At 36.2% G+C, this 71658-nt stretch overlaps 5 protein-coding genes and 2 long non-coding RNA genes across 8 annotated transcripts in view; 3 read left to right on the plus strand and 4 right to left on the minus strand.

The window, feature by feature from the left end:
* Positions 1 to 6370: 6370 nt before the first annotated feature.
* Positions 6371 to 19169, minus strand: LOC119070150. Its single transcript, XR_005086470.1, has 3 exons — positions 19022 to 19169; positions 14909 to 14915; positions 6371 to 6382 (listed from the first exon to the last, which is right to left on the minus strand). It is a non-coding gene; the product is annotated as an uncharacterized LOC119070150 (long non-coding RNA).
* LOC119070117 (ras-responsive element-binding protein 1) lies at positions 12284 to 41589 on the plus strand. The gene is made up of 6 exons (XM_037174431.1): positions 12284 to 13130; positions 33400 to 33455; positions 33646 to 34148; positions 34272 to 37174; positions 38360 to 39247; positions 39314 to 41589. The coding sequence occupies exons 2-6, from the start codon at positions 33425 to 33427 to the stop codon at positions 39669 to 39671; spliced, it is 4683 nt and encodes a 1560-aa protein (XP_037030326.1). The 5' UTR covers positions 12284 to 13130; positions 33400 to 33424; the 3' UTR covers positions 39672 to 41589.
* LOC119070129 (protein I'm not dead yet-like) lies at positions 23845 to 25819 on the minus strand. The gene is made up of 6 exons (XM_037174452.1): positions 25658 to 25819; positions 25475 to 25591; positions 25266 to 25414; positions 25088 to 25202; positions 24435 to 25020; positions 23845 to 24380 (listed from the first exon to the last, which is right to left on the minus strand). The coding sequence occupies exons 1-6, from the start codon at positions 25748 to 25750 to the stop codon at positions 23845 to 23847; spliced, it is 1596 nt and encodes a 531-aa protein (XP_037030347.1). The 5' UTR covers positions 25751 to 25819.
* A 5421-nt stretch (positions 41590 to 47010) lies between the features above and the next one.
* On the minus strand, positions 47011 to 47811 carry LOC119070141 (dynein light chain 1, axonemal). Of its 2 annotated transcripts, none has more exons than XM_037174467.1 (3): positions 47575 to 47811; positions 47393 to 47504; positions 47011 to 47329 (listed from the first exon to the last, which is right to left on the minus strand). In XM_037174467.1, exons 1-3 carry the CDS (start codon positions 47724 to 47726, stop codon positions 47033 to 47035), a joined length of 561 nt encoding a protein of 186 aa, XP_037030362.1. In that variant the 5' UTR covers positions 47727 to 47811; the 3' UTR covers positions 47011 to 47032. The 2 variants fall into 2 exon arrangements, with proteins under 2 accessions (XP_037030362.1, XP_037030364.1); XM_037174469.1 differs by having other exon boundaries at positions 47579 to 47709.
* Positions 47812 to 53962: 6151 nt separating this feature from the next.
* LOC119070112 (ionotropic receptor 93a) lies at positions 53963 to 59437 on the plus strand. The gene is made up of 19 exons (XM_037174426.1): positions 53963 to 54085; positions 54155 to 54310; positions 54374 to 54510; positions 54569 to 54677; positions 54812 to 54973; positions 55158 to 55369; positions 55422 to 55589; positions 55652 to 55742; positions 55807 to 55940; positions 56010 to 56116; positions 56189 to 56261; positions 56337 to 56402; positions 56489 to 56644; positions 56721 to 56883; positions 57948 to 58037; positions 58094 to 58224; positions 58290 to 58470; positions 58847 to 59086; positions 59153 to 59437. Exons 1-19 carry the CDS (start codon positions 53980 to 53982, stop codon positions 59248 to 59250), a joined length of 2580 nt encoding a protein of 859 aa, XP_037030321.1. The 5' UTR covers positions 53963 to 53979; the 3' UTR covers positions 59251 to 59437.
* Positions 59438 to 65823: 6386 nt separating this feature from the next.
* Positions 65824 to 66354, plus strand: LOC119070151. Its single transcript, XR_005086471.1, has 3 exons — positions 65824 to 65870; positions 65942 to 66166; positions 66225 to 66354. It is a non-coding gene; the product is annotated as an uncharacterized LOC119070151 (long non-coding RNA).
* Positions 66355 to 66692: 338 nt separating this feature from the next.
* LOC119070116 (general transcription factor 3C polypeptide 1) overlaps positions 66693 to 71658 on the minus strand; it is a 7015-nt gene continuing 2049 nt past the window's right edge. Inside the window, exons 7-14 of the mRNA XM_037174429.1 lie at positions 70179 to 71658; positions 69140 to 70116; positions 68088 to 69070; positions 67872 to 68028; positions 67332 to 67627; positions 67081 to 67264; positions 66925 to 67018; positions 66693 to 66858 (exon numbers count right to left, since the gene is read on the minus strand). The exon at positions 70179 to 71658 is cut by the window's right edge and continues 168 nt beyond it. Of these exons, the coding sequence (XP_037030324.1) occupies positions 66743 to 66858; positions 66925 to 67018; positions 67081 to 67264; positions 67332 to 67627; positions 67872 to 68028; positions 68088 to 69070; positions 69140 to 70116; positions 70179 to 71658 (4287 nt within the window). The 3' untranslated portion in view covers positions 66693 to 66742. The remainder of the gene's footprint in view (positions 66859 to 66924; positions 67019 to 67080; positions 67265 to 67331; positions 67628 to 67871; positions 68029 to 68087; positions 69071 to 69139; positions 70117 to 70178) is intronic.

The following is a 71658-nucleotide window of genomic DNA, read 5'->3' on the forward strand; positions in this document are numbered from 1 at the left end:
AAGGGTAAATGTGACGCAAGTCCTTTATCTTACTTACAAAATAACTGATATCGCTGAAGGTGACACATTGTGCGTCGTACGCAAAAGTTTTATCAATAAAAAATGTTACAAAAAGAAATTTGCGTCACAAGTGGCAGATGTTGAGAAACCTATATTGTTAGGAAAATGGCTGAAAGAATTTAAACTGAAGAAAACCGAATCATCTGCCACTTGTGACGCAAATTTCTTTTTGTAACATTTTCTTTCACAAATTTTTTGGGTCAACTTTTTGTTGATAAAACTTTTGCGTACGGCGCACAATGCGTCACCATCAGCGATATCAGTTATTTTGTAAGTAGGATAAAGAACTTGCGTCACATTTACCCTTTAAGGGTTTTTTGACTGATAAAAATTTAATAGAAAATCATCCGATGCGAATATCGCGCGCAATAACATGAAATGGTGCATCCTGTGCATCGTCTGCATATTTATTGTTCTTCAGTAAAATAAATGCAAATTTATTCAAAACCTGAGAACCAGTACCATTAATAAAAAAGTCGGATTTTTGTTTTGTTATAATTTTTGTTTCTGTTTCTCTCTCCTCGGTGTTTCATTTTTTGCAAAAGACGTTTTATTGCAAAAATGTATTAAATTCGAGGAAGCTGTCTCAAATATCATCCGTCTTCAAGTTTTAAAATATTTTTTTTTTGTTTTATCATAATACGTGTGTAATTGTAGGAAGACAAAACTATTCGAGAGAGAGAAAAAAAAAACAAACAACCAACCGACCAACTAAACTAAGAAATCCAAATTAAAACTGGAATTTAATATTTTAAGTATAAATATGAGGTGTATTATAAAAGTCGGTTTTTGGGGTAAAAAAACTTCCATCTAATTATATTCAATGTCGTTCTTCGGTTCTTCGGTCACGCCTGAGATAACATTAACATCATCACCACAGCCGTGCGGCCTGGCATCATGATGAGCATTTTCATATCACAATAAGATATAAAAATTTATAAAAAAAAAATAATAAAAAGATTTTTGAATGAAGAATTAAGAATAAAACTTAAGAATAAAACATCACAAAACCATTCTCTTACCGGATATGATATATTCTCAAATATATTTTATACGTTTAAAATCGTGTTTGGCTTTTAAATGAATATCGAAAGAACGAAACGAAATGAAAAAAGAACAGAACGAACATAATTAAGTGTACCTCCAGAAGAATATGTATGCATGTAATGCGCTGATGATGCGCATGAAGTGAATTAGTGTCGAAAGGCATAATGGTTTTGCTTTGTCGTTTTCCACGTTTGTTCACCATTGTAGATACTTTCACTATGGATAACTATGTTGTCGCGAGCTTTGAACCATTTTGAGATTACAATTTTCTTCAGTTCAAATGTTTTGCAATTTTCAAGTAGATTGGACTCTTATCTTACTGTTGACTGAGAAAAGACAAACAATATACAGAAAGATGAACTATATAACTGTAAAGGGCTGCTTCGTAGGCCACTGTTTTCAGTTAAAATTTTTATAACTCCTTCTCCTACTACCAATAAATATTTGGCGTAACACTTGGCGTAAAGAAAGGAACTTAGTTTCTCTTGTAATACCAACAACTAACAACATTTCCGAGAATAAAACTTGAACTTGAAGAGGAGACAATTAACAAAGCCAAAGGCAACGCACTGCAGGCATGAGTGATCGTAGTGACAGATACCAAATAGACTAATATTTTGTATGAAAATGATTTGAAAATTTGTTTATAGATCCAAAATTTGTAAGATACACTGTCCACTTTCAGTACTCTATTTAGAGTATATCAATACCACTTATGCTTGAAGTGCGTTGCCAAAGAACTTGCAATAAGTTAGCTCTTTTCAATATATACTCTTCTAGAGACTTCATTGTAACACTCGTACACATAAATTGTCGTAACTGTTATTTACGCGTTAGAGATATGTATGTCACGCTGCCCTAAAAAGGACACAAATTTCAATTGGGACGTTTGTAAAATTTGTGTGCGATTTTTAATATTTCTACAACAAAAGCAATGGGCAGATATTTGTAAATTTAGTTGACAAGATTTTCAAAAGGAAAATCGTCTGAGGATTTTTTTGATCAATTTTTAAGGTTTTTTGATTTTTTTCGTTTTTTAGTTTTCACAAATTTTCAAAGCATTTTCTGATTTATCAGCCCTTTTAGCAAACATGCATAAAGCTATTTAAAAGCTACTGAAAAATAATCTCTCAGATTGAGGTGGAATAATTGACCAGAGTGGACGACGGATGTCCATTGCAATACCATTTCAAAATTCATGTTGCGTAAACAATTTCCTGTATCGTTAAGCGCCCTTTACAGGCGAGAGGTGCATTAATATCGTAACTCCAACAATCGATGAAAAAATATATATACGGCGGTACTGCCGTTCTTGGAAGAGGAATGTTGTGTTTACTTTCAACTTGAACCGATACATGAAGCAAGTAGGTGACGTTTCGATATTAATACATTGTTCATGTAAGTACTGCCTCGGGTGAAAATGAATCTCGCAAAGTCCGAAAAACTTAGTTTCAAAACATAATAGTTTTGTAGATTTAAACTGATAGAAAACTGTGTGAGGCAACATTGCCGCAACAAACTATCAAAACCCAAAATTTACTAATCACCCAACTTACGGAAACTTATAGTCTTGTTCAGAGCCTATCATTTGTGAATTAATTACTAAATTTAAAAAAAAAAAAAATCCCAAAAATTCTAAAAAAAGAAATCACAGACAATTCCCAAAATTCCTAAAAAAAAAACAATTACCAAATGTAAGGCCTTGTCAACATAGGATGATACACAATGGAGTTTACCAGATTTCCGGTATTTCTTCTCATTTAGCTTTTTTGCTTCTCAGATGTATATGTTGTCGTTGTGTCGGTATATTAAACATGTGGATGCACACGTGAATAGATAAACTTTCCGTAAAAATTTTGTCTCTGTAAATGTCAAGTCAATGAAGTCATTATTTCCAAACTACAAACAACACCATGCGAAAGACGATTCAACATTGAAACAAAATGCGAGACAAAATGTAAAACTTCGATTTGATATCACCCCAGGCAAATGCTTCAATTTGCGCTCAATTTATCGTAAAAATGTTCTGTATATTGCTGCTATTGCAAATTGAATGGAATTAGTTTACACATTCATCATAATTTGAAATTCGAATTGGAAATAATAATAAAAAAAAGTCAACCGGTGCATATAATCGACGACAAGTTATCTATACATCCATCCATATCATATATACACAAGTACACATCCAGCTCGGTCAGGTAAAAATATAACGTCTACTCAGTGAAATATCTGCAATATCTGCAAAATTACTACAATACAATTGGTCATTTGCTGTTGAGATTAAAGTGGAATATTGGTATGCAAAACTGGCCGATCAATTGTGTGCTTTATTTTGTCATATCGAAACCAAATTTTATTCTGGTGTGGAGGCATTTTTTAGTGTGACGAAACTGCACAATGAATGAATGTTCCGATTAATCTTTCTGAAAATGTAGACGTGTAGCGATATAATCAACAAATCTGCTACTTCTTTTGTTCAGAATATCACCAAATTTTCTATATATGTAAAATCTATTACTTCGATTTTTTAATATTCATTTTGCTATAGAAAACCCCATTACGAGGAGGTAATTGCTCATTTTTGTCGTTGCTCGCGACAACTGATGATAAGGTGTTTCTAAAAGGTTATTTTTCCCTACATGTGCAATGGAGCATACTGGATAGCTAGAAGAAGTAATTGCACCACTAGCAGAAGTGGTTATTCTTACGTAGACGTTTTGTTGTCATCACCGAAAATTAATTCTAATCTTCATTTACTTATTGGGTACTGTTTTCCCATTTGCTCTAACAGTGTCGTTAATATGAATTTTAAAATGCGTAATATCAAGGCAGGTAGATACTGCCGGTAAAATTCGAATTGAAGATATTATCTGGAATACCATCTTAAAATTTCGTGATGTTATGAACCTCAAACATTTGCATTCATTTTAGAATAAAGTAGCTGTATTGGAAATCATTACCATATTGGTAATCAGGGCCGGCTTGGCCAATCGGGCGATCTCTGAACCGACGGCTAAAATATTTCAGTATTTATAAAAAAATAGCAAAAGGCTCACCAAGTTCCCAGCCAGATCGCACACTATGGCCAGTTCAGACCTGATGACTATTTAAATTTTTTTTAAATTTTTTAGAAAACGACAAGTATAATGAATCCGGTGTTCGATTACTCGGTTTTTTTGCTTATCGGGAAAATTTTGATTTCTTCGAAACGAACTTACACAATGTTCCATCAACTATTGATTTCCCGCGATATGCATCTATTTATTTGTATTCGATAAAGTGTTAAGCAATATATTGTAATTTTAATGAAGTCACCGTTTAAAGTTAATTATATTCTCTTCATCTATTTAATTGAGTTCACAGGTCAAATTAAAGCGTTTTCTGTGTGTCATTAAGTGATTTAATTTTCGATATCAACTTCCGAAATTATCAAAATCAAAAAGTTTTCAATTGCCCAGTTTATATTTACTTTTTCCCACTCTTGACTGTGTACTGACTGTTGTTTCAGTTCAATGGCGTCACAATAGGAACACAATTATGCAATAGTCATTTGTTTACCGAGGAAGAAAAATAGGAAATTCCAATGAAAAAGCAGACTTAACGTTTTTTTGTGTGTGCCTGCATGGTGTGTTAAACCTTTTTTCTCCATGGAACGAAAATGTCAAATCCATTTTAAATGCTGCACTTTTCTCACTAGAAATGTCATTCGACCAATCGTCAATAAAACGTAATTCGCTCATGTATAACCTTATTTTCTCCACTGAAAAGACGGTTGTCTAAATGATGTTTTATTGACACATCAGATGATGACAATATGGGGTAGAAAATGTCTATTATCTCACTTTTTATTTTGACAGGGGATAAAATAGAAATTTTCTAACCCGAACCTTTGTTTTTGCTGTGAAAAATTGTGTAACAAATTGATGTATGTTTCGCAAGGCAACTTTCCCATCGATGCCGTAAGCTCTCCGCCACTGTTTTAATTCAATTTTTGAAGAAGACTAGGACTCACAAGTGAAACTTTAAAATGTATTTGATTCAACTGTATACCGTTATGTTTCTTAGACAATAATTTATTAATTTAGGTAACGCTATATCGTCCACCTAACAAATCAAATAAATTGTATTGGCCCACTCATAAATCGTTGAATAATTTATTCGAGAAATTTCTATAAAAGATTTATTGTGTACGGTTCGCACGCTCCGAAGATGAAATGTTTGTATGAATATGAATAAAGGATGTATACGTAAAATAGGAATAAATGTTTCTTGTAAATTGAATAGCATATTGTGCATCGAGTTGCACAAGTCGATTTTTGCAGTACCACTCCTAAGTTAAATGTCGCACACGATGTGTGTACACACTTTACTTTTTGCGATTGACAGTTACAATAGACAAACGTTGTGTGTCACTAACCGACATCGTTACCAACATCACAATCACAATATTATAGTTGTCAATCAAAAAAGGTTAAATTTTCGTTGCCTACTGAAAATATAGTTATCTATGCCACACAGGTCCTGCGCCCATCACTGTCAGTTGCAGACATAGTGCCTAAAAGAGCACTTATCAACGCTTATCAGTCGGTGGTATAAATATAAATAACTCGGCTGATTTAAATGATGACCAGGAAAGGAACAAAGAGTCACTAGATCTGTGTTTCATGATCATTGTTTTGACCGTCCCACCCTCATACATTTCTATTACCAGCCGATAGTTTACCTTATCTCCTATTCTGTGAGAATTCTATGTTTCAGAGAATAAATTAGCTATTTTGGCCCAGGTTACTGGAGCAGAATCACATCGCGAATTCGGAAAGATTGAAGTGAAATGGATTCTCGTTTCTGTTTGAAAAAATTTCTAAGCAAAAATAATTTTTAATATTCAGGTTTTTAATTATCACTGCTCTCTAGTTGTGGCCGATGTAACATTTAAACTTGATTTTAATAAAGTAAATGAATTTATCAAAAGGTAGTACCTATGTGACCAGGTATATTTTACAAACGGAAATCGTAAGAAGAATTTGTTGATATTGATGGAGATAATAGCACGACGAAACGGTATGAATGTTTATATACATGAATACATGATGTATACACATATGCTCATATGTAAGAGGTTTCTCAAAAATTATAACTTCAGAATGCAAAATAATCTGAATGGTGAAACGCATCATAAATCTGTCGTTAACAGCAATGTTTGGACAGTATACCTCTATTATCGTTTAATAAAGATATAATTGCGAATACTTTTAAGATTTAATTTCCAAAACTTGTGTTCATTTGTGTAATTGGAAAATTGTTCTGTTCTTCGGTATATAGTAGCTCTTTTGAATTGTTTAATGCAAACTAGAGTTACGCAGGTCATGTCAAGCAGAACTTTTTTTTAAAGATGAATTAAATGAAATGAAAAGTATATCGTGTCGTACAATAAATGGATAAAGTAAATGGTTTTCAGATGAAAAAGCAAATAGAAAATTTTTCCTTTTTATCCCGTACGAATCACTAGGAACTAATAGGTTTACAGCAAAGGGTATTTGTACGAGTATTTCTTTAACAATTTTATTGAAATGTTTTTTTTTCAAAAGTAATCAAAATTGTGGTCTTTTTCGTCTCTGGTTTGGCATACGTCCCGAACTAACACAGAAACACATTTTTTTCAATAAACTAGGTCCCACCTGTTGGGTGGGTCAGATCCCTTGACTGTTTGTCTGAGCTTCTCAATAGTATTTTTATTGGCAATGATTTATTGATTTATTTCAATGAAATGTAATTTTGTATGTTGATGACCACAAAAACGCATCTAGACGAAGAACTACTAGACAGGTCTAATAAATCTCTCATTGATGATTTAATTCTGTTTAGTTTCACTGAAAATCTTCGAAACTTTGTATATAAAATGCCCCGGTAAAAGTGACATATGTTTTTAATAAAATTTAAACTCGTGTGAATTGCGGCCCTCGCTTCGCTCTGGCAAACTTCACACTCTTTAATTTTGGTTCTGTTTATTCGGTTTTTACAAGGCAAAATCAAATAACAAGATTCCAGATCATTTTAACAAAGAGCAGAAAAGGCTTCTTTCGAGAACTACCACCAGATGGTTGACCCGATACCACCCATTTTCTAGACCTGAGGATTTCAATACTTCGTCAATTAAAAAAAAATGTTTTTGAAAATCGGTTGAGATTTACTCAAGTTATCGTGTTAACAAAGAGCACAAAATTTTAACATTTAACGTTTTTTCATCACATTTCCATATACATTTTTAATCATAGTGAACGTGTTACGTACGGTGTATTTTCTTTTGTAAAACCCATGACTTACAGTCAAGGGAATAATAAATGTCAATACCGCTACCCCTCAGAACGGAGTTGAACTATCTGTTTTAGGTTTTTCGATATTACCACAGTTTTTAACAGTTTTTTTTAGAACAGTTAGTTTGTGTTAAAACAATTAAAGTAAAAGATTTCCCCTTAAGCTGTTGTATGTCATTAGTTGCACGCTAGTCTATATTCAGCTGTGATGACACCATATGAAAAATGAGCACTAGCTACATGTTGACCCGTGTATTTGCTACGAAAAGGAACAGATGCCGCCACTTTATAAATGATGAAAATTATGAGTATTACCTGATGCAAGACTCGTCATATTGCTAATTTTTAATTTTAATCTTTTCGTAATTTTTAATTTGATGGCAGTATTGTATGTATGTATACAGGTTTGTGGGGGGCTAAAGTTGTCGTAGCGTCTGCTTCGTTCTCCACTGTTTGACAATATTCGATATTTTCCATCTAGAAATTATGATCGACTTACCATGTCGAGATGTGTAATGCGAATCAAGTTACTCCGATAATTCTGCGAAAAGATTTTCCAACTGATAAAATGAATTTCTTGGGTATAAACATTTGACGATGACCTCACGCAGATAAGCGAGATATGAAATATATTGTAATAGCATGATACGCATACTCTCAACCACAAAAACGAAACAAAAAAAAAACTCTCTTCGATTCACGATTTTACGTAACCTAAACTTTTCCATCAACCATAAAACTGGGCTAAAATGGTAATCAGAACCATTTCAGTTAAAATGTCACGTTTCATCTCGAAATGAGTAATTTTTTTCTATTAAAATTGCACAAAACATTGATAAGAAATTACAGAGCTTATCACACGAATTTATACAAAAGATAAATTAGAGATTTGGATGGATTTGATCGATATAGAAAATTATTGTACATTAAAATCTACTGATGTCTAGTCACGATGGTTACACTTGTGATTAGACGTGGATCTTAATATAGGAACTTTTAATTTTAAAATAATTTAGCGCCGAATTTTCAACGAAGAAAATGAGTTGTTTCTACCTGTGGGTTTGATGATTAAATTTAAAATAATTATTTTCAAATATAACATCAAAGCCAACAGCAAAAAGTCAAAATCTTCAATAGTTCCAGCATTGTTACCGCAATCCTCATTGCTTGCTCTAGGATTTTTTTTTTGCAGAACATTATCTCTGTGCACTATTATTTACAACATCCCCATAAAATTTTGTTTTTGAGCTATTTTTCCTCCGAATAATAACGGTGAATGAAGGAAGACGATTAGTGAAATAGAATAAAACTTTTCAAGAGACTGGAGAAAATAAAAAGTTTTTTTTTGCCAGATGTTGCTAATGTTTTAATGAGCTAGGTTATTTCATCCAAAAGATCGCTGCATGGATGGACGGACATGTCTCAAAAGGTATTTATTACTGAGTTTACGCACAACGTTTTCGTTAAAAATATCACAGCTATCATGAGTTAAAATCAAACTAAGCATAAGGCAGTCCGACGTCGAAATCGTCAGAAAGGACCAACTGAGTGTTTGGAAAGATCACTTCGTAAATGGTTGTTTTCCTGACGCATGCTAAAATGCTTTTTAATGAGAGGTTTTTCGAATTCGCTAAAAACGCCTTTTAAGTTAGGAACAACGTATTTCCTAAACGACGTGGGAAAGAAGCCACAATGTCGCGATATTTCAACACGAGTTAGGGAAAATTCGTTTATTTCGATCTCAAAGTGATCCATAGACATTTCGCTTTACTAAACGCTTTGCTTTGCTTTATAACCGAACTAGCAAGAGATCATCATTCACTGTTTAACTATTGTATTGAATATCGAACACAGAAACTGCATGGTGTTGTACTACGTGCATGTGGTATTAATCTTTAAACCAACTTAGTATAAACGTAGTAATAGATATAAGAGCCTAACACCCTAAAAAATATGTGCAGACGATAGGTTCGCATACACGTCATTAACATTAACATGCAAGAACTGTGGAAGGATTTGAGGGGACTTCGTTTAAAGTCGGAAATACTCAAATTTTTCGGAGGATTAGAATGAGGAAATTCGATTCATTTCTCGTTCAACGAGGTGTTGCCAAAGCTATTTTTGCAATAGAAAAAATCTCCATTTCGTTTCGTATAAACACTCCCTTGCACATTCTTCAATCCCACGCATTCGGCTGTAGTCCTTACAAACTACAACTACAACTCTCTTCTGCGGCGAATGATATGTGCATGCACAGTACCGTTAAAGCATAAAGCATAAGTCGGAATTAATGTAACAAAATTAACAAAAAGAGCCTAGGCTCAAGTAGTAGCTATGGCTAGGCTTAAGTAGTAGTATTAGTGCCTAAGCTCAAGTGAATAGCGACCGGTTACACGTAGTAGAGGCTCTGAAAGATTCATTGATCTAAAAGAGAAATTCGGGTTCGTTTGTAGCTTCAACTGTAAAAGCATCGAATTGTGTTTAGTCATTATTTCAAGCTTATGAAAGCAGACTAATACAAAACAAACAATTCAGCTGGCGCTGATGGGTTTTTACACGGCACTCATGTCTGATTCCAGATAATTAATATTTTTGCTGATATTACACAGCCGCACGAACATATTATTTTGTGTCCAAATAATTTTTTTTTTATGTCGTCAAGGTATTTTTCAATGTTCCCCGCTTTCGATTCCTTTCGCAGCATTGAATTTAAACATTATGCAGATTGTCATTTCTTTCCATTTTCACTACAACCTACGTACATTGTAAAACTAGTACTCATAACAATCCATATAAACGCAAGTATAAACCATTAGAATTATTACTTTTGCTCACATCTTCTATCCTTGTTTATCAATTGCGCATGCAGAATAAATCCATTTTTACCTTGAATTATTATATCTGTAGCCGTATGCAACAACAGTGGCGTCCATAGGACAGGCTGATAACACCCCCTACAATATCCCAACTTGTTTTCTTTGGTTTAAAACCTTTTAACACGTTTTCAGATATCTGCTCATTTTCAGGCTGTTCAGAAATGGCTAATTATCTGCCAGAATCGCTATGAATAAGCTATGAATAGTGTGCTCCTGCATTCAAGGACATAGCTTAAACATGGTTAAACAAATGAAGTAAAAGACTCGGAAATCATAAGGTAGAAGTTGTTGCAGCGTATGAATGAATAGCTAAAATCAATGCTGAGGACATACGATACAAAATCTAGAACTATTAAAAGAGATCGTCAATTTTCTAATGCCATAAACGACGAGACCTCGGATCATGCTACGTTTGAATTGAAAGTGAATGCCAAAGATTTTTGTCCAAATTCTCAAGGAGTGCTAGGTGTTCCGTCCTTTTTTACAAATCTAATTTATTTCACATTCGTATCTGATCTCAGAGTCAACAATTGTTATCACACTTTCTTCCACAGACGTGCAGCCACTCGATTCAGTGAAGCATTTTATCATTCAGGCGACACTAAGAAAAATAAATAAATTTTTGCTGTTCCCATTCGGGGCGCCATTCTTCAGTCCTGTACATGGTAAAGACGGCAGTGACTCGAGCTGCTCAACAAAATGTAAAAAGCGCAACAGTCACAGTTTGTAGAGTGTCGATTAAAAATCCCTTTATTTTTCAATCCAAATTAGTTTAGCGTTCAGTGTCCCTAGCATCCATAGTAAAAACAGCAGAACTACATTGCCCCTGGGTAATATGATGTAAATATTGTCTTACTGCTCTGTCTCATGTCCTTATCGTATACGATGTTGTCCATTCTTACAAACCACGTTTCTCAACTCAGTGCCTAAATGGGAAACGTTCGTTGTTTGTTTTTTTGAGAAAAGGGTTATATGCTCATCGGTGATAAGTGATTTTTTGGCACACGATGTGTATTTTCTCACTGCGGTCCTGCGGCCTCGATTATACACATCTTGGCATAAACTAAGGTAATGCTAATCCGCAAGCGGAACCCAACCCAACCCATCAATTCTACAGAAGTCTTTACGGTGCTACATCAAACAAAATTTAACGCTGCCCGTAAATTCACCCGATCCGTATTTTTTGTGATCCTCTGAAGATTTGTATCACCTTGAGTGTGCATATATACTTCGGCATACTTCGGAGACAACTACTACTTTTTTTTGCATGCCATCTTTCTGCTCCAACAACCGATTCAATAATGAATAAATTATTCATTTATATATTGTGATAGTAGTGTTAGTATTAGTACGTCTAATCTTTTCTCCGCATACACATCTCCTCAATGTCTTTCACCTAAGCTGAATTAGGAATTACATTTTCTTGATTTAAAGGAAGTCTCTGACTGGTACCAATTACAATCTGGTTTTAATTTCGTTAGTTGTTAAAATCATACCAAAACCACTTCTAGCAAGAGAAAAGTCAAAACTATCTGTACAAATAGCGACCTGTCTTTCACCTGTGCGCGCCGATCATAATTTATCAATGTAGCAGATAAAAAAAGCGGATAATCAGTTCAATGTATTTAAACACAAATACGACCCCACCCCTTACTCAAAAACCTATTCAAATAATTCGGTTCGTCACTGTAACAATTCTGTACCTATATTTAAGAAAATCATACTATATAGCCGTTCATATACACATTTTCTATATTATATGTAAGCAATATACAGCACAATACAGCACATACACACAATAATATGCATTGAGAGAAAGAGAATATCTTCTCTATACCGAAAACTTCTTTTTTTCTTTTTTTTATTTTTCGTATAGTTACAAACGATCGCATTGATTGTATACTGCTTTGCAATTGCCTTCTCTTCGACTATATCACACAAACACACGGCAGCAGTGTAGCAAACGGTTCAATAATTCTCTTATGGGCAAAACACACACCTCACATCTCCGAAGACCTTTGTCGAAGAAACACATCTCTCGTTTGTCATTGGTTGTGTGTCTCTTATGGAATAAATTGTTTAGTTTTTATTTTGTACAAAAAAAAAAGTTTAATCTTCTTCATCAGTTACAATTTCGTATTTAGTGAAACAAAAAGTGTGCGTTGTTTTCGGTATTTTTTTTAATTATTTATTTATTTTCTTTGATTTGCTCGTGCAATATGAGAAAATTGATTTTCGAATGGCTAATTGAATTAAAGGAATTTATTGTGCCTTTTATTGTGAAACTGAGATAAAAGATTGTTTTTCTTTCGTCAGTTTTGAAGATGTAGACAATAAACAGACGATGATGATGATGATGATGATAATGTTTTGTGTGTTAAATTGATTGGAAAAGACATTCAATATTTAAACCAAAAATCAATTTATCAAATTGAGAACAGTGATGCTTAGTTAGAGAATTGAGCAGTGAACAATTTTAATTCTAAGAATTATTAAATGATCGAATGACTCTCAATGGCTAATGGTTAAAAATCAATAAAAAAAAATCAAATTTACTTAGACGAGCAAAAAGGATCGACTCTTGATCGATTTAAACCGCGAACGGATCATCAAAGAATTTCAAAATCCAGAATTTAACCATAAACAAAGTGATTACACACAAACACGGGGGACTTTAAACAATTGATTGTTATTGATTTACGAGAAATATATTTACGCAAAAAACAGTGTCCACAACTACCCAGCCCCGAGGTCTAGCCGTACGATTCCGCAAAAGGATTGCTCGCACGTTTTTTTTTTATTTCCATCCGGATCATCATTCGTACTATTGGTAAGTCATATTTTGCGAAATTTGATCGAATATTGATTTTATAAATTCGAATATTATTTGAGTAAACCGTTTGTGCTTCCCTTTTTGTTCTTTTAGCTTGAAAAGTTCGTTTCTATTGAATTTTGAAATGTACAAAGACGTTTCGATGAAATCGGCCAATGATTTCAATTTTTTTTTTATTAAAGTGATTGTAATACACTTTTTCTGTTGTTCGTAATCTTAACGTAATTAACAGAAAAAATTGATTAGATAAGGCAAACACACTCATCGACATCCATCCGCGTCTAAGCTAGTGATTTTTCTTATTTATCATGAAAATAATGCATGACTCATGACCGTATAGCATTCTGTTTCTTTTTTCGATTTCGTTTCAAAACTGATGAAAAGTGAAATGTTCAAATACAAAAAAAAATGTAATCAAACGACCAGAGGTGTGTGACAGCGCAATGATAAGGATTACCGAAAAAATCAATCAATTTTCATTCACTAATTCGTTTTGTTGTTTGCTGTTCGCGGCTGTTATAGCGTTTTATCTCCGAAAGACAAACATTCTAATGAGCCATACATTAGCGCAACAAAGTCACAAAATGAAACATTCTTATGACTCCGACGACACTAAAAATGTAAAATTATGACACGATAATGGTTCTACCAATTACCGTACAGATTCTACGAATTCGACAGATGAAAGTTGAGAGCAAAAAATATTTTCATCCCTCTAAACGCATCCACAGAGGACGTTGTGCAATGGGCCGTAAAAAGTTTAACCTTGAGATGAAATTGTACAAAAACGAGACAGAATTACACAAAAAAATGAATTCGATAAACGTTACGAGATGACCTGTTCTGCACGTCTTATGAATTTTTCTTCTTTTTCTTTCTTCTTACAAATTTTATTGCTACCCTATACATCATTTATTGCTACCTACCATAAATGAATGACAACAACAGCAACAACAAAATATAACTTTTTCGCAATGGGAAAGGTATAAACTCTCCGCTACAGGCTACAGTAAGATTATTATTGAGAAATCATCATCTACGTCTCAGCTTAAGTTAGTCAAATACGAAAATAAACAAACACCATAATCGCCAAACACTTTAGATACTTGAACTTACCTGACATCGTAAAATCATTTTTTGCAATATCGTTTCTCTATATAACGGCAGGTCCGTATCGGAAACGAAACTCTCTAGGGGTATTTACTATACTACTACTACCACTACCACTACGACTACGATATACGGTAATATCTCAAAGTGGTTGTAAGCTCTCGTTTTAAAATACTTTTGAACGAATTCTTGACATATCGCAGACTCATTCGAGCGGATTTGTACTTTGATTTCGATGATTTTTTTTTTCGTGTGTTAATTGATGAAGATTGATTTGTTAACGCACATAGCTGAGTGTTATGGTGGTACAACATACATTTTGATGAGTCAGTTTATGGGATCATCTCAGGGTTTTTATTTTATTTTAAAAGATGTGGTCAGGGCTGTCACTCCTTTAAGTACTTCGAGTACTTCGAATACAAAATCATAAACTGCACAACATCACATGACGTTCATCGATCAATAATCGTAAAGCAAGATAAAATGTATTCGTTGTTGGATCATAAGCCGACTATTAGCATCATCTAATCTGATGCAATTTACCGGTTTTATCTTCGTGAATGTTCCATCTCAATTTCCTGCTATAAATTTTTCCATCATTCTACTCCAACTGTCGTCGAAAACGACACTTTTATGATGCGCCTAAAAATATTCGAGCTGATGACAATTTTTCTACGAGTTAAACAAATATTGAACGGACGTTATCTTTCCGAATATCCAGATGTGAAATAAAATGTATTGATTCGTTATCTCTCTGTTACCTTTGATTCTTGTTTTTTTTTTTTTCAACGTTAAAACGATATCACCACGTTTTCATCCTCTGTTTCATCTAATTCTTGAAATAACAATGTTTGTTACGCATACGTACTGATGCGGCATTTTGTCGATTGGGGTTTGTATTTATGCAAAATCAAACCGAATCACTCATTTTTCTTTCCCGTTGCATGACAGTAATCACATTATAGGTTTTTTTTTTAAACATATGTACACTCAACACCAATACATTCACCTGTCATTCCTCATCAATTAACTTCCCCAAAAGTAAAACATTTTGCCTCATACACGAGGAGAGAAGCCATTGAATACAATGTCCTTAAACATTTTTTTTTATTATTTTATTTTATACAGAGGAAAAAATGTTATATGAACCGACTGTATAGACGTATAGGAGACCTATAGGTGAACTTAAAAAAATATATATTCTGACCATCTGCCGGTTTCTGGTTGCACTCGGAAGGAAGATTAATTAAATGAGTGAATAAATTTGTTCTGAGATCAATTTCACGGGGCACACAGTGATTGTATACCTACCTTTGAAAGGGAACAAGGTCAGAGTACGAAGGGAAGTACTTTTTTTTCTCGTTTCGGAACAGGGCCTATTTTCTGAAATTTTTTTCTAAATTTCTTTCTTCTTCACAAGTGGATTTTCTTTGAAATTGATGGGATTTTGCGTAATTCTAGTGATGAAGAAGAATTGTTACAAAAAAATATGTCCTGGAAGGCAAGCCTCTTTTGAGAAAATATTTTCTAGATTTTCAGAAATTTTTTGAAAAAATTTTACAAATTTCTGGAAAAGCATTTTCGGAAAAAATCGGAGAATTTTCCAGTCTACTTTTGAGCCTATTTTCTCTAACTTTTCTGAAAAGTATCTCGAATTTCTGGAAAATATTTTTCCGGAAAATTCGAGGTTCAAGATAATATTTTCACAAAAAATATGCCCTGGCAGCAGAGGCTACATTCAATAAAATTATCTCGAGTTTCTCAAAAAAAAACTTTTTACAAAAATCGAAAATTGTCAGGAAAACATTTTTTTTGAAAATAGGCCCTGCCTGTTAGGGAAATGTAACAAAATTATTCTTATTATCGTTGTGTGTTCTCGTTAGATGATTCTATGACCAAGTTCAACACACTTTTATGTTAATGCTTTTAAGAAAAACGAAAGTTATAGTCGCACATTTACATTCCGCATAAAAAAAAACAACAAACTGAACGGATTATTATATATACCGTGCTATGTGTATTGAAGCTTAATTTTGCTTGAGAAAAGAGTTTATGATTTTACTAACTGAAAATGAAAACGCGCTTTTCTTTCCACATTTCATATTATATACGTACAAGTGAACTGTTTTTGTTTTTCTCTATCGCCGTTTCAACTTACTCGCTCGAGACACATATATAAAACAATTAACTAATTAAACTGAAATTAGTCATTAATTCTCTGAGCTGTACCGTGATTTAGCTTCTTAATAATTTTCAAATGTATTTGATTTAGCTTTAACACTTTGTCGGTTAATTTAACAAATATTGAGAGTCATTAAAAAGAAATCTTTTCGGTTACAATATAAGAACGTACAGTACTTGCTTATCATAATACGTGTTTACGATAAAAAAAAACACCCATCCCTGTCCATATCTTGGAAACAGATAAAATTGTGTCTTAATCTCTCTAAAAGACATTATATTCAGAAAAAAAAATAAAAATCTTTTTTCCGTGATAAACAACAAACAAAAACCAAAATCACACCTAAAACTGCAGATGATGATATACCACATGATCTTAAAATAAACAATTCATCGATATATTTTGTGTCATTTGTACCTCAGTCTTTTTTTTTTTTTTTTGAAATATCATAAGGAATTAAATGATAAAAATTTTTTGGAAAAAAAACTTTTTTTTAAATACAAGAATTCGATCTGTAAACGTATTTGTAAAAGTCAAATCAATTTTGAATAGTAAATTATTTCATTTTTTATCTTCACGCATACCACCGAGCAACGGTTTTTTTTTTGTTTTCTTTTCTAAATATCAAACGAAAAAAAAAAATCTTTCTCATCACACAACAATGTGTTCCTTATCTTGGTCAGACGACAAAAAAAATCATAGTTCATTTGCACAATCTTTGATGGCTTTTTATATTTTATTTATTTAAGAGGTTAATATGTGGTGTGTGAGTGATTCTTTCTAGCTTTTCATTTTTTTTTTCATATTTCCAAATTAAATAAACACAAAACAAACCACAATGCAGATTTGAGAAGTTCTGTAGATTTTGTTGTTTTTTAATGTGTGTATATCAATATCTATCTCGTTATACCAACCGATTTCCGTCAAAATATTGGTTTTGATGGTTCCAGACGAGATTGATGCAGTCAATCCAGTCATAATAATAACAGAATATTAATTTCTTTGTTTAGTTTGGAGATAAATGATTTTTAAAATATTTTTTTTCTTTTTCTTTTCGTCACCATTAATACACTCAATATCCCATCATTATTTATATTAACTACAATACCATCCCAATCATCATCGTATGAATATTATATTCACATAAAATTACGAAAAAGTCCTTGAAAAAAATAATTTCAATTCCGAAATCACATTGAACTTCTTCTTAGTTTTGCTTTGCATTTTTTTTCTACTTCTTTTTTCTTTAGTTAATAATGTATGAAGAGCTACACTAAATGTTAATGTGTAGTCAAATAGGCGTAGCAAGAAGCTGTGTGTTTATATTATCATATATATATGTATATTAAATGGATATATGAATACGGAGCGCGTATACATAAACAAAAATCTTTTTCTTTTAATTTTAGAAAATTGAAAACAAAAATCTTCGGGTGTTAGCTATAGTTGTTTGTACATTCCCGAGGTTTAGGTATACACGCACAATCATTTAACGTGCATAACCCAAACACATTACAGCGATTTTGTTTATCGGTTAGAAAGAAGAGAAGACGAAAAATTGAAATAAAAATTAGAAAAAATGTCTCCCAAGTACACCAGGTAGTACAACACACAAAAGGCTATTATGTTCATATACGTTGTAATTTCATTTTAGGTATTTAGGTATGGTAATAATATAATCGAGACGTCTCCGTACATATTTATATATTGTGACTGCATAACACTTTAGATGTATGTATTACGCATAGTTGGTTAGACGATTGGTAGCGCGTCTTTAATGTTATTATGAAGGAAAAAAAAACAACAAAACAAAAAAACACATTTCGTTTACTACAGCAGACAATGTCATCTTCAATTCTTCATCTCTTTGTTTCCAGCTAACTTCCATTTCTATGCTAAAAGGCATTGCTTAGGCATTTTTTTGTTGTTGTTGTTGTTGTTTCTCTCTTGACAATCTTAATGTTTACGCGTCGCGCTTCGATGCCCTTACAAGATGTTACTTTTTTTTATTTTGTTCTTTCAAATTGTATTATTGCATAAATAAAGTGTCTAAATTCAACACACTGAACGTATTTATAATACATCGTCTATAGCACTAGAGAATCTCGATGGTGTGGTAAGTTTGACGCTTTTGATCGAGTTAAACGGTTGATAATAAAGACGAAAGTTTATCGATTTTAGTTTGGGATGGACTCTGTTTATGATTTTATCGGTGTGTTTCCCTTTCTAAACGGAATGCAATTCCTTCGATCAACACGAATGTGATCTGATTTTCCGTAATTTTCTTCGTTGATTTGATTTATTTGATAAAATTATTTGAGAATTTTCTTCCAAAAAACATTTTTACTCAGCACAGTGTTTCCATAGGGACATTACTTCATGCTGTCAAGCAGGGCGTTTCATACATCGGATGCCTAATTTTCCTAAATTTACCGAAGAAGCTTTTCGTTAAGTTTGGTTTTAATTTCGATAAAATTAGGTAAATTTCGGCAATTTTCAGTAATTTTAGTTCGCAATAGTAGACCCTGCTGTCCAACTTTAAAAATAACATAAATATTAGAATGAATCTGTTTAAAAACGAATCCCCCCTTTTTACGGCATCGGGGAATCTGGCACACGCATCATAGTATGCGTCCTTTTACGACATGTAATGAGAAGTCATGATTGTGCCAAATTCGCCGCCTATAGGTGAATCTGGCACACCATCAATTTGTATGGTGTGCCAGATTACCCGTCCCCCTTTTTACCAGGGCCTACTTTTTAGAAACTTTTAGAGAAAATCGAGAAAATCAAGAAACTTCGAGAAATTCAAGAAACTTCGAGAAATATTTCTTGAATTTCTCAAAGTTTCTTGATTTTCTCGAATTCGAGAAATTTCAAGAAATTCCAGAAAATTCAAGAAATTCGAGAAACTTCGAGAAATTCAAGAAATTTCAAGAAACTAATTTCTCGAGTTTCTTGAAGTTCCTCGAATTTCTCGAATTCGAGAAATTTTAAGAAATTCCAGAAAATTCGAGAAATTTCGAGAAATTCAAGAAATTAGTTTCCAAAAAGTAGGCCCTGCTTTTTACTGTGTCCTTCGCCCAAGGTATCACAGTCACCCATTTTCCATCAATTCCTCCATGGATACGTAGTCTATTATTATTTTCAACAATCTCCATATATATATAGCAGTCTAGAGTAGCTGTAGAGAGTTATATTGTGTAACACGTCAATATTTAACAAAACAAAAAAAAACCCGAAAGGAAGATCGTCGTTGTATAATTTAGGTTGCCTTAGGTTCTTCTATACGAGATTATTTATCGAAACTAATAAATTCGAGGAATATATCCACAATTTTGGTGGACTAAAAATAAACATTGATAAATATCTGAGCTACATACACACTACACACAGGCGTTGACTTAATTGTTAATCTACCATATTTTTTGCCCCGTGAATGAAGGATATGTAATTTTCATTCGTAACCAATTTCATTTGATAGTCTTGAATATAGCATAATGACAACGAAAGAATGGAAAAACCAACCAGTCATCTATGCAAACATTTTTGTTTCCATGGTTACAGGTTTTTTTTTTCTTTCCATGTTCAATGTGATAAAAACCTGTCTCATCATGAAATTCTACCCACCAGCAAACCAAAGTTTTTCTATAAAAGAACACAACAACAAAAAATCACCCCCTTATGTTCCGGCAGATTTTTTTTTTTTTTATTTTACATAGAACACCCCTAACACGAAGAGAAAAAAAACCCAACCACCAACGTGTACATAATACTAGAACAGCATTGGTCTTAAAAATATAACCAGTTTCGTCATTTACTAATTTATCTTCATCGTATATGCCAGCAACAACAACAACAAAAAATGCGAGTATATAATAGCAACTCCAGTCTTTGTTCCTCTCAAAAAAGTATAACTTAGCGTATGTTTGTCCCCAATCGGTGTCTATGGCAACAGAAAGCCGTTACAAAAATCAAGAGGAACTATCTTTATTTTCTCTTGTCATACACCCACCCAACTGTACTGTAAATATACATGTTATAGTACACACAACAACGGAGAAAAATAATAATAATAATATAGCAGTGGAAGATGGATGCCTTAGCATTGAATAAGCTCACTTATATATTTATGTGTACACACAGCACAGGGTTTTCTTTTCAATTTATACATAAAAAAAGCCCCGTGTCTTGAGGACAAGCCATAACATGTTTTGTGTATACATCTATGTGTACACAATTCTCTAACATTTCTGTGTAAGAAACTACCAGAAGATAAAATTGATTTTTTTCTTCTTCTTTTTTTTTGTAGGGGTGCCATTTCATCCTTTAAAAAAAATTATGAAAAAAAGAAGAAAAATTCGATCAATATCATATAACCTGCGCGTGTATGGTGCAGAATTTTTCAGTATGAAAAATTCATCTGATTTTCCTAAATATACCTCCAGTTGGAAAAGATTTTCTTCCCTGGCGTGTGCTTTGCGAGGGTTGTATGACTATACAACATTTTTTTTTTATGTGTATATTCACATCGCCCTGGTAGGCTTAACCATATTGTATGCGGGATACTGAAGCGATAGCATGCAAAAGATATATAAAATATTTACGGATCATGTAAAACCCACCTATAATAAAAATGAGGCATATAAAACTCTTACTCTGATCTCAGATGTATATAATGTTGGATGTTACGCCCAATCACCTAACGCTATAATTCTATCTGGTAATCGAAAGCAATTTTTTGCGCCACAATTTTTCTTCATTTTCTTTTTTCTCTCAACTGGAGTTTTTCCATTCTTACAACATTACAGATCGACAATAAGTTCGGCTGCTTCTATTTTGGGGGACGACGGGAAAATGAGAACAACATAATGTATAGATGAAAAAAAAAAAAGATTTCAACGTTCCATATACGTTTTCTCGCTCATTGACTGTTTCCGGTGTTAGAGGTTATCCCATAAATTTTACTATTTCATTTACTATTATATTATATACACAAATGAAAATTCACAAAATGTCTGTCTGTGGTGGAAACCGCAGTGAGGGAAATCTCATTTTCGTTTGAATCTATTGATTGGTCACCATAGCTACCAACAGGGTCACACAATACTAATGTTTTTGTGTGGCTTCTCTCTTATATTCCCTTATTATGTTCATTTGTGCCTGGAAATTTTTTTCATGCAGCGCGAATAGGTATACTTTTGGTGGAGGTGTATAGATAAAACCTATTGTTGAGACTGGGAAAATATTTTTCTTTTGTGTGCTGTGTAGGAAACAGCACCAGAGTAACAAATTGTGTTATTCCTTTTTATAATAAAAAAAATGCGAATATGTAGCACGCCCGTTTGCAATGACCAATAATTCAATGAAAGTATAAACCGGGTATGGTCTGTTCATGCAAACCGGAAGACATAGCGATTTCTTATAAACAAACTCACCTCTCATGAGTGGTGGGTTTGTTTATATGAAATCGCTTTGTCCTCCGCTCCATACGAAGTTTGACGTTCGACCATACCTAAGGTTGACACCTTGTGTTGACGTTCATTGCAATAATTGGCTAGGCTATGGGCAACTTAGGATTCTTTGACCTTCTTTATGCCGATTGCATTTGGTTTATTTAGCTGAAAACTATAAAATGTCGTTTTGTTAATGTTCTAGTTCCAACTGATGACAGTTAGGGGAAGGAAATGTCTATTTTTTCCGTTGTTATTTCAGCAGTAGAGAAAATAGACATTTTATCCCTTGTACTGTCACCTAAGCTTTTGTGTTTTCATTTTTGAACAATGGTTTATCTCACTTCGTTGGCTATAAGCATCGCTTTTGTCGGAATTTCCCATTTCTTCTTTCGGTAAACAAATAATCAATGACACTGTCCACCGTGTGCTTTTCCAATAAGATTTTCATTTCATCAATTCTGTTGGTATAATTTTGCCGTTCGAATCATTGTCCACCAAAGTTTTTTCAGTTCGTGTTTCATTTCAGTACATGGCCATACATAAATGACAGTTTTTGTGAGAATGAATTAACTCTGTTCTGTTCAGAATCCCTGAATATAATCGGCATTTGTCATGATTCGATTTCGATCGCATTTTCAGCCTACAAAATATTATTTATTCCTCTGAAATGATATCAAAACTGATAAATCAAACACGTTTAAAGATATTAACTCAAACAATATTTAATTTAAGTTATATTCTGTTTATTTATATGGATGGATATGGATGATAAAGTTACACAAAAATATGGGGAATTTGTTCGATGATGTACATATGATGTGTTTGTATAATTGTGGTATATCATGAAAAAAAAACGAAAAAAAAAATCACGGAATTTACGTTCGAACAGCGAGGTGTGCTGTGTGAGCTTTTCCATAAAAAAAATCTGAAATATTTATAAAGTTATTACACTTACCACATAGATTTTCCCCATAACCACGCTTATCACTAAAAATATCGATTTTTAGTTTTTTATCTTTATCTCACATATTATGTGATGTGGTGACACTGTTGAAAAGGTGTGTTCATCACGATTAGAAGTACCATACCAGTATACTATAAATGTTCGGTTTAAGCTTGTACAATAAAAAAAAATTACAACAAAGTTTGTTCGCACCTATTTGTACAGTACACGTTATTTATATGATCTAATTTTTGTTGATTCTATAATAATGTCGGTTGTTCGTCACTTACATTTTTCATATTTATTTATTCTTTTCCGCGTAGCATTTTCCCAGTCAGTCAGTAATTTCACATAATGAAAAACCCAATAACACGCGTGCGGTATACCTACACACACATTTTGTGTATACGAAGAAAACCAGAAATAAAACCGTTCAAGCTCAAAGGCTTCTTTCGACGCGGACAGAGAGATGAATCATTTCATTTTATCTTTCAATAGCGAGGTAAAATTACTATTTGCAAAATTGGGTGTAGATTTTTGTGATGTCAAGTAAGCAAACATCAGTATGATATATGGCGATGAGTCTAATTTTTTTAATGTGCTGATTATTGAGAACCGTTGCGAAATAGAGTCGACGGCGGTAGCCAAAATTAAATTGAAGACGGTGGATTAAATGGTTCAGTTGGAAAATTCTCAATGAATAGGGAAAATAGGAAAAATTTTGTGGAAAAGTGGGAAAGATTAGGAAGAACTGTAAAGACCCATTCCCGAAAATAGTCACTAGCCATAATGGAAAGAAGGAAGTTTTTATTTCCTTTTCCCGATTTCGATTTATTGCGAATTTCCGAACTTATTTAAAAGCTTAGATGGCCTGTCAAAATTTAGTGTTCCCTTCTTTCGGGAAATATGGAAAATTTTGAGGAAAAGACGGAAAATATAGGAAAAACGTTTTCCTGAAAAAAGAAATTTCCCGAATTTTTTCTGCTTCAGTTTCCTTCATTTGAAATGTTTTGTTATTATTTAAGTGGCGGTACCATTCGGCATTTTTATTTGTTCGTAAATATAATTTCCATATGTGGGGAAAGTACTCCAACATGTCAAAAGTGTAATAATTGTCGGTCCAATACCACAATAAAATAGTTCTTTTGCGGGTATATTGATTAAATCGGCAACGTAAGCATTTCCAGGAGTGCCAATGGACGAATGGAAAGCCATGCTTAAGGAAAGTGCTGCTGGGAACATCACGTCAATAGCATGACCTTCAAATTTCTTATGCATACAAAAAGCTGCCAAAATGGGCATCACTATGTTAGCTGCCGCTGTGTTCGACAAGAATTCAGTAAATATCTGACAAATTACGCACACGATGAATGATATGGCAAGTGGTGACAGTTGAATGTTTTGACCGATTAGTTCGTGAATCTTGTCATTTATAAGCAATTCTTTTAAACTACTCGCCAGAGCTACGCCTGCGCCTAACAAGAAAATTAGTCCCCAAGGTACTTTGCGTCGAACACATGTCCATTCTAAGAACGGTGTGTCTTGATGATTATCATCTAAAATTTCAGTTGACTCAGGTAGCGATAAATTTACATCTTCATACAACTCACCCGAACTCTTGTTGCAACATTTGCAACAATTCCATCTGCTAGGCAGGATGAAGATAAGAATGACAAATAGAATCATTGGAGTTGCATTTTCAATTTCGACATTCCCAACTGCCCAATACGGTCGAGAAATCAGTACGAGGTTGAACATTACAAAAATAACAGCGATTCGAATCTCTTTAGCATTAAATGCACCCATTTCAATGTACTTCTGAGCGACTTTTTCTTTGATCGCTATTGCAACCTCCTCGGTCACAAGCAATGCGACAGCGTCGTCACTCTTCGGACGTAGCAATCCCATGAATACGATTTGCAACCACAGCCAAGTTAAGAATGTGTTCAGTAGAACGATCGGACCAGAGTAAAGGAAAAATATCAAAAAATAGATTTTCCGCTCAGAACCGAAATACGTTTCAAATATTCCTTTAAACACTAAATTGGTTGGTGTTCCCGGGAGTGATGCACATCCACCTAAAGTTGCAGCATAAGAGATTCCCAACAAGTAGCACTTGGTTATACTACTTGGACGTGACAATGTACCAGTTTCTTCTTTTATTGGTTTTGCTTTATATAGCTCTGTCGCTCCTTGCTGAAGACAGTAGATAAGGTTGAAAAATTCCTCCTAAAAGAACCGGTAGAAATCCAGTTAAACTTACCACTTCGAATTGTTCCAATATTGCCATACAAACTTCAGATATTATTGCCACGACATAAAAATTTAGCATCCACATCGAAATGAACATTGTAGCTGCCATCATCACAAAATGCAGCCTTAAAAATGTCGAGAAATTGTACTATCATCACTTTAACGTACCTTCAATTCACTCAATCAACCTTCGATGATAACCTTTCACATTGGCTAAAATTTTCAGAGCTATCCGCTTACGAAGACTAAACGCTTCTTCCGACGAAGCGATAATAAGCGATGCCAGAAATGTAAAGACCGTTTCATGTCCATAGAATTTACAAACATCCGCAGTGCTCTGATTCGACAAAATGGAAAAACAAATTGAAATTGAAATTATTTCTCGTGTCACTTTTACCGTAATTCCCAGCATAGGTAGCAGACCAATTGGCATCAGAGATGTGATAGCGAAAGGTATTGCTTCCGTTATCCAGAAAACAGCCATGATCGAAAAGACATACAGCCATCTGGTCAACTGAAAAATGTCACAATGTTCTAAAAAAAAATTCGAAACTTTTTCTCGGGAATTCTTTCCATGTACCGGTGAATCATTTGCTAAAAAAATTGGTAGCAGCACAATTGGGACAATTGCAACCACGATAAGCCTCCAGCACTGGTGATTTTTGGTGTTCATGATGAAAATAATGGAAAATCGATATATGGTGCCAATGTGAAAATTTGATAGAAAATTTCTCAATGATATTGTGATATATACTAGGGCGTATCGAATTTTTAGAATTTTAAGGGCCGCGATAGCCTGTGTGCGGAAAACGTAGATCATTGAAAACTAATTCCAGGCATATGGTTGATGGATCCGAAGGTGCCCGGGAAGAAGTCCCCCCGGACAACTTTAACTTTCAAATGGTCATAACCTACTGGCCAAGGTTACCTCGACTCAGCAACACCGGTTACATTGTCTGCACTGGCGACGTGGGTACACTTAAAAAGTCCATTCAAAAATGTTGAAAAAGTGGTTTCGGATGGATCGCCGACCGGGACAATGCCTAGTGTACTGGTAGTACTCGACCTCCTCTACAACCTCATGCCAAAAGCTAAACTTAATAATTTGTCTCTCAGGAAATAAAAGTCAAAAACGAAAATGTCGAACTTTCGATGTTAGAAAACCTCGACAGACACACCTTTTGGACCATCGGTTTCTTTGGCAGTTTTGTAGAGTTTTTAACGCTCTACATCCTGCTAGAACATTGTTTTCAAAAATACTCTTAACTTTCCGAGTTATGAACATTTGAAAGTTAAAGTCGTCTGGGGGACTTCTTCCCGGGCACCTTCGGATCCATCAACCATATGCCTGGACTTAGTTTTCAATGATCTACGTTTTCCGCACACAGGCTATCGCGACCCTTAAAATTCTCAAAATTCGATACGCCCTAATATATACAGCTAAATTAGAAACGGTTTTGAATTCACTGACTGAACGCGAAAACCCGCATCACCGCGAACCATGAATTTGACTTATTTATATGCACACACAAAAAGATGATCGAACAAGCGATGGTATAAATAATCTTATGGGATGGGATAAAGTATTTGTTCCAATCAAAAGAATTTATTGCATTCAATCTGCGTAACGCCTTTACATTATTTTTTTTTTGTTTTATTTATTTTTCTTTTCAACATTAAAATAATGTAAGAAAAAAATGTGCACCGCACTGTTCAACACAATGACGATAAATATTAAAATGTGAACAAGTTGTCACGTTTTCTTACTAAACCGTCAAGATTATGCAAAAAAAAATACGAAAAAAAACCACAAGTTACACGGACAGATGAATACAAAAAATCGTTGTTAGGCCACAATTTACGATATAAAATTTTTTTTTTTTCTTCAGTTAAATATATCACGATTATTTTAATGACTGTACATTTTTAAATTTAAGAGCATACAGAAGCTCGTTCACGTTCGAAAAATAATAATTTGTAGCCTCTCTTATTGTGATATTAACGGGAGGTACTATTTTCAGATAATCATTGAACGCGCTATGGAGTGTGTATTAATATGTGAATTGACAATGTCTTTTTTTTAGAGTATGAGGCGACCAATATATTCAAATTTCTTACATGATTCTTAATGCAATCATATTGTCTGAAGACTTTGTAATAATCATAAATTTTGTCTGGCGAAAGTTTTTACATGGAAAGATCGATTTCAGTTTTGGATTTTGTAATAAGGACAGAGTTAGTGTAGTCGGCTATATTGGTTTGCAGATCAGTTGAGTCATAAAGGCAACAAAAATATTCTATAGTTATTTACGTATCTGTTGTGGACGGTATATTTTAGGCAATTTTGCAGATTGTAGCCCGAACGAAGTGAGGACGACAAGCGAAAGTGCTTAAAATAAACCGTCCACAACAGATTCGTATACAACTTTTCATGATGAGGGCCTAATTTACGAGAAAAATTCCGGAATTTATGCCTTCTTCTTCTTCTTCTTCTTTTTCAGCCTGTTTCTATCCACTGCTGGATGTAGGCCTCTCCAACTTCTTTCCATTTCGTACGATCCATTGCCATTTGCTGCCAGTTTGTACCTGCAATATTCTTAATTCCGTTTGTCCATCTCTCTGGTGGTCTACCTATAGCTCGTCTTTTATATGGTCGCCAGTTCATGATCTTTTTGGTCCAACGTTCGTCTGTCCTTCTTGCAATATGTCCCGCCCAGCTCCATTTCAGAGATGCTATTCTTTCCATGACATCAACGACCCTGGTTTGTTGTCGAATCCATTGATTCGTCATTCTGTCTCTGAGTGTTATTCCAAGCATACTCCGTTCCATGGCTCTTTGTGTCACTCTCAATTTTTCTTCGGATGCTTTCGTTAAAGTTAACGTTTCCGCTCCATAAGTGAGCACTGGAAGGACACAAGTGTCGAAAACTTTGCGTTTCAGACTATTATTCATTTTGCTTTTGAAAATTAGTCTGAGTTTTCCGAACGCTGCCCATGCAAGACCAATCCTACGTCTTATTTCTGCAGTTTGGTTGTCCAGACCTAACTTCAGCTTATGTCCTAGATATACGTAGCTGTCGACTCGTTCAATGACAGTGTCACCAATTTTGATTTCTCTATCGTCCCCGATGTTGGTCATGACTTTTGTTTTCGATAAGTTCATCTTGAGGCCAACTTTGTTTGCCTCTTCACTTAACTGTTGTAGCATAAGCTGAGCCTGACCTAGATTCGCTGCTATCGGTACAATGTCATCAGCGAAGCGGAGATTGCTCAGGTACTCTCCATTTATCTTTATTCCCATTTTACTCCAGTTTAACTTCCTAAAAACACTCTGCAGAATCGCCGTGAATAATTTCGGTGAAATGGTGTCACCCTGCCTTACACCTCGGCCAATTCTGAATTTCTCCGTGCTCTTATGAAGTTTTATACATGAAGTAGCATTTTTGTACACATATCGAATTGTGTTGGAGTACCTTGAGTCTACTCTACATTCGTCTAATGCGTCCAATATCGACCATGTTTCCACTGAATCGAAAGCTTTTTCGAAGTCTATGAATAGCAAGACTATGTCGATGTTGTATTCACGACACTTCTCAATAAGCGTTCTCATCACTTGCAAATGGTCGTTTGTGCTGAAACCAGATCTGAAAGCAGCTTGTTCAACAGGTTGGTAGAAGTCGAACTTGTTAGTGTTCCTCTTCGTAATGATTTTCATAAACAACTTGTAGAGTGTTGACAATAGGCTTATGGGTCGGTAATTTTCCAGCTTTGTTATGTCTCCTTTTTTATGCAGCAATGTAATTACCGCATTTTCCCAAGCTTCTGGTACTTCTTCCCATTGGAGACATTGATTAAACAAAGCCGTGATTGCCTTTAATAAGGAGTCTCCACCTAGTTTAATGGCTTCCACTGGAACACCATCTTCTCCTGGAGACTTTTTGTTTTTCATCTCGGCTACTGCGGCCTTGACTTCATCAACAGTTATGTCGGGCATATCATCCGATCCCACGTTTCTTATTATTGGTCTATCTTCGGTTTCTTCCGTTGGACTCTGTCTTGCTGAAGAAAACAAATTCTCATAAAATTCTGTTGCAATATTTAATATCGCATTTCGATCCGTTTGGATCGTTCCTGTTTTGTCTCGTAATTTGAAGATTTCTTTTTTGGCGTTTGTCATTTTTCTCCGTAGGACTTTCATATTGCAGTTAGCTTCAATTATGTTTTGAGCCAATTGGACATTATATTTTCTTTCATCTGATCTCCTTGCTTTGTTGATACTTTTAGACAAGTTTATGCCCAAGGCATGAAAATATGTTCGGCTCGATGGCATGTGCGATGGTTCGGGAATCGGAACGGAAGGTATCCTTCTCCACATTGTTCTCAAAAATCTTAAAAATTTGAAAAAATTCGTTAACAACTGGTGCAAAATCGATTAATTAAAATGTTCGAGTTTTGGTGCGCCCACATATTTCGACCTGCTCTCAAATCACAGTTTTAGTGTATTTATTACCTGTACCATTGTTTTTCTATTAATTAGACTCCATTTAACCAGAAAATATTGAATTTAGATTAAATAAGTCGAAAATATGTTTTCGGTTAGTAGTCAATGTTCGCCGACCCTGAACAATTTTGTCATTCGTAAACTTAAAAATTCTTAAATCGATAAAGGAAACTATTGCCCAAATGGGCCGAAATTCTTGGGAATTATGAATTGAAAAGCTTTTGGAAGTTTGTGGTGCGAGTGGTTATTTGCCCAAAAATTGAGAAATTCAAGTCATTGATTTCAATGTCTGAGGTCCAACGTTCAAAAACTTATAATCAGCGATTCTTACACGTTTAAAAAAAATAGATTTTTTTTCAATTTGGTCATTATGTCTCAATTTTAAGCCAAATAACCACAAACACTACAGTGACGATTTTCAAAAACTTATCTTCTTAGGGTTACCTAAACCGTTCAGAAGATATTCAACACATTCGAGCAATAATCGAATCATTTTTGAAAGAATTTTCACACAATTTTTCATGGTCCGCGAATTTTGACGACTCACCAAAAAGACATTTTCCACAAATTTAATATTTTTTGTTTGAATGGAGTCTAATTAGTAGGAAAACAGTGATACAGGTGATAAATATTTCAAAATGGTATTTTGGTAGAGGTCGAAATATGTGGTCGCAAGAAAACTGGAAAATTTTACTTCTTTGATTTTTCGTCAGTCGTTAACAAATTTCTAAAAAAAAATTGGTAAAATTGATTTTTAACATCCAGTGAAGGCAAGTTCCGATCCCCGAACCATCGCGCACCCAACATTCAATCCTACTATCCGAAAAAAAAGCCATAATCGCAAAACGAAAATCTATATATGACGTTACGTAAAAAAGAAAACCTAGAAGAAAAATGAATATAAAAAGCGATCGCTCACGATGTAGCATTTTTTATTGTTAGGCTTACAAGCTGTGTGTATCGCTTCAGAATATAAAGAAAAAAAAAATGAAATCATTTACTCAATGTTCCCACCCACATAATATATACGTCTCTTTCATCAGTCTCCATTTTAGAAGAATACCGTTTCTCGTATGAGTATATATATATAAAATTTAGGACTAAAATTTCTACCATGTCATATATATATATATACATATGGCACATGTGTACGCTAAAACCATGTAATATATATATATATCAAGTATTTATTTAAAGGAGACTGGTATACTGGTTTAGTTCCTCACGGATCAAAATGTATAGAATATTATTATCGTGAGCTCTGCGCTGTGTGTGTATATATATTCGTACATATAATACGATTATATTTTTACGTCTGCCAATCTATTCTCTATTCTCTGTGTCTACAGAATGCTTGTGTAATTAAGGCTTATACCATGCCACATAAGTATATATATGATGTATGAAAGCCATAGCAAAGAGAAAAATCAATGACCATCGTTGTTCTATTGTGTTTACTTGACATACCACCTGCATAAAAGTTGAGTATAACCGAAAAAAATTGTGTATTGTGTATATGAAAAGAAAATATACGAAAAAAAGCGGCAACAACAACTATCGCGACGTATATACACATTCATCTGGAAAAGCTATTCTCCGAGGCATTTTCGTTGAGCTGTGAACATAATTATTATTTTTCACTTACACAAAAAAAAAATTTGCTCGTTGATGGGTAATCGTTGGTTTCGAATGGTTAAATATTTACCAGCCAATTCATTCCAACATTGTAATTGTAATAAAAATAAATGGGTACTGGCAAACTAATGACTGTCTAATTGGTAATTAAAAATTCATTGTGTATTTTGTAAAAATATACCTACCAAACGATACATATTCATAAGCTCTCTGCCCGCGTGCCTATTATTGTATCTCTTATGAAAATGTTCGGATAAATTTCGGAAGAATTATTTCGAAGCGATGAGTATATTTAATAGCATCATTTATAAACGTATGGTTGTACCTTTCGTCTTGACAGAAGCGTATGATTAGTCTGATTTTATAAGTTGGAAAATTTTTGGAGAGAAAAGAAAAAAATTCTAAATTTCAGTAGAAGCGTGTGTGTGTGCGTGGTATTGATGAATGTTTACAATTTTCAATTTTGTTAATTCTGTTTAATCGACCAGTATACATATGGTAATGATGGGAACGAAAACAGTTTATCAAAATCAACTTGAAAATTGTCTCAATTCTTGTTTAATTTTCCTAAACGTTCAAACATTTATCTTACTAGTTCGTCCCATGCATATGTCCTGTTACTCCACAGCTGGAAATTCAAACGATTTTCATTTTTAATTTTCGTTAAATTCAAATTTCTTGTTCATTTACCAGGAATTTTATGGAATTTTTAGTAATTAAATGCCTAAAAAATAGGCCCTGTCATTTAAGCATAATCAGATAAACATTTACTTCGGCCAGACATAATGTTTTTTTACGCTTCTTCTGAAGACAGTTCCGATGAGAAAATGTCTATTTTCTCCCCTCTTGTGTTCACAGATGATAAAATAGACGTTTTCTGCTCCGAACTGTCATCTCCTTTGTTTTTGGTTGGATTTTTGACGATCTAATTTCGTAGAGACAAACATCTCTCACATTTAAAAAACATTGCCTTCACCTCTGGAAGGAATTCCAACTAGAACAATTCGCGGCCCTCCCTCCACTCTGATCGCAAAACTTTGCTTAACGCATAATCAGAGAAATATTTAGTTCGACCAGTATGCTAACCGGAAACATTTCGTTCTAATTTTATTACAGTATGTGATAAATACTGTCGATGTACTGGTGTGTTATAAAATTTATTTCCGTAGGTAAGCGATAAACCGTGGGTACAAGAGGTTCATTCGTACTTCAAGTTTTTTATTTATAAAATGCGATCTTTTCCCGTCCCGCATATCGAAGAACCATTTTTCACGCCTCTCTTAATTGAATTATTATCATTTTTCCTCTATCTGTTTAAGCAAATAAGTCGTGATTATCGGTCGATAAAATAAAAGCGAAAATTTTCCGCACATAATATTCAATACGAAAACGATAACCGATAGCTCAAAGGCAGATTTGAAGCGAACAAAAAAATGTATTCAATAAATAACAACTAAATGACTGTTCAATGTACAGTAAGTATTAGTGCACTTCATTTCCTTCCGAATACAACTTTGTTCAACATCAACGTGTACTCTCAACTCATTTAAAATTAATTAAGAAATCGTTCTTTTAAGTACTTAGGAAGATGTCCACGCTATCTCTACCTACATGCATCTATTTTCCATTAAGTTTGATTTGTGACAGATATTTAGGTAAAAGATTTAACTAACGAAATGTTAGTGCAATTCCAATGAATTCTGCTAGAAAATGTTACTGTTAATGCTCCATTTAACGTCAGCCCACGATAACCGTTTTGCTTGCGTTGTATGTGATATGTTAACAGTCATTTAGATTTCGTGTGAATTTTGTTGATCCGAGACGAAATCGAGTCAAATAAACATATGGGAAAACTGAACTGTTTTTCGAATCCGCGCTGCATTTAATTTTGTATCAGTCGGAGATGAATGATTTGCTTATTTACTATTTTCGTTCTCGTGGTCTCGATAGCAAGTTTGAAAACATTGGGTCGCAAGAAAATTTGGTTTTTTATTAAGAGTGGTCAATTCTGCGGTAGTGGTCCATTGACCCCGAAAAAGATTTTTTTTATGTTGGTCACGAAGAGGGTTGGGTGTTTGGATATATAAAGTCACTGTTACCGAATTACAAGTTCATGTATACTCGTTTTAGTGTTGCCCGAACGACTTCGTTCATTATCTTCACTTAATTAATTGTGATTTCTTTAGTTTTCAGACGAACAACTTCGACAGTATGCTCAAGTCAAGGTCGAATCCACTTTTAGGTAAGTCTAGCACAAAATTTTATTCGTCAATCATACGAGGCAAAACTCATACAGATGAGAATTTCGTTATCCAAAAAAAAATCTTGTTAAGGCCAGGTTATGGTGTTTACTATCGCAAATGCTCACAACCTGGCCTTAAGCAAATTTGAGCAAATTTCGAATGTTAAATTGATTGAATTCCGTCTTACAGTGACCGCCGAACGACGATCGTCAACCAATTCCGAGTCCTCAATTGAGCCAATGGACATAAGCGCCAAGACGGTCAGCACCGATGCAAATTCGTCAATGACCATCAAGAGTAGCGATCAAAATGATTCCGATAACATTAATTCGGATCACGAAGAGGGTGACTTCCGGCAGAACATTGTTTTGCGAGGAAATTTACGGCACATCGAAGACAGTGTGTTCCGTAACCATTATCGGCTCAATTTACCCAACAAAAATAACAACAACCATTTCCACAAAATGGACAAATCGCCGTTACGAGCCAATATATCCGAAAGCTTTTCGGACACAAACGATAACATGCACTCCAGTCCCGAATCTACATCGACCAACAATCGAAATGATAATCGATACGCTTGCCCCATCTGCGGTGTTATGTCGGATACACAGCACGAATTTACCGAACATATTCGTGGTCACAATAGCATGGACGATGCTCAGAATTTTACTTGTCAAATTTGTCATAAGGTACGTTGGTCCACATGAGTAATTATTAGCACTGTACGTTATATCGGCATTTGTTAGGCACAGTAGCATCGACATAATATTTCGCTTCAATTAACGCTTTACGTCTTCTTTTTCCTTACAAAGGTTCTATCGTCATCTTCGTCGCTGGATCGACATACACTGGTTCATACCGGCGAACGTCCGTTCACCTGCAAATATTGCTTCGTAACATTCACAACAAACGGAAATATGCATCGACATATGCGCACTCACCGACAACGGGAAGGAGACAACTACGAAAGTGACGGATCCTCAGATTCGAGCATCGGCAGCACGAACAATAACTACAGCAATGACGGAAAACGTAAAATTATCGACGATGACGGCACCAGCATGAAGCGTAGACTGAAAACTATAAACAACAATAACATTGTCAAAAGACAGGCACCCAGACACTGTTGTCCGGTGTGCGTGCGCAGTGACTTTTCAACGATACTAAGTCTGGAGAACCACATGGACCGAGAACATCCCAGCATTCCGGCGAAATGCCTTTACTGTGAAGTCGTATTCAAAAGCCACAAAGCGTTGAACGTTCATCAGTGTGGTGTGTCCAATAAGAACAATCATTTGGTCACTCATGGCTTCAAGGACCTTACATTTGTCGACTTTTCCAGCGACAAATTTCCTTTAATCGCTAAATCCATGTGTGAACAGAGTGTGCGTGCGCCGATCAGTAACCAAAAGTACGAGTGTCCCACGTGCAATCGAGCATTTCCGTGTGCAAGTGCCGTTGAGATACACAAAAAGAATTGCCGATCGCTGGACGCACCGCAAGATTTTTCAATACGAAAACGTGAACCGAGCGAAACTTCCGATGAAGATGCCAAACGTGACGACTTCTTCGCTCATCTCGACCTTCAAAATAAGTCCACACCACAGAGTGCTTCATTCAACATAACCGATTCCGAGTCAAATAAATCTCTCAATCAGTCAGACGCCAAATTGGAGAAGAAGATTTCGTTGCCGTACGACACCAAAGACCTAGCAGACATCCAGTCAATCATAAATGTTACCTCGTCTGGAGGAGGATTTTTGAAACAACTGGACAAATCCGTGCCGAAAGATTTGCCGTACGGTCGTGATGAAGAGGAGGCTCAAGATGCATTCACCGCAGAATTTCGTAAGATGAAACTTCGCGGTGAATTTCCGTGCAAATTATGCATGGCCGTGTTCCCGAATCTACGCGCGTTGAAAGGTCACAATCGCATTCATCTCAGCTCGGCTGGCTCTGGACCGTATAGATGCAACATGTGTCCGTTTTCCATCCACGACAAGGCGGCCCTTATTAGACATATGCGAACACATAACGGTGATCGACCGTATGAGTGTGGCCTGTGCAATTATGCCTTTACGACCAAAGCCAATTGTGAACGTCATCTACGAAATCGGCATGGCAAAACGACTAGAGATGACGTGAAACGATCGATTATTTATCACGCCTCCGAAGATTCCAGTTGCGATGACCCGGTAAAGAAGTTACAAATGTACAATGCTACGTACGACGATGATGAAGTTACTACCAAAGACCGTGCCTCACCCATATCAAATTTAAAGGACATCGTCAACGCTGATACAGTTAAAATCCAAGTGAAGAGCTTGGATCAGCTGATCAAACCCGCAATTGATGATGCAGATCTAGACAAAAGTGTTGACAATTTTGCGGCGCATCCACGACCAATGGATTTGTCAATGGACGTCCTCGATCTCAGTCGCAAAAGTCATGACACTTCTGGTACAGAGGCCATTAAGGAAGAAGATGGCGATGATGACTTTGACGATGACGAAGAAGAAGAGGTCTCCGCACCTAAAATTGATATTTCAATGTTCGAGAAAAACCAACAGCTTTTCATGGCACAGCAGCAGTTTTTCAGTGAACATTTTCCGAAAATCGATCCGGCTCACTACTTTCAACTGTCACAATTTTACCGAAATTTAATGTTCCCGACCGCTGGATTCCCGATCCATCCACTTTTCCTGCAGCATTCATTCATGGCACATAACAATGAACTGAAAGACGTTCATCCGAAAGACAGACCGAGACCACCAATGTTCCAGTCAGGTTTGATGGGACCTCAGATTTTTCCACTACCACCCGGATCGGGAGCAAACATTTCGCCACATACAATGAGCCAAGCAAAAGAATTACAGCAGCGATCGTCCTCACCGTTACGAGAGCATGTCGTAAAAAGTCCGCAAGTAGCGAATCACAGTCCACAAAATCAGCAGCAATTACCTTCCAGTACTCAACAAACGAACCTAATTCACAATTCCGGTCCAGTTAAAATGGTCATCAAGAACGGTGTCCTGATGCCGAAGCAGAAGCAGCGTCGCTATCGCACGGAACGACCATTCGCTTGTGAACATTGCTCAGCCAGATTCACATTGAGATCAAACATGGAACGTCACATTAAACAGCAACATCCACAATACTGGGCGCAAAGGCAACGTAACGGACACAACATTATACGGCGAGGTAGTGGTAGCAATAATTCAGGACAAATTACTATGGCAACAGCACATCCGCAACAGTTACCGCCACAGGCAATGAGTAATCAATTGAGCGCAATATCCGACCAAGTGAAATACGCAATTCTGGCGCAACAACTGAAGTGTCGCAGTGAAAAGCCAACCGATTATTTCATGTCCATGGACCCGAATATGCAATCGAGAAACGATTCGAATAATGGCAACAATAACAACAACAACAACAACACACTTCCACCACAGCCAGAAGACGACGAAGAATCGGAGTTAATCATCGACGAGGATAGTGAACCGGAAGATTTGTCCGCGGCCAAACGAGTCGCCAGCACCATTTTGGAAGAAGCAACCCGATTGAAAAAGTCACAGTCGGCCGTCGTTTCGGAAGTGAAAGATTTTGACTTGAACATTGCGTCGAATCTGATACCGAGAGATGCTGTCAGTAAATCGCAGAAAGAGGTCAATGGATCGAAGAGAGAAGATGGCAACATGGTGTCAGCTTCAAAGTAAGTTAATCTTTACCGCTTCATTCATTTATTGTTTGTTCCTTAGTTTAGTACTAGCCAGTTTCTATTTAATAAGCAAAAATCCATCTACAGTCTTAGAGAGTTTCGAGTGTTTCACATTGTAGCCAGTTTCATACGCACATTAGTATAATGTTAGGTGCTAGATCTATCGTTGTTTGATTTAACTCTTTTATACAAAAAATTAAATGAAATAAAAATTCAACAAAAATTTAATTTCCAATTTTTTTTTTCTTGTTTTTTCCTCATTATTGCTGAAACGAAAGTCGAATCCTTAAAATATTTTCCCATTCGTTAATGGCAAATGTTGCGAGAAATACAATAAATCAAGGCCGTGGTATGAGAGCATCTTTAGTCCCATATTTTCCCAAATTTTTCAAGAAATTGTTTTCCCAAAAATAGTCCCTGATTTTGCACAAAAAAAAAACACCCAGGGAAAATGTAGCTCTCTAAGGAAAATACTATCGACTCACAGGGAATGCCGAATTTTATGTAAATTTATCGAAAATTTACCGAAAACTTCTTTGGTAAAAATTGGAAAATTTTAGCAAATTTCTATAACTTTTCAGTAAATTTAATGCCCTGCGACTCAACGATTATTCAAGGATTATCAATCTGATCAAATTTGTCACAACTCAAAGAAAGTTTTCATTGGAAGTATTGGTTTAGAGTCGAAAGCACTGGAACGGAATTTTCAAGATTTTTTACGGCACTGGGATTACGATTGGACTCAGCAATTCAATTAGTTTTCAAAATCTTTTAAATATTTGAATCAAAATCTTGGTCTTTTTGCATTTTTGATGCTTTTACAGAAGAACTACCAACGCACTGCAAGCATGAGTGATCGCAGTGACAGCTGCCGAATGTAACATTTTATATGAAAAATTTGTCAGATTTTTTTTTCAGCCCCAAAAAGTTAATTAAGCTTCAGTACTCTATTTAGAGTACCACTCATGCTTGAAGTGCGCTGCCAACACTCAAACCTTCCCAACAAAAAACCGTTAGAAATTCACGTACTATTAGAATTTTGAATTTTTTATTATAAGATTTTGGCACTGAGTCCTGGAACCCAAAGCACAAGCACGAATGCATTAGCCTTTTTCCCTGTAAATTCCAACAGCAAACACTAATACCCCTTTCACTAACGTCATAACATCAAATTTTCAGAGAGACCATGGGCAAATTACAGTCGATTGTAAATGGACCCTCTCGAGAAGAAGGTGATCTGGTCTCCGTATCCAAATTGGTTGATAACGCCACATCGAATGCAATGAGTTTTGGCAATTACTTTCGACCGGACATTGCAGTCAATGAACATAGCGATGAGGAGGGACTGGTAGCGAGTGGCAGTGCCTCCGAAAGCAACAATTCCGGAACGGAAGATCCAAGTCCACAGAGTCAAATCAATAAGAAAAAGTCGGCTTATAGCCTGGCTCCGAATCGCGTTTCATGTCCGTATTGCCAACGAATGTTTCCATGGACCAGTTCTTTGCGACGGCACATTTTGACGCATACCGGACAAAAGCCGTTCAAGTGCTCACATTGTCCGCTACTATTTACTACCAAAAGCAACTGTGACCGTCACTTGCTGCGTAAACATGGTAACGTTGAATCGGCTACGTCTCTTTACGTTCCAATCGAAGATGTACCAGAACCAAAAAAGGAACCCGTCAAAGATGAACGACAAGTTGTGGCTCCGGTTCAGCTAAACATTCCGGTTTTGAAGCCAGTAGAACAAACTATTCCGAGTAGCGTAAATAGCTCAGACTTACCATTCAAATGTCATTTATGCGACGGTTCGTTTAGCGATCGAAACGCCTGTTTGGAACACATAAAGAATCTGCACACTCAAGACTTTTCGTTGTTGATGGCGAAAGGAGCTATTGATGCTGATGCCGAACAGCAAATAGCCTCCGCTGAGGACGAGGAAAAGAACGAAAATCGTGGCAAATATCCGGACTATGCGAATCGTAAAGTGATATGCGCATTTTGTATGCGACGATTTTGGTCGACCGAAGATCTTCGACGACATATGCGAACGCACTCTGGCGAACGGTAAGTTCTAACGAAAAATCAATTTCCTCGGACTTTCCGTTCCTAAAACTCATTTCACTTTTGCAGTCCATTTCAATGCAACATTTGCATGCGCAAATTTACATTGAAGCACAGCATGCTTCGTCACCAGAAGAAGCACACCAACACGAATCCAATTGGTAACGGTAATAGCGCTTCCGATTTGTCCGACGACGAACAATCCACCAGTATGGTCGTGTCGAATCCACTGTCCAGACTGCTGAAAATTCCCGATCTCATTCCGAAAGAACTGACATGGAAATTGCAGAATGAATTGCGACGACCCGACGAAGAATCGTCCGAATTGATTCAGAATTTATTGGGCATCAGCGATTCACGACTATTGAATCGAGTTTTTTTATCGTCGGCAGATGAGGCAGCAAAGCTGTTAGGAGTTGAGAAGTAAGTCTTGGATCAGTTTGATTTTTTCATTTTAATCTACTATAAAACCGACGAGGATGTCGGGGAGGAGTACGTGTGTGCGTTGTGTGTGTGTGTTTTTAATTTATATTAGAATGAACTTTGTAACGTGTAGATTGACTTTAAACCTAGAATAGTGAAAACAAGGAAGAAGTTGCAGAAGTAGAAAAGACAATTGTAAAATTCTAGTCAAATATTTATACGAAGAAACGAAACAAATTTCTAACCAAATTGTTTTCCTTGTATTAGTTTCATGCGAAATTTGCGACGAGAAATTCCCGTGAAACTAATACAAAGACAATTAAAATTTTAATTTTAAATTTACCGCAAACGAAAATTGAAATGAAATTCGTCGACTTGTATCATTGACTGAATCGCATAAACCCTAGGTCCCCTAATCTCTACGTATTTTGCGTCCCAATCATTACTTGACCGCTGAAAGTATTGTGCAAATTGGTGAATAAACGGTTTTCAACAAGCGAATAATAGTTTCGAAGAATACCATTTATTGGTTGTGTGCTCAAGTTTCGTCGATTCAGCAGCGAATCTCTTTTGATCAAGAAAAAGAAAAGTGAAATTTTCCTAACGGATGTTTTTTAACCGAAATTTACCGGAAAATTACCAAATTTTACCGGAAACTTACCAAATTTTACCGGAAAACATTCCGGAAACTTACCAAAATTTACCAAAAAAACTATTAGCAACATGTCGATAAATTTCGGTAAATTTTGGGAAGTTTTTCTGTAAATTTTTGGTAAATTGATGCCTCCTGAACAAAAACAAATTGTTCCTCAGTGCAACGCAAAATTGTTCGTCACTCAAAAACAGTTTGACATCGAGTACCAAAATCGTAATTTTTGCAAAACTTACCCGACGTTAATCTGAGCAAATTGTTCGTTTCGCAGCTACAGCGACTCAGTTAGTGATCATTCAGATGAATAGTAACCAAATTCATTTTAATGTTCATAAGAAATTACTTAGAAAGAGAAAAATTTACCAAAAAAAAACAAAAAACAAAACAAAACCTAAATCTAAAAAATATGTAAAAAGTGTGCCCTTGTAGTTGGTAAGTTTTAAAATACCAATATGTGTCACTCCAATCGGCATGGCGGACCGGATGAAATTGTAGTCATTATTATATGTATGCTTATATAACACGGATAACTGCGTGTTCATCACGTTTGATCGATTTACACTGTATAAGCATACATATGGTAATGCATAGACTGTCATCCATGTCTCTATCGATTAATGGTGAAAATTGTGAACTTAAAACTTAACGTAGATGAAACAAAAACGAAAATGGTGGCTTATTTTGTGGTTTTTCTTTTTGTGCTTCAATGCCACCTGTGTCAAGCCATTTTAGTGTAAGTTTAAGCATTTATAAATACAAAAATGAAAAAAAGAAACGAAAAAAAAAAATTAGGAAAAGAAATATTTACAAAAAATCTAAATACAAAAAACAATTAAAAATTGAGAGTTTGCCTTATACATACAAGCGCCTTTGTTTCTTAAAATAAAATTTAATTAAAAAAAATTAATTAATTTATAAACCAAACTATTTAACGATCTAAGTGAAACATGCAAATTGAAATCAAAATTAGATTATATCTTATGCCTTAATATACCTAATATATTACAAAAGCAAGAAGAAGAAAAGTCTTTACTATAAATATGAATAAACAATTTTAGCATTAAATTAAAAATTAAAAAAATTTAAATTATAAAAAATCGATTTAGAAGCTACCAAATATTAATTAATTGAAAAAAGAAAAGAAAATTATCTTTAAACAAACCAAGAAAAAAAACATTTTGTGACTTATTCTCTGTACAATTTTAAAATAAAGGCCTTTAACCGGATGTGGCTTAATGTAGTTAAAATTCATATATTGCAATGAAGAAAACGAAAAGAAAAAAAAAATTGTAAAAGAAATTAGAAATTATGAAAAAGAAAAAAAAATTGTTTGACCAAAATCAAAATGTAAATTAGTAATTTGCGTGGAATATTGGTGACGATTTGTAACCGCATTGTTTCGTTAAATTTTGGAAATTCACAGATTTTGAACATTTATACACTCTCTCGGTAACTAAGCATACAATGGAACAGCTCCAGGTGGCCAAAAAGCAAAAACCGAAAAACTGAAAATTTTCGATTAACTTTACATTGCTCCACTCGCACCTTCATCAAAAAAACAGCTTCCAGATATTTTCGTCCCGTATTTGTTATTGCTTTTCTAAGCCGTCCACACCATCATAGTAAAATGAAAAAAGTTTGGCTAAAGGGAAACAGTTGACTAAGTGACCAAAGTTCCTGATGGTCGATTTTCCGATCAAAGTTTACATTAAGCAGTTAAAAGCTCACCCGACATTTTTATATTGTTTTCAGTTCAAAATTGCCGAACATTCGAGCGGCAGAAAATCTTCAGAAAAATGAAGAAAATGACTGGAAATCCAAGAATAGAAAATCCTTATAAAATCATTGAAAGTCCTCAGAGGATTTTCTTTTTGAAAATCCTGTGTCAACGAAATTTACAAATATCTGTCGGTCGCAAACATCTCTGTCCGACTTTTAACATGATCCTTCAGTGACGATTTTTTTGGAAAACATTTTCTTAAATTTTCCCATATTTTCCTAGATTTTTCCATATTTTCCTAAATTAAAAAAAAAAAATTTTGTGAAAATATGGAAAAATTTAAAAATTTGTGGAAAAATGTTTTCCCTGCTCAGATCCGTCAACCACTATTTTTGGTATTTAAAAATAGTGACGTTGCAAAACTTCCTAACTTGTCCAGTAAAAATAAACCTGAGGAAAATTCGTCGTAGCTTTTATTAAGTTTGAAAGCTTCCCGTTCCCACTCTACACTGTATAATATCAGTTAAGCAATCCAGTCGTTATAGTTATACTTGGCCAAAAAATAACTTTCATCATTCGATTCGTGACAAATTTTGGTAACATTGGATGAAAGACACGATGCGTTCTACATTGAAACGATACAGTATGAAATGAAAGTTATTTTGTGGCCGTCGTACTTACATTCGTCTCTTTCATTATGTGTAAATTGTATTATAAACGAAATCTGTTACATATCGTCGTGATATTTCATCGTGTGAGTGTGAACATTTTATTATAATTATAATTTTTCAACAAATTGTTAAAAATAGAAACTAAACAAAATACAGCATATCACCAAAGTTTTTCTTTCATTTTTTTTTTAATTTTTTTGTTAAATTTGAATGAACCCAAATCAAATGAAAATTATTTTTAATTAATTAAAAAAGAAAAAAAAAAGTTGTAATAAAGCGAGGATTTTTCTTTTCGAAAAGTTAGTTAAAGAAATGGAACCTCCTCTGAAAGAACCGATGAACTTTTAGAAAATATTCTGCAATGAGTTTATAGAAATAACAAAAAAAAATTGATTCGATTACCAAATACATTCAATCTATTCATTAAGCCTTAAGATCAAGAAAAATATATAATTTATAGTGAAACGATAATAGAAATGTTATGATACGCGATGCACCTCATCATTTAAAAAGCAAACAAATAAAAATAGTATTTGCTGTGCATGGGTCAGTTCATGCAAATAAATATATTGGAAAAATTAACTTGAAAATCATAAATTATTAGTGGATACAAGATGAATAATTTAATTAATTTATAAAAACAAAATGATGTGTATTATCTACAAAAAAAAGGAGAAAAAGAAAAGAGAGAGAGAGAGAAAGAAACATAAACAAAATTCGTTCAATCATCTTCATTGTTCTTAAGTTATTTCTCTTAAAGAGGATTTGAGGCGAAACAATTTTAAACCCAAAAGTAGAAAGCGTGTAAATACAAAATACAAAATAATGGTTTGAACATTTACAATATATAAATTATGAAGAAACAAAATAAAACTTTTAGCAATAGAGAAAACGAAAATGTAATCATTTACTTAGTCCTATTTTATTTAATTCTTTTTTTTAATAAAATTAAATTAAATAATTGCACTTGGTTAATGTTGTTCGGTATTGTCAAAATGTAAACTTTTCTTTTGGAATTGAAAATAAAGTTTTTCTGCTCAGCATTTAATAAAAACGATTTTTTTTTGGTTTATTGTTTTCACAAATTACTGTCCCTACACACAACGACGTATGCGAAATATTCGCCACAATCATGCCCGCACGTTAGTAAGCGGGCGTGACGCAAGTCCACTACCAAAAATGTTTTAACAAAATTTTTTTGAGGACGGCGGAGCATATTTACAGCAACTTTTTGACTTCTCCCCCTTAATGACCCCCAAACTAGGATATCTAGAATCTAGGAAGCCATACGAGTTCAACGAGCTATCACACGTTACTGCAGCTTCAAAATTGGCCGAGATATTGAACTTCGAAATATTGATGTTCGTATGAAAATAAGCAAAATTTGGTTTTTTCAGATAACTAAACGTTTCTATAGATTTTCCTGAAATTTTGGTTATAGGCTAATATTGGCCCAAAAATAAGAATGGAATTTTCAAAAGTTGGAAAAAACTCATATCTTGGGAGCTGTAGCTCCCCAAAGTCTCCATACAAATGTCATGTACATATATATGTGTGTGTGTCAATGTGTATGTGTGTGTGAGTTGTATAAATTTTGTTGCATGATATTGATGGTAATGCGGTGAATGGTATGTGTTGTTTCTGGATGTATTTCTTGTTGGGAATTGTTGGGATCATTAAGAGGGATTCTTTTGAAAATCCACCTATCAAAATCGGACCCATTTCGTCTGGGAAGGATATATACATGGTTTGAAAGTTTTTGCCGGTAGAACTCAAAACAGGCCTCACACAGTCTCGAGCCACACCTGGTTGCTGGTGGAAGATCTCCGAAGTTGGAAAAATAGTGTTTTTTATCCGAAATTTTAGGCCGTTATAAATGATCGTTCCGGGTGATAGTGGGCTCGTTGGAAAGCTGAGCTCAAGTAATTTCGGGTCATGCCAAGTTTGATTAGATTCATTGATATATGTTTGCAAAAAATGCAAGAAATTTTTTTCAAAATCTGTATGAACTTTAGACAGGTCTAGGCTGGTACTGATGACGCTTAATGTGAACCTAACATGCTAGCCGTAACACGCATTGTCTAAGCTTTCCATCGATACCTCATTTGCAGTGCTGGTGATTGCTGGCGAGTTTTACGAGTAACGGTTGTACTAACATAAAATTCTGTTATGTCGGCAATCACCAGCACTGGTAATGAGGTAGAAACGGAAAGCTACGTAAGCTATGTTACGACTAGCATATTAGGTTCACATTAAGCGTCAAACAGATTTTGAAAATTTTTCTTGCAAATTTTTGGAAACATAAATCAATGAATCTAATCAAACTATGCATGACCCGAAAGTACTAAAGCTTTCCAACGAGCCCACTCTCACCCGGAACGATTATTTAAAAAAATTCGGATAAAAACACTATTTTTCCGACTTCGGAGATCTTCCACCAGCAACCAGGTATGGCTCGAGACTGTGTGAGGCCTGTTTTGAGGTCTACTGGCAAAGACCTTTCAAACGATGTATATATCCATCCCAGACGAAGTGGGTCCGATTTTGATAGGTGGATTTTCAAAAGAATCCCTCTAAGTATTAACTTCCACTAGGTCGGTTCCTAAATTTTGGGATGACAGATGATTCCTCAGGCACTACCTAACTTCCATCGGAATTTTTGATGGATTTGAGTTATTTTCGATATAAGTGAGGTGTTCCAAGGTTGGTTCCTAAATTTTGGGATGACAGATGATTCCTCTGGCACTACCTAACTTCCATCGGATTTTTTGATGGATTTGGGTTATTTTCAGCATGAATGAGATGTTCCAAGGTTGGTTCCTAAATTTTGGGATGACAGATGATTCCTCTGGCACTTCCTAAGTTCCATCGGATTTTTTGATGGATTTGGGTTATTTTCGACATGAATGAGATGTTCCAATGTTGGTTCCTAGATTTTGGCATGACAGATGCTTCCTCTGGCGCTACCTAACTTCCATCGGATTTTTTGATGGATTTGGGTTATTTTCAATAAAAGTGAGGTGTACCAAGATTGGTTTCTAGATTGGTTTGGGATTCAGACTGATTTCTCTAGCATTTTTTTAATTTCCATAAGGTTTTTTGATGTTCTCGAAATGGCATACTTACAAAAGTGGTGATATCAGTCAAAAAGACCCTTAAAGGGTAAATGTGACGCAAGTCCTTTATCGTACTTACAAAATAACTGATATCGCTGAGGGTGACGCATTGTGCGTCGTGCGCAAAAGTTTTATCAACAATAAATTGAGTCAAAAAAGTGAAAGAAAATTTTACAACAAGAAATTTGCGTCACAAGTGGCAGCGCAGATGTTGAGGAACGTATTGTTAGGAAAATGGTTGAAAAATGTACTGAAAGAATTTAAACGAAAGAAAACCGAATCATCATCATTTGATAACCATATATGCAAGAGTGTTGTATACGACAAAGTTAAATATTCGTGGGACAAAAAAACCTGTGTTGGTCACACTGTTTTTGAGCTAGTTAGATGCCAAAATTGATCATTCGTCTCATACAATTTGACATCTAACTAGTTCAAAAACAGTGTGACCAACACATAAAATTCCAGCCCATGTTCTTCTTCTACATGTCAGATATATCTCTCATCCATATATGCAATAACACCCGAGAGGGAAACTACTTCGAAAAACGCTATACAGTGACTTTGTGACTTTGTATGAAGCTGAGAGTCAAGTTGAACGAATGACTTTAATTTTACGAACTTTGTATGAGGTATTCTTTTGAAAAACAGCCTAGTGACATCGGACGCGTCTTCCAGCGGATTTTTTGTATGTGCCTAGATTGGTCCGTAAATTCATCCACCATGGACTTCAAATTTGTGAATACGAGGACTTTTCTAAGAGATTTCAACAGGTGAAACAGTGAATAACCGCTATCGTTACGAACCTCCCTCTATCTAATGGAAACGTTGACCAGAGACTAGAACGACATTCAACCGATTTTCATCAATTCAAGTGCACTTGCCTAAGCTCATTTAGGTTTTTATTTTGAATGTTTTTAATAAAGAAAATGAAAAGTTTTACTTTTTCACAAAGAGCTGTGAATTCTACAACGAACTTATTCTGAAACGGCTCATCTGATTCGATTCCGAAAATCAGCTTGATTTATTTTTGATCAAAATTATTGCCTTAGATAGATGATATTAGAGCTGTTTCAACGAAGAATCGCGCAATTAATTTTGTATGAGACGATTTTCATTGACCGAAGATCTTAAACGACATAATATTGCGAACGGTGAGTATAATAATGAACAATCCATTTCCTTCCAAACAATTTATTGGAGAACTCATTCCATGTCTGTGACAACCGTTTCTCCATCCAACTTTTTCAGAAACGGGAGTCGCTTTATACACTCAGTCCTCCAAGCCGCATCATCACCGACAGCTTCTACGATCGGGTTTCCAACCATCACCAAACTTTCCAGCGTCGGAACCTCTTGTAATTTGTTGAACTCAACCCAATCCTTTATCAAATTGTTGCTCAGATAAAGCACCTTCAGTTTCTTCAACACTTGGATGCCCTTCAGCTTTTCAATCAAATTGTAGCTGAGCCAAAGTTCCTCTAACGTTTCTGCAACGCCTTCCTGTCGTAAAATCAATTTTAATTTTACTTATGGCAGAAATTTAAGACATAAAAGCGCACTTACTAGACCCGATATTTGTTTTATGTAATTCCGTCCGAGAGAAAGAATTTTTAAATTTTTCATTCCCGAGATGCCATAGATTTTGTCGATCATGTTCGTGGATAGGCTTAATTTTCTGTGAGGCAAAACAATTTCTTTTTTCTTGCATCGTCTATTTATGGCATTACAACGAAGAATGTACTTACTCACAGTTTACCAACGTGGACAAAGTATTGTCCATTTTTTCTATTGGCAACCATTGGAATTGCAACTCAATTACCTTTGCCTCTAAGGAATTTTCTTTCGTACGATCTTCCCATCGTTTCAGTGCTTCTTTTATAGTCGATGCTTTGGACATCGGTTACAAATTTGCACAAAGTGTTCCCCCTTCGGTAAAAGTATTCTCTAGTCTCTATCTGCTTCACATTTTTCTGATTATTGATTTAACAAGCGTAACGGAAATGAAACGTATGTCCGTTGTCATGTACTCTACGTTCCTCAGAAAACGCGTACATTGCAGCAGATTGTACAAAATGTCTAATGTGAGCAATAAATACAGAATACAGAATTGGGTAACAGTCTGGAGATAAAATGTAAAAGAAACGTCCAAGAATAATTCACCTGAGTTCGAATCACTTTCAAAATAGATGAAAGATACAAAGTTTGTTATTAGACTCAGCGTATTTGCGTACCATAATAATAATGTTTGTGTTGAATTGGGTCTTGTATTTTCATAAATTCCAGCGCTCCCACAGTGTCCTACTTTCCTACTTTGTCCTACTTTTTCGAAATTCGTCCTACTTGTCCTACTGTCCTACGTAGGGCAGTTCAAGAACTTTAACTAAGTAACAATCAGGAATGAGCGCCGTCTGAAAATCGTCGGCGGCCGCTAGCCGAAAAAAAAGTGTTGGCGGCGGCTAAAATCTCGGCTAAGCCGCGGCTTAGCCGACGGCTGAAAAATTCCTTTGAAATAAATTAAAAGAAAAAGAAAGTTGAATTTAAAAATATCAAATAGCTTTAACTTGTGATTTATCAATTGCGCATGCAAAAACTTTGGTCTGCTCCCACTTATTTCTGATTTCTTTGTGTAAAAAGTTTATTTTGTTCAAAAAAAATTTTAATTTTGAAAATTTTCCACCCACAATCTTCCTACCACTACCCACATTTTCAGCCGATTTTCAGCCGGCTTAGCCGACTTTTGACCACCTCGGCGGCTGGCGGCGCGAATTACCTAAAAATGGTCGGCGTCCAGCTATAACGGCGGCTAGAACTCGGCGGCGCTCATGCCTGGTAACAATCAAGCGGATTTTGAGCTCTAAAAGTAAATTAAAATAATTTTCGACCTAACTTCATTTGATTATTGGCTTAGATTATCAGAGATAAAAGAATATTCTTGGACATTATAAATATCCAGTTATTTCGTGATTGGCAAAAGCGTGTTTTTGTTTGAGCCACGCAAATGCTGTATTCAGCTCGAACCTTCTTCAAAATAAAGAGTCGATACAAGGAACAACAGCCAGTCGTTGATGGTATTAATGCATATAAGGGTGTTATAAATATTCCCATAACTGATCGTCTGCTGTCATTTTCTCACAAACTATCAGGTTTATTTAGTTCTTCAAAAATTCTAAGCTGAAAAGTGGTAGAAAAAAAAGCAGTAGGACGAAAGGGCTGATCGTAAACATAAGGACAAAAAAGCGAAGGAAGCCCAGATAAGGGAAATCGATTGATCGATTGGTCAGGAATTGGCAACGTTAAATGTGGCGGAAAAGTTGTTGATCGACAGTAACAAATGTTTGAGCAAAGCTGTAAATTCACGGCAGAGTAAAATAGACCAGGCAGGAGCGGTTCATTTTTGAAACGTCAAATTAGGGACCTAATACACTGTATAAAAATGAACTCAAATGAACACTGACATAAATTAAAAAGTTTTACTCGCATAAAAATAAGACTACTAGATTATTCAGGTCCCTAGTCAAATCAAGCACTCCTGCAAGGTTTACTTTACACTGTCGTGTGTAAATTCCAACGGAACCGGGGAAATAAGTGAATTGATTAAGGCACATGCAGTTCTAACAGCTGCAATCCAGCGAACAAAGACGAAAATCGAAGAATTGAAAAAACAGAAACCATAAATAACCAGAAAAATAGTTATTTATGAAATCGGGTACAAAGGTACAAAGTACTTAAAGGGTTGATATTTTGAAATTTAAAATAGGCTGTTTGTTGTATCGTGAGCATAATGAAGTACTTTGCATTCAGTCAAATACAATATTTTATGCCACAGAGGCATCTAAAGTTTGCAGTGGCATAAATAACTATTTTTAACCTTAGTTGGAATGTCTGTTATTTTCATTATTAAACCTCAAAATAACGTCCTACATGTCTTGCGGTAGGACACAAAAATTTTAGTTCACTTAGGATCTTAGGACCTTTTTCGGGTAAAAAATGCCATTCAGGACAGGGATTATTTTTGGGAAAACGTTTTCCTATATTTTCTTACATTTTTCCAAATTTTCCTACATTTGTGAGAATCGACCGTGTCTAATGTAAGATTTTCATTACCTCGACAACTTTCATAAAGAACGAAATCGAGAATTATATTGACAACAAGTTGATCAGCGTCAATCGGTTCGTTGTACTTTTATCGGTCCTCGAAAAGAAAATCTTTAAAAATGTCTAAAAGAGCTTCATTCAAAGTAAAGTGCCTGGTTCAATATTTGGATTGATGTCGTGTCTTAGTCATTGAATAACAAGACAATCTTTAAATAACTACCAGTATTCTTCAAAGGATCACTAATTAAACGATATTCTCTGTGAATTTTAGAAAAAATCAGAATCATGAGCTCGAATTTATCAACCATTCCACAGTGTGCATGGTTCAACATGTCGATGACTTGGATTAAAATTACTGTTGAAGAGAGTGATTATGCTACCCAGGATGCTATGGGCTTAAGGATGCTGCGATGTCTTAAGTCTGAGGTGATAAAATTCTGACGTTTTAAAATTGATGAATTTTACCAACCTTTGTTACCCGAAACTTTTGAATTAGTCCGTAGATTATTAAAAATAATTTTGGTTTCATTTCCGATAAAAGTCAGTTCAAACTTAACTCAATAATTTAAAAAGAAAATATTTCTGGCCTTTCGGAGTTATATTTCACAGTACTAGGGAGTATTTTGATATTCTGTTGTATATTACCATCCGACGAGTTAATTTTGAACTGAATTTTATAGCTGAATGAAACGAAATTGATTTTTTATTAATAATTATTTGAAATAAAAACTTGCCTTGTTGGGGCGCGAACGCGGGACCTCTCGATCTCAGGTCCAGAATAATCCACCTGAGCTACACAACGCATATTCCCGTTGATAGGTAATATACATCCCTGTAGTAGCTGTATTGTGGGTGTAACATTACCTACATGAGATACACATATGAAAATTGTGTATACAACACGTAATGTGCCATTAATAATTGAAAGATATTATTGCGACAATATTGATTCACGTAAAAATGAAAATCATTTCGAAAATCAAAATATTAAGACTAAAGTCTGGAAAAATGGTTCAACGAGCACAGGCTGGAGACCCGCCGACACTTTTTCACCCAACCGAGTCGCCGGTTGTTCTTAGATTGTCTCAGCTGGCTGGAAGACAAAGTTTTTTTTTAAATAAAATAAAATAAATTTCGACTGACCAAAATCGGCGCTATTTTTTCCGGGACTTTGTTACATATGCCTAGTTAGGCCTTGGTACCTAGACCCCAAAACCAGTCTAATATATTTTTGATCTTCCATAACTGGCTGGTGGTAAGCGGCCAAAAGTCGAAAAATGAGGTTTCGCAGTCCGGATTTCATTTCCGTAAGGTGGTGAGGACACGGACGTGTATGGGCTCGTTGGAAATCTGAGGTCGAGTACCTTGAAGCAAATATTACCTTCGTAAAGTTTGATGATAAACGGCCGAAAATATGACATCCGAAAAATTTACCAGAATCGATGGAACTTCGGTGAACTTCATTCTAAAAGCCTTCTTGATCATTGCCATATTCCCAACAAAAAATATATGATCCTAACTATCCATATAAGTCCCGGAAAAAATAGCACCGATTTCGGCCTGTCGAAATTCAAAGGAACCTTCGAAATAAAATTCAACTGAAGCAGATCGAATGACTTCCATATTTTTGCAGCGTGTAGTCTATTACAATAACTAGCTCCCGCCAATTGCGTTTTTTAGACCCGTACGAAGTACTGGGGTCTTATAGGTTTACGCATACGTTTGTAACACGTCGAATTGGACTCCCTGAGTAAGGGGAAACCTATTGTGGTTGTCTAGAGATGCCAAATCCGCGAAAAAAAAATGTCCGTCTGTCCGTCTGTCCGTCTGTCTGTCTGCACGATAACTTGAGTAAAACGCATCCGATTCTTTATTTTTCCCGTTTGGTAATGTCAAAAGACAGGCTAAGTTCGAAGATGAGTGATTTTGGATCGACCCCTCCCGAGCTGTGGCCCAATAAGTGCTTTACGGTTTTTCGACGATATCTCCGGACATTTAAACGTTAAACTTGTAAGTGATACGTCACATAAAAGGTATTTCCAATACCGATCGACAAAAAAAAGTTTATGGAAATCGGATGACCGACTCGTGAGTTAGACCCCTTGGTGTGGAACAGGCACAGGGCGGCAAGCAGTTTTTGCCACATTTGAACATATTTCGTCTGTTTTAGCTTTATTAGATAGGTATTGACCGTACCAATCAGGGAAAAAAAATTTATGAAATTATGTTCTCCGGAGCGTGAGCTAGGTCTCTTGGAGTGAGCTCTTATCTGGCTACTCGGAAGTACAGTGAACGTGGAGTATTTTGTCAATATCTCGAGTAAATTTTGACCGAATTTCATGAATTTTTTTTTGTTTGAAAGGTATTAACGAATGTAAAGCGTCGGTACTATTTCCGGTCTCCTAACAAAATGGCTGCCGGCGGCCATATTGGATTTTAGTAAAACGATATAAAACGGGAAAAATGATGCTTAGAGAGTTTCTGTTAACATGGAAATAATTTGTTATGTGTGTGGGGTGTTTCAGGCATTCCATATATGGACATCTATATATACCTATATACAGCTATATTGAGCTATATACAGGCATATAGAGCTATATAATAGCATATTCCTCTGTGAAATGTTTATTTACAGTGAAATATAGGTAAATATAGCGGTATATAGCTGTTTAAATAGGAATTTATGAAATTTGACTTCGTACGGGGCTGTCTATATTGCCTCCGGCAATTTAATTGTATATGATAACAAGGCAAAGAGTGGATAATGTAAGGGATTTTAAAGGGCGAATAGTTTTTCAGCAGAGAAGAAAATGAAGTAAGAGAAATGAAGAGTTTCACATTAAAGGCTTTTGATACGAATAGGTGTTTGTACGGGTCGGCGTTAGCTATGTTTTTAATTAAAAATTTCGATAAGCGGACAATAAGTAAGTCGTGTTAAAGTTTTATCTTAATTTTTGTTGTCCAATTTTCTCGAAAGATTTCGTTTTTTATTTTTAAAATGTTTCCTGAATATTCAGAACTGCTCGAAAAACCCAACACTAGCCGGAGCAGGTAATCATTGAGAGCGGCTGTTATAGGTAATTTCTTAAAAAATTACCGTCATTGAGTAACTTTTTCCAAAATTACTCACCACAGGTAATACGTTACTTTCTGTGGGTAATTTTTCCAAACATTACCAATTACAGCTGATCTATTACCTACTGCAGCTGTAGTTTTCAAATCTTTTTCCTCAGTTGGCGGTGGCTCTGATTCGGTACTGAAGTCAAACTATTTTTGTGACTTTGTAAAATCGACATTAACCTGTTACAGACGGCATATGACCAGCAAGCATATGACTAGTATTATTATCGAATCTATTACTTCCATCGATCAAAGTATTTTAAATCTGTTGATTTCAAATCTTGTACTTCAATTTTTTTAACATTCATTTTACTATATAAACGATCATATCACCCAAAGTTTGTCATTATTTTTGTCGACGTTATTGATAACAGATGAATACATCGTTCAGTTTTGCATACAGATGAAATCGTCATTTGAACTCTACATCCTCTTTCTTAATTGTGTACAAGTCCACCTCGTTCACCAAATACGGATCGAAAACGAGCTGTAAATTGAGATAGAACTATTCGAAGCTTAACGATAATCCCTATCGCTACTTGTGCGTTGGACAAGATGCCTAATTATTTTGTGGAAGTTTTCGTTTTGATAAAAATTTAACGAAAATTCACAGCTCCAAGTCAAAACGCACAACACTCTGACAGGGTTCTCATTACTCTGAGTTTAAACAAAAACAAAAACAAAATGGTTTTTTGGGACAACACATTTATAAATGGAAATTGTCCATCCACCTTTCGTGTTTACACTTGCCCCACATCGAGAAGTGTGTAACAAAATTACTTATTAAAAATGCATTGCAATCAAAGACGCTGACATTTAAGAATAGCGTGTTATCTGTGTGCATGTGCCACTCAAGCGCACTAAAAGGAAAAGTAAATCAACCCAATGAAAGTCGATTTTACCACCGGTAGTTATCCGAAAAACGTTGATTAAGTATGAAGCAGTCGATAACCAATATAGCAGTGATTGCGTTATTGCTGCATATTAAGTACAGTCAAGCCAATGACTTCCCATCTCTTTTGGTTGCTAATGCGTCTATGGGTAAACGCTATGAAAAAGAAAGTCTTTCAATTGCAATTTAACTTACATTAACTTAAATCTCTGCTAAAGCCGTCATTGTGGATCACGAATTTCTCGACACTGAGTACGAAGTGACGTTGAACAAAATAAAATATCTTGTCGATCAAATCATCAGGGACGATTTGAGGGATGGTGTAGGTATAAGTGTACGCTACTATTCGTGGACACAGATTCGGTTTAACAGAGGTAATGAGAACCGCATAATTCTTGCCATGTTGTGTTGTTAGTCCTGAGTTGCTGTTTTCACAGATTTCACAATAGTCATGAGCGTAAGTAATTGTAAGGACACGTGGCAAATATTTCATGAAGTTCAACAGGAAACCTTACTGCTCATTGCATTAACGGAAGCAAACTGTCCACGATTACCATCATCTGAAGCAGTTATGGTAATGTCGGTGACGATCACGAATTTTCTTTTGATAAACTAAATATTCTTCAAATCAGATTCCGATTTTGAATATTGGCGAGGAGTTGCCACAAATTTTATTGGACATAAGGTCATCACAAGTCGTCAGTTGGAAGAGTGCTATCATTCTTTACGATAGCATCTTTGGTATGAAGACTCTTCTCTCTTCAAGAGTCGTGTCGTTTTTTAAGATAAATTTCAAATACGACCGGCGCGGCGCTATTTTATCAATCAACCTAATATTACGTGAATTATAAAATGAAATTTTGGATGTCTTACAGATAGAGACTCGGTAAGTAAAGTCGTTAGCTCGTTGTCTTCACTTACCCAACGAAGTGAAGCATCCGTAATGTCGATTTCACTCTTTCGCATCGATGATACCGACACAAATTACCGAAACAGTGTGAGGGAAACTTTGCAAGGTTTACAATCGAAGACCACAGGTAAACGAATCTAATTGTAATCGATTCATTCATACAAACTATCATCTAAAGACCATTTTGTTGTTGAAACGGAAAAAAACATTTTTTGTGTAATGCAATCAGACCAATAAGACCAGCATACAAACACGTTCCGTTAAGTTGAAAATTTAGCGACCCTTCAAACTTTTGTTCTTCTATGATTTAGACGAGAAGTTTTTGGTGGTAACTGAGAAACCTCACATTGTTATGGAGGAAGCTCAGAAAATTGGTCTAACTGATACGTCGAATCAATGGCTCTTCTTTCTATTAAAAAATACGACGTCAAAGCATGGTACACTGCCGATTATGAAGTTCGTTAATGAGGGTGGTAACATTGCAGTAGCGATAAATTCGACCCATTCAAATGGTGAATGCTTGGTATGAATTTTGTGCACTTCCCCGACCCACTGACCACTACTTTCTATTTAAGTCCGGAATACTCTGCCACTTCGAAGAAACGTTTAAAATTTTGGTCGAAGCGCTCTCGAAAATGATTAAAAAAGAATCGGCAATTTATGGCCAAATATCCGACGAAGAATGGGAGGCCATTAGGCTGACGAAAAAAGAACGTCGCGACGGAATGTTGGAGATAATTATGGTAACGTAAATTGGCTTATTGATGCAGAACCAAAATCACCACAAAAACATTTCGTTGTTCAGGATCATTTCTCACACAAACAAGTATGCTCAAGTTGCTGCAAATGGGATTTCTTGGCCACTGAAACTTGGGGTACAGGCTACGCCGATGCAGGTAATTTTAGTCTTTCCATGGACTGAATTCGAGAAACAAAAATCCGATTTTTTTGTAACGTCAGGCAAAAATAGAACTTTACAAATCAATCGTGCAGCAACATGGGAGGCTACCAATGGTGTCCTATCTAACGATTCATTGTTTCCCCATATTTCGTATGGCTTCCGAGGAAAAACGTTGCCCATTGCAACGTATCACGTCAGTTAAACATAATCTGTGTTGAATGGGGCTACTGTTACCAAAGTGGCTTCGTCTCTTTATTTCTAGAATCCACCGTGGCAGATCATTCAGTATGGGGAAAATGGTGAAGTCATTTCAACCAAGGGCGTTGTTATGCAGATACTCAATGAACTAGCGGAAAAGTTAAATTTTACGTAATTCATTCAGACTCCCTTCGCACCAAAAACCGAATCATACGCAAAAGAAAACTAATTTTCAATTTTTAGCTACCTCCTGGTTGATCCAATGAGAAGTAAAAATGCTACAGTCGTGGACGACTATTACAATTACAATTACAACGTAAGTACCAATTCACGTGAACAACTTTTCGGATACATTTCCAAACGATCTGAACTCGTCGGCCCCGTTTTGTAGGACACAGACGTTATAAGGTCAAACTTAGTGCCGCCTGAAGTTCTCCAGCTGATGACAACTAAAAATGTAAGTCAATTTTTAACCAAACGAATCCTTCTTGCCCAACTGTGTGTCTAACAATATAAGTCTTCTGCTTCTGGCAAAACTACCAGATCATACTCGGAGCAATTGCATCGACTGTAGACGAGAATAACACGCAAATTGTCAACTATACCCGACCAATCAGTATTCAAAGCTACAGTTTTCTGGTGTCTCGACCGAAAGAGTTGAGTCGATTGTACTTGTTCACCGCACCATTCACTGTTGATGTGAGCGAGACAATTCAATTCCAAAATGAAAGAACTGAGATTTTAATTAAGAAAATTACATTTTTTGCACCACCAGACGTGGGTCTGCTTAATTTTGACGGTCATGATAATTGGACCAATTCTATTTTGCATCCATTACATCAGTCCCTACAACGACTACCATAATGTTATCAAGAAAGGGGGCCTGTACAAGGTGGGGAACTGTTTTTGGTACATTTACGGTGCATTGCTGCAACAAGGTATAGAAGAGATTATAGTCGGATGCAGTGAAATTTCAGCATCAATTTGCTTCAGCTGATCCACACAAACAATCACGAGTGTAGCAGCTTCACTATATCAACAGCAGGCGTGAGCGCCGACGGAGAAACCTCGGCGGCGGCTAGCCGAAAAAAAATTCTCGGCGGCGGCGAAAAAGTCGGCTTGAGCCGGCTTAAAACGGCTCGGCTGGAGGTTCCTTTTAACTTTTTTTTCAAAATAAAAACGTTTAGATAAATTCATGGAAAATGAACTAGTAAACATGAAAATGAAATTGTACGGAAAGCGAAAATGTAGGTAGATTAGGTTGTTCAAAGTGCAAGTGGAACTGGTCTTGTTACAAGCAAGTCTCTAAGTCTAAGGTTCACTAACACGTCAAGTTTTATTGCCTCAAAACTTGAACTAAATGGAAAATCATGCTCCAGTACACTCATTTAACTCATTAAGAAAATGGTTTTCGAGAAGAAATCGAAAGCTCACGAAAATCAAGTAAAAATTGAAAAGAAAAAAAATCGAGAAAATTAGCAAAGATCGATAAAGATTTCTCAAATTTGTGAATTAACTGATTGTGCGCCTTCGGCTCGTTCCGCAAAGGTCATACTTGCCAAAACAACAAACTTAGAAGCGAGGACGTAATATACCATTCTGGAAAATTCATGAAAATTCAAGAAAATTTTCAAAATTTTCTTAATTTTGAAAAAAAAAATTCAAAAAGTACTTGAGCTGCTTAGGATCAACAGGAATCTAGGTTTTCAAAATTATTTCACCCATTCACCTTTCGAAATCTTTATTTCATTTTCCAGCCGTTTCAAGCCGGCTTGAGCCGTGTTTTTGGCACCGGCTCGGCTGCGGCGCAGCTTGCTCAAAAATGGCCGGCGGCGGCTTGATCGGCGGTTTATTTTCGGCGGCGCTCATGCCTGATCAACAGGTTTGATTAAATGTGTGACTCAGCTGAAAAACTGCTGAAGCAAATTTATGCAGAAATTTCACCGCCTCTGACTGTATAATGGTTCAGTGGCTATTTGAGCGAAACTTTTTTTTTGTGTAGGCGGAATGTATTTACCCAGTTCGGACAGTGGTCGTCTCATTGTTGGAACTTGGTGGCTAGGCGTGTTGGTGGTAGTGACTACATACTGTGGTAGGACAATTTTTTTATGCTGTGCAATCAATCCATTTAAACGGAATTTTTAACAGGAAATTTGGTGGCCTTCCTAACTTTTCCCAAAATTGATAATCCAATTTCCAATATCCATCAATTGTTGAACAGTGGTCATGATGTGACATGGAGCATCAGAAGCAAAACATTTTTTGAAAATTACATAAGAGTGAGCGAAGGGCGATAACTTTGTGGCAATTGACATGAATGGTAAAATTTTCTCTCATTTACCAGAACAGTGACAATAGCAAATACAAAGCGCTGAACGAAGGCGCCATGTACACAACCAATGCGACGAGCGAAATAATTGAGAGCGTCAAGATGGGTAAACATATTCACATCGATTGGAAATCGAATTTGAAATTTATCATGAGAAATGACTACTTGGAAACGAAACGGTGTGATTTGGGGATAGGTAAGTGGCGGGATTTAGAAGTTTCATTGGTTGGGTTAGTGGTCTGAGCTATGCTAAAATTTGTACAGAATTTGTGTCTACCTTTGCTTCAGATGTTCTTCTCACAAAAATTGCTTATACGGGTTTCTTAGTCTAACCCATGCGCTTTGTAGCAGTAAAACCACATAAGCAGTGTGATTGTATGTATGCACCAGCTGGTAAAATAGTTGATGCAAACTTGGCACAAATTAGATTGACATTGACTGTAAAAAAATTTCATTGAAATGCGGGACATGCATGACAAGGATGATAAATTCTCCATACTAAATCGACATAGCATTAAATTCCGTTCAGATGCTTATAATACTCATCACGTTTCTATTATCCATTGGGAAAGGTTCCGAAGAATTCGTTGACGAACAGATCGCTTTAATGCTGCCAATAAACAGTCCGTATCTTAAATTGTTCGACAAAGAGCTGTATCGGCTGCTACAAATGGGCTTCATACAAAAATGGATCGGTGAATACTTGCCGAAAAAAGACAAATGCTGGAGCAGTTCGGGAAAGTCGCAGGATATTGAAAATCACACCGTTAATTTAACGGATATGCAAGGTTGCTTCCTAGTACTGATTACAGGTAAATTGGATCAAAATTTCGTTGAATTATTTCGAGCTGAGAAAAACATTTCTCTTTTTGGTAAAGGAACTTCCGTCGCGATCGTCATTGTCTTTTTGGAATTTTTGTTAGCAAGATATGGTGACGTGTGTAAAGATAAGGCACTAACTCCTTTTGTTAAGTAACAAACCAACGTTAGTGGACTAAGAACCGGATGAAACAGATGTAGTGTTGAAAATTAATAAACGGAGCACTGATGGTAACAATTGTAATTTTCACTGAAACAACAGGAATTTCACTAATACGTATTAGTTAAGATGGTACAGCGCATAGTTCGCGCGCTGTTTAGTTTGTTGTTGAATGAAGTGTGTTGCAAACTATCTCTTGTTTTATTTCAGTCGATGGTTTCCAATTACCCATTTCACAAAGACTCACAGGCATTCGTTGCCTATGAAAACTCTATACTAGGTTGGATCGAGTTTAACATTTTGCTCCTGACGAAAAATTGCTAAACTTTGAAGTGAAATCTCCACAGACATGATAACAGATGGCTCTGCGCCTGAAGTAACGACATATGGGGAAACGGTCAAAATGTCTACGCAAAAATATCTAACGAACAAAAACTCTAACGACGAATTATCTAAGTACAAGAATGTCTACACTATCGAAATATCTATCAGGTTAAATATCTATGAACACAAACACTAATAACACATTCAGTTCTAACGTATGATTGTATATATTGTATTGTATTGAGTATATCGAATACATCGACTATATTCTAGTATATCGAGTATATTCGATTGTATTCGAGTATAGCGTCTATATCCGAGTATATCGAGTACATCGCATATATCCGAATATATCGAGAACATCTGCTATATCCGAGTATATTCGATTGTATTGAAGTAAATTGAGTACATCGTCTACATCCGAGTATATCGAGAACATCGCCTATATCCGAGTATATCGAGTTCATCGATTATATCCGAGCATATCTAGTATATTCGATTGTACTCGAGTATATTGAGTACATCGACTACATCCGAATATATCGAGTACATCGCCTATATCCGAGTATATCGAGTTCATCAATTATATCCGAGTATATGGAGTACATTGACTATATCAGATTATATGGAGTATATCGACTACATCCTGTTATATTCATTTCTATTCGAGTATATAAAACAAGTACAACATCGCAAATGCGAATAATATTAGGAGTTGTATGAAATAGTTAGCGCCGCAGGCCGTGAAGAACATGGAAAAATAAAAAAGCGGGGTCGAGGGGCGGTAGCAGAAGTTGACATCTTGCAAAGTTTTTGCCAAAATTCCCACATTGCCAACTATTGTTATTTCGTCCAATATTTATTTTCGCCTTAGTTATTGTGACTTTCTAAATTTTGGATGTAGATATTTTGGCTTTAGACATTTTGTCCGATAGACATTTTTACTTAGACATTTTAACCTAGAGCCAAAGATTGTTGCGTTGCATACTTGGCTGACGTTGGATCCGTTTCAATTCATTTTTTGAATTTTTGTTTTGATGTTCCACAAACCACAAAATTTTTGAAAATTGGAAACAGAGGAATTGGAGGAAATTTAGTCGGCTCAGTCAAGGGCAAAAGGAAAAAGTGTTTGGTATTTTGTGAAAAATTGTAATTATAAAAAAATGATACAACTGATACAGTTTTATGTAGAAAATTCGGATATAAAACAGTCCGAATAAGGTAAACTGATAGGTATTGAATAAAGTAGGGTTCACTAGCTGCATTTTCGTGTATTTTGGTGTAAAAGTCTGAATTTTGGACAATGAACTAATGTCGACAAGAAAATTTCAAAACGATTGGGAGACATTTAAAAGACCCCTCCTTCTCGCATCAAATCCCTTATCAAAGTTTTCAGTTAAGAGTTAGCGATTTTTGCTCAAATGAAAGAGCAAATTACAAAGTTTATTTTTCCGAATTTTTCTCGATTTTTCTTTTGTTGGACAGGTTTTCCTGGTTCTTCGAAAAAGTTGATTTTTTCCCTGTGGTTCATGTCAAAAAAACTTTTGAAATTTATTGGATAGAAATTTTGAAAGGATGGGTTGTTCTGCCATCAATTCACTACAACTTTGCTGAACATTGGAATTTGCCATCTTAGGACGTGATGGTCCTAACACCGATTTTCCACAAAAACGAAATTCTTTGAAAGATCTTCTAATCATGTGCATTACTTTAGCACAACTCAAGAGTTGAGTTGAGTTGAGATCTCAGTTGACAGTCAAAAATTCAAACTTTTATACCGAAATTACCGATAAAAAGAGTATTTCGTTCTGCTAGTGAGCCCTGCTAATAAAGTAAAGGTAAAAACTGAAACAATGCCTCAATCCGATCAACCTCAGAGTTGTAAAAATTAGCATTCAGAACAATTCTTCAATAATTAACAAATCCGGAACCGATTTCTTTTCAGAAAAATGAGCTACAGTATGCGGTCCATACCATATGCTATCGAAAGTAACTCTAAGTTTGACCGGAATTACACGCTTCTCAACATTTGCTAGAAGTTCTTCGTATTTTTTAACTCCTGTACTAACAGTGCATACGTACCGGTAGTAAACAAATTTTCACGTAGCGTAATGATATCATGCAGCTAAAGCATGAAATCTTCCATTTATTTCAATAGCAGATGGTTTATTGAAGTGGAGCTAACCCAACGCTTACCGAACATACGAACCGAACATTCTAAACATTCTACACGTGGTCACCTGGTTCCATTTAGTGAAAACAAATGGATTTTTTGAATCTAGCAATTTAATCAGCTTATTTTGGTCTGTTGGCCGGACTTGCGACGCATGTTGCGCGATGGGATCGGAGTCCATCTACTGTGTTCCGATGCATTTTTTGGCAATCTGGGCACCTCGCAAATGTGCACATGTCACAGCCTTCGTCTTCGTTCTTGGGCGCTTCTGACAATGTTCGGCCGTATTTCCAGCACTTGAAGAATAATTTGGCATGAAATCGTTGCCGGAAAGAGAATAGTTTTAATTATCAAACCAAAGTCCGGTTTTTTTGTCCATTTTTTCGTCGAAAATACTTCAATTTATATCCTTTTATTTCTCTCGTAGAATGGTGTTGAATCACCTGTAGCCTTTGAAAGATGTAGTGTGACCACTGACCAGTACTAAACTGGCGTGATTTTAGACGTTTAAAATTGAAAAACACTGTTAAAAAATGTGAATCAAAATTAAATTGAAATGGGAAGATGTGTGAGGACCTTGAGGATCGTAGCTGGAACGTTGGTTTAAAATACTTTGAAATCCCTATTGATCTTCGGTGAAGTGTCCAACTACTTACATAGGCGACAATTCACTTGATTCAAAAAGCTAAGAACTCGCTTGGGATGGACTTGTTTTATGTAATCATAGGCGCCAAGGTGTTTGGCTCAGAATTGAATGGTAACAAAGATTAATCAAGCGAAAACCTAATTTACGAGACCTTCTAGGCATGGGCGATAATGAAAATGATTATCGATAATTATCGACTTTTTTTATCGAAAATTATCAAAAAAATATCGATAATCGAAAATCCGATATTTATCAATATATTCCGATATATCGGTATATTATCATGAATTTTCAGATAAATATCAAAATATCGATATTTTGATAATTATCGAATTTCGATATTTTGATAATTATCGATAATTATTAAATTATCGATAACGATATGATTAATCGATTATCGATAATTTCTTTCGATTGATATTATCGATAATTTTGAACGCCTCCCATCCCTAGACCTTACAGTACTCCCCTACTTCAGAGAGGGATGCGAAGGTTCCCGTCTAGATTCTAGGAGCAAGAATACGAGACTTATATTGAAGCCAAAGGAACACAAACTGATACTGATAACCTTCCTTGACAAACTCATTTGTGAAGTCAAAAGACAGCATTTATCATTTGTACTAAGGTTAATAAAGCTCTGTCCCTTAAAATCTAGGAGCAATAATGAAAAGACAGCCTAACTTGTTATTCCTAATTCTAGAAGCAGAAAGCTATCATCCCGAAAATAGTTAGAAATGATTTTGGTGACCTCAAGAAACATTTTCGTGAAGATGGATTTTCGTATTTTTTTTCCTTTGCAAAATGTTCACATTCTTCTCACATTCTTCACACTCTTCTATAGGTGTTACCTCATAAAACTTATGATTAATCATGTGATAGACTACTTAAAGCCATCCACAGGGTGTGTCTAAGATATTTTTTAATAACGAAAACTTATATTAGCATCGAAATTTTCTATGTTTCAACCAAAAATTTGTCGCTTTTGCACTGTTTCTACCGACAATACTGTATATTGTAATTCCATTATAAAAAATTATACAAAGCGACGACTGAAAGAGGACACAAAAAAAACTTTGGACTTTCCTCTTTCATTTGAGCTATATATAGCTATGGTAGGAGTCATGACGGCTTCACAATAATTCATCAAACGTACCTCTGCACCGTAAACTTAAAATAGGTGTGAGGAGAAGAGGAGGGGCTAAAATTTTGGGCTCCACATCGCAATAGGCTCTCGAAGTCCATATTTACCGATGGTCAAATTTTCAGACCTTTGCAAAGCACTGTCAAGCACCGAAGCTGACAGCACCGAAGCTGACTTTGACATAACTCAATTAGAAGGCCAAAAACACACTGTTGACTATTTTGTAAAAATTTTTGATAGCCATTGTATGAAAAAGACTAGCCAACTTTGATCGGTTCAGTCCTCTATTTGAGTGACGGCAAAGTCAGCTTCGGTGCTAGACAGTGCGTTGACCTTTGTCCCAAAATGCACTATGCAATTGTGTTTTGTATGGAGTCGAACCTCTACTAAAAATGACACGGCCAACATCAGTCCATCATACATCAATCTGCTAAGAAAACGCGCAGGTAAAGATAACCGAATAATCCAAACTAATAGACAAAGCCAGTCCACCCTACTGAATACACTCGATCGGTCCACCCTGCAGAATCGGACAATCGGGACAATCCCAGTTGTTTGACGTGTTTGAAACTCAGTGACATCTACGAGAGTGACTAGACAAGACTGTGACTCAGTGCCATGTATTTGTTGTTTTTGTTTATCCCAGTTTGTTATTAACGTAAAATCCACTAAATAAGTTGACGAATCTTTGAAATTTAAATCTAAAGAAAATAGGTAACACAGTTTTCCTATAGAATTGTAATGATTTGTGAACAAAACGATTTATTTTTTCTTGAATAAAGCTTTTTCCTGATGATGACCATGGAAACAGGTCGAAACGTTGAGAAATGAAAACTAGCTTTTTCTTCTAAGCTAATTCAAAACAATTGGCATATCACCCCAGCAATACAACGCTACCAGAATAATATCCCATAAAATATCACGAATCGTGAGAATTACGGCCCTTGCTTCGCTCTGGCCGCAAACTTCACACTCGTATCGGAGTTGTAATAGTTATTTGTGTATCTGTTTTGGACGATTGTTTTTAGGCAATTTCGCGAGTTGTAGCCCGAACGGAGTGAGAAAACCAGAGAAAAATCTCAAAACTCCCACATTTTCGGCCCCGACACATGAAAAATATGAAAAACAATCGTCCAAAGCAGATACACAAATAACTATTGTTTGATTGTTGGAATAATGAATTTAAAGAAAATATTCAGAAATTAATTGAGAATGACTTATCTTATATTGCCTACAACGAATGATGGTTACATTTCACGTTTTTCATAAAATTTCCTACACTTTTCAATCATAGTGTGCTCATTTGATAGCAGGCGTTTTTCTGCCGTAAGACATGATTGTGAAAAAAATCTTTGGTAGTTGACGTATCAACTTCCATTTATCTCAATAGCAGATGGTGTTAGAACGGGAATGGAAGTTTGCTATTGACAAGAAAAAGAATCAAGTTTTCCGAGAAAAATATTCATTTGTGCAATAAATACGCCAGTAAAAGGGCGATACGCCCGAATCAATGTGTTTATATTAAAAAGCCCCAAAATCCCCGAAAGCTAGCGGGTAGCTAGCAAATGTTGAAGAATCAGATGGTTTGTTGAAGTAAGGCTGACCCAAAATACACGCCAAAGCTTTCCGAATTTTATGACTTATAAAATGTCGATGTCCCCACAGAGAATACATTTTCTTTAGGGAGTAGTCGCATAAAGATTCTCAGTTAACGGAACAGGCGTATTTGATGGGCTTGTTATGTAAGAATTTACAAAATAAATTTCTTCCGCATCCGAATTTCGAAAGGCTGACTGTAGTAGCAGTCTAGTAACAGAAGATTAAATCATCTGCTATATTTCAGAGAATATTTTGAATTTACAAGAAATCTTTAGTTTATTCAACCCTACTACACTTTCACATCAGATTATAAATTATGATTACTACTGTTCGTGGTAGATCGGTCCGCACTTGAGTAATCAATATAAATGCGACACGATTCGTGGTTCAATTATCATTTAAATTGTTGATTGATAACTGTGCTGCTCGAATTCGTTAAAATGAAGCTCGTCGCTTTGTTATTGGTGGCTGGGCTAGACTTCGCTTGTGCCCGTGTTCATTTATTCAGACCACTATCTCGTACATCGGTAGAAACCAGGCCAGAGCTTGGCGCTCAACCACAAGATACTGCCTTCTCCCGATGTGGATGTTGCGGAGGAACTTTCGGAAATCGAGACGTGAGTAGTCAACCTCCGTTTTTCATTCGCGATGTTAACGAATTGTCACGAAATTAGGTGAGCCAAGGAGGAATTTTCGATAAAGGAATCATTATGGAAACCTACACTGCTGGATCGGTAATCAATTACTCAATGTACCCTGTACAGCACCTTATTTATCTCAACCTATTCCGTTCGTGGCTTCCAAGTGGAACTATGTCCCTCAGTAACTGAGACGGATAACTGATTCCGAGTGTTGGCAATGATTTCGTGGATAACGTCAAACTTCATAATCGTCGCAGGCAACAGACTCTGCGTACCGAATGAGCATGGCATTCCTGGTGGAAATGATGTAACCGTTACGGTTCGACTTCCTGCTAATGTTCGATGCACTATCAGATTTACGCACCGAACATTCTATCCGTAGTCACCTGGTTAGTTTTCCAATGTAAGTCCGTTGGCACGACAATAATTTTGTGTCTTCCGTTGTAGAATGGGCTCAGGATAATTGCTTTACTCCGCTTCCTACACAAACGTTCAGGAACTGTGCCGATGTCAGAATTGTTTAATGCGGATCCAAATGTTAATTCGAATGCAGAGCTAGACTGACGCGATGTTAATAAACTTCTTTTCAATGAAAACGTTCGTTTTCATCCAAGACTCTAAGAACTCGTTCTCTATTTCACATTTCATTTTCACTGAAACATTGTTCAGCAGAATGGTTTGCTGATTATGTTACGTAACAGTTCGGTCATAAAGTTTGGTATTGACGTGCCAAACTCATCAGAAAATGAAATGAAAATGCAAAGGAGAGGAAGAAATGCTCGAGTGAAAGTGAGCCTCGTACTGACGTAATTTCCCCACCTTTGCACAAGATGAGAAGGACATTCCATGGACGAATCTTGTGAGGCTGTTGGAGGTTCTCTTGGGTGCTTTTGTGTTGAGCAACGAAACATAAACTTCGGTGGTTGATAGCGGTAACGCGGTTTATATTTCAGTTCCATTTCTAATTACAAAAAGTCGCAAGTGTAGTTCTTGTTGCCGATGAAAACTCCATACTTGATGACAGCATCCGGTGAGACATCGACAAAAACATGATCGAGTCCATCCAATTCGGTGGCCGTTTCTGTTGTACGAAAAAGCAATTTCATTTAGTGGAAAGCAAAAATTGGAAGTTCTCTGCCTAGCTTACCTATTGCTAGATTTTCATAACAGGAGAACAGATTCTGGCGCCGTCTCTTCATCACCATCGCTCGCAACGAAACACATTCAATCCGTTGAAGATACTAAACCATTTGGATCTCATTTTTAAGAGTGAAACAAAAAATGTAGAAAATTTAAGGCAAACCTCCAATAAATGTCGAACTTGCAGCGCCTGCATCAGATTAAAGCGCAACGCAACGTCACCAATTGAAATGCCGGGATTCTGCAGACAATAGAGCAAGACCAATCCCATCCATTTGTCCAAAACCCTCCGATTCAGCGATCCATTCACTCGGAGCCACGGTTGCGTTTTTACCATAAATGTTGGTCTGAAGAGAATTACGCGAACGTTCGACTGTTATTCGAGCAACCGAGGCACTGATATGTATAAATTACCTTTGCGGATCTGACCGATTGGGAAAGCCTTTGTGTTGATTGACGGTCACTTTGTCAAATCGGTTCGGTCGAAGGCTTGTGCTACTCTCACCGTCTCCTATTCGCATCAGTTTATGCGGCTGTGGACCGTTGCTTTCTTTGTTCAACCGCTTGAAATGGTAGGTGGTGATCAGCCAGGCCGATGTATAGATCCAATGAACGAATGTGTAGTCCACGACTCCCGCTCGCATAACCATGTTTTGGTTGTAGAAAATGTCCAAACATTTTTTGATCAGAATTTTTGATCCAAATTTTTCCTGCGACGGAAAAAACGTTTCCATGAATCCCGTAAGCCAATACACCGTATCGCATTTGTGTCTAGGATTTAAGAGAGCTTTCGAGAGCTTTAAGCCTCTTTTGTATTCCATCGAAATATTCTAATTTTTTACAATGGAATCCAAAAGACGCTCAAAGCTTTCGAAAGCTTTCTAAAGTACAGGGACAATGCGATACCGGCGTTTTGGCTTCAACACGACAGATGAACTGCGACAAATCATTTACCTGCAATTCTATGCTCGAGGCACCCATCTCCTTTTTCGATTCGATGAACTTGAGCATTTCCATTGCGATGGATATTTCGTTGTCATCCAGTTGATGAGTCTGCATATGTTCCGCAATGTCGATTTTATCCACTTCTTTATTACTCCAACGTGCCGAGCTAAAAATTTACTTCAGCTAGTCAAAATCATCGGAACAGTCGACACTACTGTGACTAACCTGACAATATATTCCAGCAGAGCATCCTTCTTCTTGAGATCCAATTTGAAAACTTTTTTCGGCACATCCGACGACCCGTACTTCACATACTCATCATCAGCCTTCTTGGTCACTGATACGGTCATTTGGCACAGGCTAACCAGAATCATGTCGTGCATTTTGGTGATTTTATCGTTTTTACTGGTCAACGTTAGGATATCTTCCATCGGAACATCTTCGTCTGCATTGGAATCAAGTTTGATCCGATCTACCAGACCGCTGAACCCGTTCCCCTCCACGTAATTCAATATGTTCAGAGATATGGCCAACAATCCATGATCATCAACTTCGCCAATTTCCTCCTCACAATCGTACCGTTGCAGCACAAGTTTGTTCGTCAGATACAGAATATTCCGTTCGTTGATCACCACCGTTCCGGGTAAGATATCTTCCTGATGGTCGACTTTGATGTTATTCAAATGGTTTGCATTCGATTCAATGATCGAGATGATCGTCTCAATCGAATTGCCGATTCCCATCACACAATCGAACGGGCAGTGCTGTTCGTCATTTAAACGCATATCGGCCACAACGATTGATCGTTTCTGGTCGATGCAGTTCAGCAAACAGAAGAAGTGGTACAACGTCTCGTCACATTTCATTAGTTTTTCCACCGGATGAACGACATACTCCATCAGTTGCGGCTTTTCCGTTGATATTCTCACCGTTTTACTGGGTTCCTCCTTGCTTGCCACAGCATCGCAGACAATGTTCACCTTTGGAATGTAGTGGAATATCTCCTGGAACCGACTCGATATCTTATCGTAAATGGTCACATCCTCCTGGCATTGCTTCGGATTGATGACCAACATGCGACGAGGTTTCTGAATGCTACAGGTGATGGACTGGTCACAGATTAGTTCACTAATCAAAAAGCAGCGACCTTTGTTGGCTCCTTGCAAAAATGTCGAGCTTTTGAGCGGTTTGTCTGATGCGAGAAGCTCCTGCAAATTGCCATAGTTTCAGAGACATGGTTACGGAGGTTATGGGAGGAAGGGGATGCAAGAACTCACCTGTAACTTTTCGAACGCTTCGCCGAAAATTTCATAAGAAATATTGGTGATCATCATGTTGCTGTAGGTGGACGACAGGTGGTACGGATTGGAGCTTAACGGCAAATTTCGATTGTCGATTTTACTTTGGTTTGCCGTTTTATTGACGGACGTCAATTGAATGTTTCGCACTTTTTGCATCGCTTCTGCCAACACCTTCTCCGGATAGTCTTTGTAGATGTCATACAGTTGAATGTTCCAGGACATCTTGTCGAATGCACAGCAAACCGAACTGTGAATCAGTGTGGTCATAATGGCAACGCTGATTTCCGTCTTCTCAGTCGGTTGCGAGTATTTCAACTCTTTGTGCGAGTACTCTTCACACTTCACGTCGTACATTTTGTAGAAATCGTCGATCTTGTCCGGCAACAGTATTGTGCACGCGTCATTCGATAGTGTGACCAATGACAGAAACTTCTCTTTCACTTGATGCAACAGTCGAATGAACACGATCTTTAGAACGCCGGTGAACATTTCGTCCCACGGAAATTTCTTGGACAGAATTTCGTACAGATTTTCCTTGAATTTCTTTTTGATCTCGACACTGTTCCGCATCTCCTGCACGCACGAATGGACATTCTTTGCTATCGCCTCGTTTTTCATCATGTAAATGATGCGACGTTGACATGCTCGCGATGTCTTGTCAAATGATTTCAGATGCCAATGGAGAACGTCGCGAATAGTGTTTGAGGTGATGGTTTGTTTTCGGCTGTGTGGGCATAGGTACAGCAAGCCCACCTTGCATAGCAGCAAGAAATTATCTTCATCCGGTCGCCAGTCAACGCGTAGCTTTTTCATCAAACTCAATGCTTCTTTGTCAATATCATCGTAGCATGGCTGTCGCAGTCGCTTTCGCTGAGGTTGAATGAACGGCGTTCTGGATGATGGAACTCTGACAACTGTTTTGATCGGAACGATTTTCTGTTGTGTTTGTTTCACTGAAATGAGCAACGGAAATCAGAATTTGACTTAAGCAGAAGGCAGACTTGGGAAGACTTACCGAGTGTTCCGGCATCCCGTTTTCTGGCCACTTTATTCAACGGTACGGTGTTGACGGTGGGCACAATTTTGTTGGGGAAACTGATCTTCTTAAATGTCCAATTCCGTTGCAGATGTGCAAATAACGACGAATCAAAACCGGCTGCACCCAGTCCATCGCCAGGTATCTCAGCATTGTCAAGAGCTTGCACGTCATATGCACCTCGCGGTTGCATCCGTTCTGCCAGTAATTTCTGTGTGTACCAGATAATTTTCGTCGGTTCATAGCCCTGCTTACGGCGGCCTAACTTCGTATTTAAGCATATGCGGTAGATATCGTCCCAGTATTTGGCTATGTCATCAATTGAGTTAAAATAGTATTCTTCGACGGGATACTCTTTGTCGGTTATCTGATAGTAGCCCGGACTCGAATCAACAGTGTTCTTCAGACTGGCTCTGCGATTCACATAGACAAACAGTTGGTCTTTCTCCTTTTGGCGATTCGGCCCGATTTGAACCAAACCGATGCAACAGAGTCGCCTGAGCACTTCATCCACACTGAAGACATACTTCCGGCTGCTAACAATCGCATTCTGTACCTCAACCGGCAAATAGTTCAGCAAATAGTGCTTCCGAATCGGATGCTCTAACAGTTCACTCAGACCAGGCACTTCGAAGTTAATGTTGAAAACTTTGGCAAATATCGACAGCGGAATTCGCAGAAGAATGTCGCTCATGACGGCCCAACCTTTCGGATATCCCTGGTACGATAGCAATGGCGGCACGAACATTTTCCAATTGGTCTCACACGAGTAAATGGTCGACAATTCGGGATACAGTGCACTGTAATCGATCGACGGTTCGATGGTTTTCCAATTGGCGAACGCCTCTTCCGGACTGAATGTTTGCAGATCCTCTGGATAGTCGTGAATCAAATAAAATAGGAATTCGTGCAGTCGTCGCATTCGGATAAATTTCGGCGTGTAGCCGTAGTTGGCTATGGCGCTTTGATCCATTTTCTTTTTCGGTGCCAGTTCTTCGGGCGATTTTTTTGGTTGCGCCCGCTTCGGTGGCGAATCAGTCTTGGGACTCTTATTGTCATTGGAACTTTTCTCGTCGGCGGTTTGTCTATTCGTAGTCTTCAGCCGTTCATTGACAGCTTTCAATCTTGTCTTCTCGTTGGAAATTTTCACCAGAAACTCAAATTTCTCTTTCTCAATCAGTGATATGAACACCGTGTTGTTCTCGTCGACATGCGGATGTGTGATGAACATCAATTCTTTCACCTTCTGTTCGTAGCTCAGATTGATCGACCACAATGCTATTCGCTTTTCGGCACTGAGTCGCACCAACAGTCGGTTCATCGATCGTTTGCACATCTGATCTTTGTAGCCCAGTTTGAGTTCTTCGGCTAAAATCAATTGCACCAATTTGTTGCCGTCTTCGATTACGGTCAACGCATTCAGGAATTTCAAAATGCTGCTCATTCGTTCGACCATTCG

Source organism: Bradysia coprophila, assembly GCF_014529535.1.
Source record: "Bradysia coprophila strain Holo2 chromosome X unlocalized genomic scaffold, BU_Bcop_v1 contig_473, whole genome shotgun sequence".
In the NCBI taxonomy this organism is placed as follows: domain Eukaryota; kingdom Metazoa; phylum Arthropoda; class Insecta; order Diptera; family Sciaridae; genus Bradysia; species Bradysia coprophila.

What these genes read in the sequence shown, in the direction of transcription:
- LOC119070117 (XM_037174431.1), top strand. Translation starts at nt 33,425, where the DNA reads ATGCTCAAGTCAAGGTCGAATCCACTTTTAG. An exon ending in CTTGTCAAATTTGTCATAAG is followed by an intron (nt 34,149 to 34,271) that starts GTACGTTGGTCC and finishes TTCCTTACAAAG; the next exon opens with GTTCTATCGTCATCTTCGTC. An exon ending in CGAACGCACTCTGGCGAACG is followed by an intron (nt 39,248 to 39,313) that starts GTAAGTTCTAAC and finishes TCACTTTTGCAG; the next exon opens with TCCATTTCAATGCAACATTT.
- LOC119070112 (XM_037174426.1), top strand. Translation starts at nt 53,980, where the DNA reads ATGAAGCAGTCGATAACCAATATAGCAGTGATTGCGTTATTGCTGCAT. An exon ending in ACAGATTCGGTTTAACAGAG is followed by an intron (nt 54,311 to 54,373) that starts GTAATGAGAACC and finishes CTGTTTTCACAG; the next exon opens with ATTTCACAATAGTCATGAGC. An exon ending in TCTTTACGATAGCATCTTTG is followed by an intron (nt 54,678 to 54,811) that starts GTATGAAGACTC and finishes GATGTCTTACAG; the next exon opens with ATAGAGACTCGGTAAGTAAA.
- LOC119070141 (XM_037174467.1), bottom strand. Translation starts at nt 47,726, where the DNA reads ATGTCCAAAGCATCGACTATAAAAGAAGCACTGAAACGATGGGAAGAT. An exon ending in TCCACGTTGGTAAACTGTGA is followed by an intron (nt 47,505 to 47,574) that starts GTAAGTACATTC and finishes TTTGCCTCACAG; the next exon opens with AAAATTAAGCCTATCCACGA. An exon ending in TAAAACAAATATCGGGTCTA is followed by an intron (nt 47,330 to 47,392) that starts GTAAGTGCGCTT and finishes ATTTTACGACAG; the next exon opens with GAAGGCGTTGCAGAAACGTT.
- LOC119070129 (XM_037174452.1), bottom strand. Translation starts at nt 25,750, where the DNA reads ATGAACACCAAAAATCACCAGTGCTGGAGGCTTATCGTGGTTGCAATT. An exon ending in TACCTATGCTGGGAATTACG is followed by an intron (nt 25,415 to 25,474) that starts GTAAAAGTGACA and finishes TTGTCGAATCAG; the next exon opens with AGCACTGCGGATGTTTGTAA. An exon ending in TATTGGAACAATTCGAAGTG is followed by an intron (nt 25,021 to 25,087) that starts GTAAGTTTAACT and finishes TACTGTCTTCAG; the next exon opens with CAAGGAGCGACAGAGCTATA.